The sequence below is a fragment of the Aulonocara sp. 'chitande type north' Nkhata Bay genome, linkage group LG3 (genome assembly GCF_057382095.1).
Source record: "Aulonocara sp. 'chitande type north' Nkhata Bay isolate Kocher_YH1m ecotype deep benthic linkage group LG3, A_spYH_male_GT1.1, whole genome shotgun sequence".
Lineage (NCBI taxonomy): Eukaryota > Metazoa > Chordata > Actinopteri > Cichliformes > Cichlidae > Aulonocara > Aulonocara sp. 'chitande type north' Nkhata Bay.
Genome location: NC_141346.1, coordinates 43,950,961 through 44,023,049, shown reverse-complemented (window position 1 = coordinate 44,023,049; position 72,089 = coordinate 43,950,961). Strand labels below are relative to the sequence as shown.

At 41.6% G+C, this 72,089-nt stretch overlaps 2 protein-coding genes and 1 pseudogene across 2 annotated transcripts in view; 2 read left to right on the top strand and 1 right to left on the bottom strand.

Moving 5' to 3' along the window:
- Positions 1-39,446: 39,446 nt before the first annotated feature.
- LOC147335830 (uncharacterized) lies at positions 39,447-40,560 on the top strand (annotated as a pseudogene).
- Positions 40,561-51,471: 10,911 nt separating this feature from the next.
- LOC147335829 (zinc finger MYM-type protein 1-like) lies at positions 51,472-52,893 on the top strand. Its single transcript, XM_086286117.1, has one exon. The coding sequence runs from the start codon at positions 51,472-51,474 to the stop codon at positions 52,891-52,893; it is 1,422 nt and encodes a 473-aa protein (XP_086142243.1).
- A 12,938-nt stretch (positions 52,894-65,831) lies between these two features.
- LOC147335828 (uncharacterized) overlaps positions 65,832-72,089 on the bottom strand; it is an 11,882-nt gene continuing 5,624 nt past the window's right edge. The window contains exon 2 of the mRNA XM_086286115.1: positions 65,832-66,642. Within this exon, the coding sequence (XP_086142241.1) occupies positions 65,833-66,642 (810 nt within the window). The 3' untranslated portion in view covers position 65,832. The remainder of the gene's footprint in view (positions 66,643-72,089) is intronic.

The window sequence follows — 72,089 nt, the reverse complement described above, 5'->3', positions numbered from 1 at the left end:
AATCCTCATGCACTACTGAGTTTATTAATCTTAATACATGTTGATGGACTCAAGACATTTTAAGACTCAAGAGGTTTATTGTCATTTCAAATGGTGTCACATGACTTTTTAATTTTATGCTTTAGAGTTGACTTGAAAAAATGTTCCAAGACTTGTGACTTGACTTGGACTTTTGTACCAATGACTTGGGATTTGACTTGGACTTGAACCTGTTTACTTGAAAAGACTTGATATTTTACCCCAAATCTAAAATTTAACACACACATATTATATAAAAAGTGCACACCATTAATTATTTCATTATTTCATTGATTCTTTCCACACTCCACTCCACTGTATGTGACATGCAAGAAGAGAATCACAGATGGAGATGGAACAACTTCCAACTTTGTCCGACATTTGAAGTTGCATAAAGAATGGTGGGTGGTACTTTTCTTTTGCTACGATGAGATAGCTGACATAGCTAACTTCATCTTATTAGCAAATGTTCTCTGGGCAACATTGATGATACAGTTTGGCTTTAACATTTATGATATTTTTGTCATGCTATTTTAAATCTGGTCCTACAAGCTCATTCAAGAATAACATGCAGCTTTTTAGTTCAGAATTGTCAGTGAATGGTGAGCGGGGGTCGACCAGAAAGTGGGCTCTGTACCTGAACTCAGGGAATAGAGTTTCTCTCTGTCTCCTTCCCATCATTAAACCCATAGATTTAATATAGAGTTTTGAGAAAAGTGTTTTAATAAACCAATAATCAAGTCACATAGACTTGATTATTGGGAAATAATTGTCTATTGTGGAAAACACAAAGCACTTTCCGACAGTAGTTGACGGCAAATACAGCAAATATGTCGCAGAACATCAAAAACAGAGAACCTTGCTGCTGAGAAACGTTCAATGTTAAAAACTCAGTTGAGCGACACTGATCATGTTTCAGTTACTGTGGACATTTGGTTGGACCAAAAAGATGAGGGGTTTCCTTGGCATCACTGTGCACTGGATAAAGAAAGAGACAGAGAGAATACAGTTGAAATCCAAACTGCTGGCCTTTGACCGCTCCAAAGGATTACACACTGGTGACAGAATCTGTGAGAAATTTTAAGCTAAATGTGACGAATACAACATCAAAGACAAACTAGACTATATTATTCGTAACAATGCTTCCAATATATGAAAAGCATTCACTGTGTACTTCCTCACTGAGCAAGGTGAGAAACATGATAATGATGGTGATCATCTTGACAATCCAGAGTTCTGGCATGATTGTGAAGACAGTTAAACTTGTCAGGTACTGACAGCTCCTGAAGCATTTGAAGTGTTGGAATGTGGAAATTTCAACATTGCTTGAAAAAACTGCCAGCTAGCAACGTCCCTCTCACCGGTAGGCAATGTTCCTTCTAAGCTGCGCACTTGCGCAATTGCGCACTGCTGGCAAGGTCTCTGCGCACAGAAAATCTGCGTTGCGCAAAAAAAAAAAAAATCTAACCTGAATTTAAATCCCTGTGATGATTTTGTGGATAATTAAAGTCAGTCATATATCCACAAACACAACAAGCTGAAAGTCAGTGATGCTGCTCGGTTTGCAGTCCTGAATATCACGGCACAAGCAGAATTCACTGCAATGTTAATGTTAGCTATGTTATATTGCTGCCTCTGTTCGGTGGTGTCGAGCCAAACGGTCTTTAACGTGTGTTTGAACGAGCTGACGGTTCACTCGTTAAGCTGAAAGAAAGATGCTTTAATCGCAGGAGTCACACATGTGTTCATTGTACCATCTGGGAACTCTTCTTGTTTCGTAATAACACAAACACTAAATCCTCCTTCTTTTGTGCTGTTTTGTAGCAGTGTATACACCTGAGACTTTCACCTGTCTGTCTGTCCTGCACTCGCTCTCTGTTTCCTTCTCTCTGATTGTGTAATAAAAGTATGAACATGTGTTTATAAGTCACACTTGTGTTTGAATCCTGCAGCTTATCACACATTTGATTTCCATGTGTGACAACTGCAAGTGTCCAGAGTGAGGACAGACTGAGGGACCCACTGCTGCACATCATCTGTGAGGCTTTGCACCCCTGATGATCCACCAGGACAAACTCAACAGTGTGTGAGGAAGAGGAGGAGGAAGAGCCAGCAGCAGCTGACAGATGGAGAGAATAGACAGACTGTTCCCTGTTTGTGAAGGACTGCTAGAAAAGTTTAACATAACTAATTGTCTGTCCTGAATCAGTCTTATTAGGTAATGTTCAAATCATTTTATCATTCCAGTGTTTTCAGTGTGGGAGAAAGTACTCAGGGCCTTCAAGTTACGCACTATGAAACGCAGCAACAAGTTTAATATTCAGAAACCTGAAGTATGTATCAGCAGCAGAATGGACCTAAAAATAAATGTTTGTTCCAGTTCTATGAAGCTTTGAGTATTTTGGATTAGTAGCACTGCTGTGTTTGTTGCATCATATTGCTGTAATTGTTTATATGCTTTATATATTCTGAGGTAAGTTTTTTTCAGTATTACAGTACACTACAGTACTTTAATCCATAGTTCCTGATTAATGAGGAGTTACTGAAGTACAAGCTTTTAAAAAAAAATTGTTACTGTCTTTACAGATGTGGCAAGAGACTGAAAACATGCTGTTGTTTGCACATATTTAATATTCAGCTCTGCACAGGAGCTGCAGCAGGGTGCAGCCTGTTGTTTTTACAGTGTAACACTTGTAATAAAAGTACAGTAACAGTAATTAGTGACTGAGTAGCCCGGAGCGTTTCTCTTGATTTCTTTTGTCAAGGTAAATTCATTCACCTGCACAGATTAGCTAAACGAACCCTGACAGCCGAGTCCTCATCTTAGCTAGCTTATGCTTAGCAAACTTATGGGAAAGGAGACCCCTTGGACATAAATTAGCGTGATGAGAACTATTGAAAACAAAAGAAAGAATCTTTGGAAAAAATTATCTAAGGAGAATTAATTAATTTTAGTCTGACCCCAGTCCCATCCGCTAACATGGAGGAGGTGGGGTTCATGACCTATACTGCAGCCAGACACCAGGAGGCGATAGAGACGTTTTGGCTTCATTTTTGGGGAGCTGTCACATCGTCCATGTTTTCTACAGTCAATGGTGAAAAGGTATCCAGCTAGGGCAGACATGATTCTGCAGGTCACCTGCCCAGTGGACAAAAAGAAATAAAATAGTTGTGTTGATGAATGATAACATGAAGAGTGTTTGGTGTTTCTCAGCCTGAAACAACTATAATGCTACTTTTCTGAGAATAATGAAAATGTGATGAGAGAGGAACACAAAAACATACAGAAAATGCATTAACTATACCAACCCGAAACGCATACACAATAAATGATACTCATGAAGACCAGACAGCATCTTAAGCATGAGATTCTGTTTGTCATCTTGTCCAAGTCACTAGTAAGATGAAAGTGATACATAAACTAGTGGACTGAATATTATAGGAGGACAGATGGTTGCATCATAGAGGAGAAAACAGAATGCTGATCAGAGGTCTTAAATGAGTGAGCTGAGTGAGCTGATTGTGAGTTTCTGGTGTGTGAAGAAGTTTTACCATGGCACACATTTGTACGGTGGCTGGGAAGTGCAAAGCGCAACAAATTAAAAATCCACAACAAATTAAAAAACAGCAACAAATTAAAAAACCGCAACAAATTAAAAATCCACAACAAATTAAAAATCCACAACAAATTAAAAAACGGCAACAAATTAAAAAACGGCAACAAATTAAAAATCCTTGACGGAAAGGGATTGTCTGAAATACCGGAAGTGACACAACGATTAGCCTTATGGAGAGTGATGTCATGAGAGGGGGCGTGGCCAGGTTTTTTGTTTGAGGTGCCATGTTTCTGGGCCGAACAAAGCGCTAGCGAAAGAGGAGCGAAAGTACACGGATGACACCAGCTATGGTTCGTACTTGCTGTGCGGTCGGTTGTAAAGTTAGATCGCACGACCGGCAAGGGAATAAGGTTGAAAATGGTTTATCTTTTCATTCTTTCCCCACCTGGAAGCAACATGAGGCAGCTCATGTATTGGATGTTACCAAAAGAAGGCGTCTAGTCTGGATAGCAGCTGTGAGACCAGCTGATATCCAGTTCTCTTCAATCTCCAAATATCTGTTGGTGTGCTCCAGACATTTTCATTCCGGTAAGTTATAGATATGTTCATATCACTCTTTATCGGTCTTTTAAGTCTGACATCACTAGCCGTGTCTTGGCTCAAACTCCCAAGAGCACCTGCAGGTCCATAAATCACATGATCACTGTGGCATCACTGAGTGTTGAAAAACTATCTAAAGTCTTTCATCTGCAATAAAATGATCGGCGTTCTGCTCTACCATGTGTAACAATTGAGTTTATCATCCAGGCATACATGAAAACGAAATTAGCAGGAAGTTAGCTCGCTAGATTGCATCTAAATACAATATAGCATGTCCTAACTGAGGGATTTTGGAAACAAATTAAAACGTACAGCTCTGCTAGGGTCACCTACAAGACACTTTTCTTTAATGTTACTATTACTCTCACAACCACACATAACTATAAGTGGTGCACAATTCTGAATCTGTCAACCCTTTTGCCAACAAAAGAAGAGGGCACTTCTTATGAGTGTAGAGAGGACGTGGAGAAGGCGTGTAAACTGAGGGATGACTTAACAAATGTGCCACTCGTTGAGGGAAAGGTTTGGTTTGTTGATGATTTGAGTTTTACGACAGCAGAGGGACAGACTAAAACAGGTTTTACTGTAGTAGACAGTGAGAAAGTTATCTGTGCAGGACAACTAGCATGTTTCATATTTGCTTGAGCAGCAGAGATGCTAGCTTTAATGGAAGCGTGTGAAGCTGCAGAGAAACAAGATGTGACAATATACATTGTTAGCCAGTATGTATTTGCTACTGTCATGGTCCTGGGCCATGTGGGCCCAGTATTCTTAGTTTTCATGTATTTTTGTATTTTGTTCTTTATTTAGGCCATGCTTCCTGGGTTGATCTGTTACGTTGTTCCTTATGTGTTTTCCCGTTGTGACTCTCACCCCCTGTGTGCCCCTCTGTGTATCTGAGCCCTCGTCTCTCCTTATGTTTTATTCCATGTTTCCCCAGCCCGTTATGTCTGTGTTTTCCCCGTGCTCTCTCTCCTCCTGTCTGAACCTCTGTGCACTTCCTGTTTACTTTGTGACTCTCACGCCTGTACATGTCATGTTCAGTTCACCCCGCCCTGTCTCGTTATGATTATCAGCGTCACCTGTGTTCCCCGTGTGTTCAAACTTTCCTCGTTTACCCTCTGTGTATTTCTGTCTGCGTCTCCCTCTGTTCGGCGTCGCGTTCTCCCTCATGTTGTGTGGATCTCCCTGTGTCTACCTTTGAGTATTAGTTTACGTTTTTCCGGTTTAGTTTTGCATGTCCTGTATTCTGTCCTGCCAGCATTAAAGCTGTGTTTCTTAAGTTTATCCCCGTGTTTGTGAATATTGCTATTGGGTCCTCCTCCTGCCTGCCACACGGTCGTACCATGACAGCTACAGTACATCTCTTTGTAGTGCAGTGGGTGAGACGAGGTGTGACAACCTCTACAGAGAAACCTGTAGAACACGCCAAACTCTTGCAAAATCTGCTGGAGGCAGTGTTATTACCCAGTAGAATTGCCGTTTGTAAATGTGCAGCACACACGTGAGGGCCCCTCGTCTCAATCCGGTGATGAAACCAACTGAGCCACAGGTACTCATCAGAATGGCTGGGAATGTGCTGTGCATCTTCTTGAGCCTGTGGACCCAGAGTGGGATGACAGGGAGCGCACTGGGACAGAGCAAACCACACCCAGTACCCGCATGGGTTTTCAACAACTACTGGTGGCAGTTTAAGAACACAACCGCTCACACAAAGAACGAGACCGATGGTTATGCTTGTGATGCCACTGGCTACACATTCTTCTGGACTGTGGCCATATAGCATTACTGGGAGCGAGACAGTTTGTTTGATTGCCTTAGAAACACATCCAGGAGTAGACGTACTTGGAACACTGCCAACTTTTCAACTGCTCTGAACCTGAATGGAAGGTTGATTCACCAGTAGCTGGGAAGGTGAACTGCTCTGGTACGACAGACCTGCTAGTCTGACTCAAAGAATCTGACTTGCTGCAGGACATTATACAGCTAAGCGAACTGGAAACAGGCCAATTGCCTATGTATATGAAGGGCAATGGATTAGTCCAAGTTGGAGATTTATCATGGAATTTGTGCAACGTCACCTATTCTTTTTGTCCTCTGCAAGGAGGATGTAAACAGAGAAGCCTTTTGTCTATATTTACATCATGAACACTTCTCTAAGCTGGTTGAGGTTTTGAGCCAAGAAGATCAAAATACCTTGATCCAATTTCCTTTACAAATAGTTTTCTGTGGTGACAACAGGACAGGAGAAGAGTTGTAAATGCAGATAGTTTACTAGTTGACTCTAACCCCCACAGGATGCCTACAGTGAGAAGATTTGGGGAATTGATAGGAGTCATAAAGAAGGGTGTTGACCAGGCTACAGCTTTGAAGTTAGCTAAGAGCCACATGGATAAACAATGAAGTCAACTGATGCGTTTAAATGCCTATGTCTGTATACAGTTGGATTGTAATGACATATGATTTTTGAGAATGATGATTCTTCTTGTTTGACTTTTGACATTCAGTTGTTTACTTGTAGAAATACATAATGAATCGCATGACAGGACTAGATGCACCACAAGGCTGGATAGCTTGGTTAATGTCTGGTCCTTGGTGGCATCTTCTTTTGAAAATATCAATTCCTGTTTTTGGACTGTTGACATTGATTTGCTTATGTATAGGATGCATTTTACAGTGTATAAGATCAATGCCAACTAAAATAATTCCTAATACATTTGTTAATTATGTACTTTTATAACAATATGAATTGACTGAAATGAATGACATGACAGATGCCTGTGTACTGTATAAATGACGCCTGCGCTGAAAATGTCAAGCACGAGGTGCATTGCTAAGAATATACTACACAGGAATAATTTGGAGCATAAAAATCACAACACAGGAGGGAATGTTAGAGTGAATTGTTAAATGTTGTCATTTTTATGTTTGCCAACTCTGATGAAAGGAATTCCACTGTCCTTCCCCCCAGATTCTCAAGGTTCTGGGTGGGGGGCTGTAGTGTTTTATTGCAGATACATCCTATCTGGAAGATCTGTTTTTGTGATGTTGCTCCTGCTTTTATGACCCTTTGGTCAGCAGGAGGTAACACACACACACACACACACACACACATTCTTACACACACACATTCTCACATAACACACACACACACAGTGCCTTGTCTTTGTTACCAAGGGGGGTTACGTGGGGAAGGTACGTGTTGTATATTATTGTTTATTGTGTGGACGTTGTCAATAAAAGGCAGCAAGAGGAGGCCGTCGTCAGGGTCATTTGTGATGAGCTGAGATAACGACAAGGCCTCCCTTGCAAGTGAAACGATCGATCGCTGTTGCCTTGTTTTTCTTTCACGGGAATAAGTCCTGGATATAGCGGGGTCTGAGTTTAGACCCAACACGTGGCCTACCACTTTGTGACAAAATTGCTGTTGTTCCTGTGATTCCTTCTATAACCATTGGGAACGCACTGGAATGAGCGACCTATTCTTTCACAAATGTTTGGAGAAGCAGTTTGCATACCTAGGGGCTTGATTTTGTACACATGTGGCCATGGAAGTGACTGGAAGACCTGAAATGTCGCATCAGTATTTAATGACTATTTGTTCCACTCTTGCAAGTTGAGTTATCAAACCTAATTACATAGGTTTGAATCAGGCAGGGAAATAACAAATTAAGAGATCACCAATCAAAGCTCACATAAACTACCTAACAGTAAGGTTAAGGATTGATTTAATAGCATAAACACTTGAACAAACAGAAAGAAAGGCATTTTGTCTTGATAAAACTAATCATCCTTTATTAATAGTGTCAGGGCTCTGTGTGCGGGCAGGTGGAAATGTGGATCCAAATGCAGGACTCCGAGACGAAATGTAACTAAAACCACAGCTTTTATTGCTGGCATGAAACAAAAACAGAAACCAAACCATGAAACCAAGCAGGAACACACAAGCAGGGTCTGAGGGTACGACGCGACACCGAGCATGGGAAAACACAGGGCTTAAATACACAGGGTAGTAATGAGGGAATGGGCCACAGAAGGGAGACACAGCTGGGGGAGATCAGGGCTAACGAGATGGGAGAGCTAAGCTGCACACACTAACATAAGACAAAGACTTTCACAATAAGACAGGAAACAAGAATTACTAAACCAGATGCAGACATGACACTGAGAGACAGACTAGACACTGAACAGAAACTGCAACACACATGAGAACCCAAAACCTAAGAACTGATCCCTCACCAAGAATAACAGAAACAGATCTATAATGATAATAACAAACAAAGCACCAGAACATCAGAAAACAATCAATAATGCAAAAATAAACCAAAACATAATAAACTCAAAATACTGGGTCCAATGGACCCAGAACCGTGACAAATAGGCACTATTTATCTATGAATTATGTTTGAGATCTAGTATGTTACGTAAGCTGCCGTTTTCACATTTACTTGTGTGCGTCATTTCCTTTGCTAGTTATAAAACAAGGTGTGGCTCTTTCATGTGACATAACTTCATACCAGTGAGCAGTCATGTCACTGCACTGTTTTCACACCAATTCTTATCTACTCTGATTAAACTTTTTTTTTCTTTGGACAGCGGTGAAGAGGGACGGGGATAAAGGGCAAAAAACAAAAACCAACAAAATAAGCAGACAAAAAATACATATATCAATCACCTGGATCAACTGTTGACAAAGAAAAAAGAGAAAACAAGCAGAAGAAAAAAAAGAGCAACATAATAAACAACATCACAATGATCTATGGGAATATAACAGTAAATACTAAATATTAAACATGACGTGCAGTGACGTGCCCGTGAGCTCCGCCGGCAGCCAGCTGTGCCAGAGTGACCGAGCCCCAGGCCGAGAGGCTGAGGGCACCCCACCCCCGAAGTGGCCCGAGCAAGCCCCAGGCTCCAGGCCCCGACAAGCAGCCACCAAGGAGTGAGCCGGTGTGTACCTGGACACCCACCCCCGGACATACTCTGATTAAACCTTGACCTTTCAGTGTTTACTTGAAAATAGCTAACATATATTGTTCGATGTAGTAAAATTTTATCGAAGGATACGAATGAAAGGTATTAATTTTTATTCCTTCCTGGTTTTGTCTGTGGAAATGTTCTACAAGCAAAGATGCAATTTTTTCTTCATTACAAGTATAGTTACAGTTACAATTACCATTAAATACATTAATTAATTAATTACACTTAACTGCTTACATGTAGAGTGTTTTAGTCAAAGCACAGTAATTTGAAATCTGAGAAAAATCTGAGAAATCTGGAGACAAGCATGCCTTTGAACATAAAGAAAATGTCTCTAAGATTGAATTATTTCTGCCCAGTCATAACAAATATTTATTCTGAACCATCACTAATGTAACAAGTGATAAATCTTCATTCACTGTTTCTTTCTTTTTTTAAAGAACAAAAGAAGTGTTGTAAAATAATACAAATATGAGGGAAAATTTAAAGAAAACAGTTTTTGGAAACCTAATTGTAAATATTAATGTTAAAAATTTCTCAAAGTAAATAAGTACTTATCAGTGTTTTTCAGTTGTAACAGAAGCGTATAGGTCATTGTCTGCATCAACGTACATGCCACTGAGGCCACATTCCTAGACTGCTTTTCAAAGTGGCTTCATTAAGAGACTAATAATGCAACAGGAACCCTCCATACATACATACATGAACTGGCTGTGAAGCAGGCAGAATTGGACCCAAATGCAGATTTGCAGACAGGACTTTAACTCGAAAACACAGATTTATTGCTGAAGATACTAAATTAAACTAAACTGGAATACAGGAACCTAAACTGAGCATACGGAGGAAAAACACCCATTAGGGAGAACCTGATGCAGGACAGAGGGAGACGCAGACATAAATAGACACAAGGGCAAACGAGGGATAAAACCACAGGAGGGAACACAGCTGAATTTGATCTAACTAACAAGACAGGGGGAAACAAAACTGATAGTCTCCTGTCTGGTGTGATGTTCAAAGTAAAACAGGAAGCACTAAAACGCAGACTCATTAACACAACATGACATAGGAGCTGTGAGGAAACAATGAGGGGGACACCGAAACAGCTAAGGGAGATGAGACACAGAGAGAGAGAAAGAGAGCAAGGGAGCAAGGAACTGAGAAGGCGAGATAGCACAAGAGAGAGAGTGACATGACGGGCTGGGAAAACATGGATAAACATGACAGACAGGAGAGACATAGAATGAACAGGAGAAGGGGGAACATGGGAACAGAAAAGGGAAACAAGACAGAAGGACACACACGCACACACAAACACACAGAGAGACACACAGAGGACAAAAACACAAGGGGAGCCTATATGGACAAGAAACTAAACAGGGAATATAAGAAACTCATAATATACCAAACATAAGACTACTAATGAACCTAAACTAAACTACCTAAGGTCAACTGAATTACACAAGAGGTACATAATAACAGAAAACTCTTAAGTACAAAGAAACTAAACTATACCAATGGAGTCTGGGAAACATAAATCACTGCTCAAGATCACAACAATAATAAGTAAGCAAGATTCAAAAGTCCACAAACACAAAAAACTGGGTCAATGATCCACAATCGTGACATTTGGAAGCAAAATAATTTGTTTTTATAACAGGTGACCAAAAGAAAGCAGCATTAAAAACATTAAAATGTCATAAAATATTAACCTTCCCTTTTTGAACTAATCTTTATTTTTAAGTCTTTCTATTCTGTCATGAACTTTCAGTATTTAAACAGTTTGTTTCCAAAAGAGGTGAACAAGACAAAGAGCCAAAAAGAAAACAATTACTGTTGAAATTAAAAATATGATTGAGAATGTAATGCAAACAGTATTATTCAATAATACATAACATTTTCTGTGGTAACAAAAACATAAAAGATCGTTGTCTATGTCACTAGACATCATTGATGCCACATTCTCAGACTGTTTTCAAACCATTTTAGTAAAGGACTTATTTTCATGGTCCTGTGTGTGGCCCAGTGTTTTGTGTTTCATTTATGTTTCTTTATTATTTATTATTTATGGTTTTAGTTCTCTTGAGTTTAGTTTTTGTTTTATCTAGCTTCTAGTTTCAGTCAGTGTGCCTTCTCTGTGCCTCCCCCCCCCCGTTCCACAGTTCAAGCCTCTGTCAAGTCATCTGTGTTAGACTTCCTGTTTTACTTTGACAGTGTGTCTGTTGACATTGTATTCCTGTTTGCTTCCTTTGTCTTGTTAGTTCTGATTAACTCTCAGCTGTGCTCTCCTCCTGTGTCTCATTCCCTTGTTATCCCTTTGTGTTTATAAGCCCTGTGTTTTCCTCTGCTCTTTGTCACATTGTACCCTCACCATACTGTGTTTTCTCCTCTGTGTTTCTGGTAACATTCTAGTTCTCTGCTTACAGTTTTGTTTTTTAGTTTCCCCAGCTTTTCTAGTCAGTGCTACGTGCTTTAGTTTCCTTCTTTTCATGTTCAAGTTCTCCAGTAAACTAAGCTGTGCTTTGAGTTTCATTTTTCCGTCTGTGAGTCCTGCATTTGGGTCCTGTCTCCTGCCTGCCACACAGCACAGCCTGACACTAACAATAGAAGAGAAAGCCTCTATCAGTATCTAAATAGCTTTTGTGTGTCCTGTACATGTTACGCATGTTTAGAAGGTCATCAAAGGGAAAAAGTCATACAAGGCTATGATTGTTGGTTTTGATTAGAATTGCAGAATACTAATACTGCACTACTGTACCCGCAGAAAGGCTATGAAAATAAACACTAAAAAAAAAGAAAAAGCTAAGACACTGTACTACTGATAGTTTAAGATGTCTGATATAAAACAAATGTTTCACATATATTATACAAACAAACCTTAAACAGAAGCACTCTTTTTAGAGCAGCTCCCTCTCTGGGCAGTATTTACTTTTTGTGTCATTCGCGAATGAGCCGGCTTTAAGAGCCGATTCTTTGTGGAATCGAGAAGAGCTGACTACTGTCAGGAAAGGGCCTGAGTTCAGCTCTTCTAAGAATGCATGCAGGTAGGGCCAATATTTTATTTTAGTGGACATTATTAGAAAGATTGTGGGTGTCAGATGCTGCAAAGACAGCAAGTGGCCACCCACCAATCCATATATGACTTCCATAACTGGAGGACTTAGCATCTAGCATCTAGACATTGCTTGGGGGTGTGAACACTGCTATTCTCTTGTGATGTGAAGCAGTAAGAATGATTCATGAGTAAAACTTAGGAACATGACATACATCTGTTTAAAGAGACAGTATTCAAAAGAGAAAAAACACAGGTCTTTAAAAATTAATTGCTCATTTTAAAAACGGCACTATTTTAATAGTTTAACTGAATAACATGTCAAAAAAAGCTCCATCCCAATACATATCATATCAAAATCGAATATGGTAAAAATGGTAATGGCCTGTATTTATATAGTATTTATATTGTCCAAGGACACAACGACGGAGACTGTCCAAGCCGGGGCTCGAACCGGCAACCTTCCGATTACAAGGCGAACTCCCAACTCTTGAGCCACGATTGCTGTGAAAAAAAAGCTCAGTCCTCTTATTACATTTACAAATCATATGAAAATCATAAATGCTTTAAAGAAAACAAGCATAAAGAAGTAAATTGTCCAAGTGTATTGTGGTCAAGTAAAGCAAGGTACACATCAGGGGCGTGCAGAGATGTTTAAAAGGGCGGGTGTTCAAAGTTAATTAGAACTATGCTGAATAATAACAACCCACATTCATCAAGAATCTAATATGGAATCACATCACTGTCATTAGGTGGGGACTATGCAAAGCAAACACAGCCTATGTTTTACCTGATGGAGTACAATGTTGCTGTTGAAGGGTTGTTGCTGCTTCTGCTGCTAAGAGTGCTGGAGGGCAGACTGTGTCTTCTGGGAAGTCTTTCTGACAGTAAGAGGCGGCAAAAAGTGTTCTGAAAACATATGTCCTGTGTAAGTTAGATTGGGTATGTGTTCATGTGTATGCATGTGTGTGTCTCTGTGTTTTAGATTCTTAGTAAATGTGTGTTTGCAAACCTTTAAAGGAGCATATGGTGGTTGCAATGAAGAGAAGCAAGCTTATCCGCATTCGCTGAGGTTCTTGTGCTTGTGCTTTGATGTGACATTTTCTGTTGCTGATATTAATAATTAATTGAATAACAATTCAGAGTCTAGCCTAATGTGTCTACAGATCAGCTGCTGAATTTTACTGGCCCATATACATTTTTGCTGACCTGTGGAAAAGATAACTTTTATTTTGATATTCTAAACATTAATAAATATTAATACAATATAAATATAAATATATGTCATTGTTATGGCACTTGGCCTCATGTGGCCCTGCCTTCCTCTATGGAAATCAAAGTGTTCCAGGACTCATGGGTGATTGGCTGGCCAGGGACCTATGCCCGCCCAACTTCATGCAGATCAGAGTGCCACACACACCATTGGCTGCTGCAGGAGCCTTGAACACGGCGGGCTAATGACGCGGCTGCCTGCATTTACCTGGGAGTATAAAAGGCTGAGGAGTCTTCATTCGTGGGGGACTTGTTGATTTGAATAGACTGTGCAGACTGTCCCTCCTACCTTTGCCTTTGTATTGTTGCCCTTTGCAACCTTTGTGACGAGTAACTGCCTGTGAGATGTTTAGAAGATTAGTGTTCTACTGGTGTTATTAGTGTTATTTGAATATATGAGTTGTTTGTTATGTTTGTTTAACTCACCCTGTTGCCTAGTGATGAGATGAGAGATAGCCTTTATTTGTCAGTTGCAGGTCTTTTGCCCACAACCGAGATGACAGACCTTGCCGACCGTACATACAATACACAAACATCACATTGGGGAGACAGGTCAGGCTAGGTAGCGAGGAAAAAAAAAACATCGAAATGTGTAACACAGAAGGATAATACAGGAATGCACAGATATCAACACACCATAGCACAATAAACACAGACAGCAACATGGGAAAGAGTTCCAGTGTGTACATCTGATCTGGGACCGCTGTAATCTTTCGACTGCGCCTCCAACTGACCCGATGTCCACATCAGAGGGGAGGTAAGCGTTGGAGGTGGCGTTGGATCCGGGGTAGGGAGGGTGATGCGTCAGTGAGTGCTTATCAGTATCAGTATATGTATGTGTGTGCATGTCCATAGTTCAGCTGAGACAGTGTCCTTCGTCCTGCCAGGCTAAGTAAACAGTCTTCCAGCCAACCCAGGTGGCCTTGCATGGAATGGAAAGGAACAGACTAAACACAGTCGTTATCAGGGTGTTTTGTTCAGCTCCGGCCTTGCAGCTGGCGCCAAAGGGGTATCCGCATAAGTGATGCTATTTTTTACTTTAGTGCGAACAGCTTATATGAATTTCAAAGCAGTTCTACAGTCCAATACTAGTCTCTCAATCTCCCATTGGAGAGCCGCGAGCTTCGCCATACTTGCGTTCTGTGATGTTGTCATTTCTTGTGCTCAAGGAGCCAATTTCTGAGAACTCACGGCAGTGTGCCTCCCCGAGATGTCATCCGATTTGCGCCCAGAGATGTTATTCCAGGCTAGCCCTTCCGAGATGTATCCAGTCTGCAGTCAGAGATCTTATTCTGAGTATTCATAGCAGCCGTAGCCTCTCCAAGATCTTATTCGTGCTGACTCAATGAGCCCATTTTGAGAAACTCACGCCTGTCCCATCGTTCCAATCCCAGCGGGCAGCCTTGTGGGGGTTTGAACAGCCGGTTCCGCTTTCTTAATTCTTCGATAAGTCAGGGCCAAGCCAGCTCTGATCAGCCAGAAGCCTGTTACCATGGTTCCGAATAGGTAGATATCTTCAGCACTCAGGCTCATCCAAGCCCAAACTTCTCGTTGAGAAAGGGGTGTCAATTGCATTTAGGGACCAGTTGATCCAATCCATAATTCCTCTTTTAGGTTTTAGAGAACAGACTGTGAGAGAATGTTCCAGGGAAAAAAAAAACACGAGACGAGTGAGTTATTTCACTAACTTTTTTCAGTTGTGTTAATAAACCTTACGTTTTTCTGTTTATCTAACCCTCCTGTCTCTGGGCTCATTTATGTTACATCCCCTGTCGCCTAGCAGATCTGGGTCGTAACAGTCATAAAATTCTATTTATATTTTATATTAATCTAAACTCTGAAAAAGTAAAGTGTTAGTAAAGTGTTGAAAGAAAAATGGTCTAGTGCACTCGTTCCCCCCCTTTTGCTCGCCTCTGCTCACCACTGCAACAGGAAATGGAATGTCAGCCTTTAGCCTAATTTAGACATTTTGTCTAAGCTAACAGTTCATCTGTACCCCCATAGCTACTTAATAGCACCCTCTATGAGTGAATTCATATCTCCTACCTGCAGAAAGAAATAATGGTAATCAACTTATTTCAGATCAAGATTTAAATCAGAGTAAAGCTAGGATCAACCAGGGAAAGTGTCATGGTTCTGGGTCGGTGACCGAGTGCTTTGAGTTTATTATTATCATTTTGTAGTTTATTCTGATTTTGTATTAGTTCTTTGGGTTTGGTCAGCGTGTTTATTATCCCTACCTATGTCTTCCCTCTGTGCTCCGTTCAGGTCCCCGCGTTTGTGTTGTAAAATAGTCTGTGTGTTTCCTGTTTTATTATGTAGGTCTGTGTCTCGTTATGTTCATGAGTCCCAGCTGTGTGCCCACCCGTTCCTCGTTTCCTCATGTGCCTGCCAGTGTATTTTAGTCCCTGTCAGTTAGTTCTTGTTGTTGCATCGTTAACGTCGGTTCCCCTTGCATGCTGTGTGTTTCCTTGTAAGTTCTTATCCTTAGATTACCCAGTTTAGTTTGATGCTGTTCTGTATTCCTGCCAAGCCCACATTAAATCCAATCCAATCCAACTTTATTTATATAGCACTTTTAAAAACAACAAAGTTGACCAAAGTGCTTTCCAATAATAAAACAGAGATAGCAGTTAAAAACCATACTTTAAGCATACAATGAAATCAATAAACAAAATAAATATATAATTGAAAAAGATAAAAATAAATCAGTGTATATATTAAATATCAAAACATGAGTAGAATAAACAATAAGATATAAAATGAATAAGATTAACAAAGTAAAAAGATTAAGAATGACCAACAGCTGACTAAAAACTGACTACAAACTGACTCTGATAATACTCCTGGAAAGCCTTTGAAAAAAAGTGTGTTTTTAAAAGTGATTTAAACATTTCAAGTGTTGGGGCCAGCCTAATATGGAGGGGCAGTTTGTTCCATAGTTTGGGGGCCACAACAGCGAAAGCTCGGTCCCCTCGGTGTTTCAGTCTCGACATGGGGACAGCAAGGAGTGACTGGTCAGATGATCTGAGAGGCCTTTGTGGAGTGTATTGGTGTAAAAGGTCTGACAGGTAAGAAGGAGCCAGGCCATTTAAGACTTTAAAAGCAAGCAATAAAATTTTAAAATGAATTCTAAAATGGACAGGCAACCAGTGTAAGGAGGCAAGAATAGGGGTAATGTGCTCATGTTTGCGTGTCCCTGTCAACAGGCGAGCAGCAGCATTCTGGACCATTTGCAAGCGTGATAGTGAAGCCTGATCAATACTCTTGGAAATACTCTTTCCAAGTCACAAAAAGAAATAAAAGGTTTTACTTTAGAGAGCTGCCTCAACTGAAAAAAGCTTTTTCTCACCACTGTATTTACTTGTTTGTCCATTTTAAGAGCTGTGTCAAATTTTACTCCAAGGTTGGTGACAATTGATTTGACACACGATGTAAGAGGACCCAAGTCAGATGGAGGGACACCAGGTCCATTCGGCCCAAATATAATGACTTCAGTCTTCTTTTCATTAAAGTTTAAAAAATTCAGAGCCAGCCATGCTCTGATATCCTTAAGACATTCTAAAATAGGCCTGAGGGGGTTAAGGTCATTGTGTTTTAGCGGTAGATACATTTGACAATCATCTGCATAAAAATGAAATGAGATTTTATGTTATTTAATAATATGGCCAAGGGGAAGTAAATAAATACTAAAAAGAAGGGGCCCAAGGATGGATCCTTGAGGTACACCACATGGGAGGGGGGCGGAAGATGAATGAAATTTACCAAGTGAGACTGAAAAACTTCTATCAGAGAGGTATGACTTAAACCACTCCAAGGCAGTGCCTCTAATTCCAACATGATGTTCTAGATGATAAATCAAAATATTGTGATCTACTGTATCAAAAGCTGCTGTGAGATCCAAAAGCACAAGTAAGACAGACTTCCCAGAGTCAGCAGTTAGTAAGATATCATTAAAAACTCTCAAAAGTGCAGTCTCTGTGCTGTGAAGTGCTTTAAAACCAGATTGAAATACCTCAAAAATGTTTTGACTCTCTAAAAAAGTCTGCAGCTGTGAGCACACTTCTTTTTCTAAAATTTTAGAAACAAAAGGAAGCTTTGAAATAGGTCTGAAATTACTCAACAAAGAGGCATCCAAGCCAGGGCGTTTCAGCAGAGGCTGGACCACTGCCTGTTTAAAAATTATAGGTACATGGCCTAAAGTCAGGCTGCTGTTTATAAGCCTTTGAATATAAGGTCCAATAGTGCCCCAAACTTCTTTAAAAAAGCGAGGGGGAAGAACATCACTGGGAGAGCCAGACTTGATTTGGGTGACAATTTTACCCAGTTTAAATAGAGACACAGGTTCAAAATGGCCAAAAATTGCTAAAGGCGTAAAAATAACAGAAGGGTCATAAGAAGGGTGTAAAATATGTGCTCTAATAGATAAAATCTTCTCCACAAAGAAATTTAAAAAAGCTTCACAAGTTTCAGCAGAAGCTTCTGTACAGTTGGTTTGGGGAGGGTTAAGAACAGAGCTTAAAATACTAAATAAGACACGGGGCTTATGGCAGTTGTCATTAATAACACCTGCAAAATAGGCGGATTTCTGGTTCTTGACAATTTTCTGATATCTATGCCAGCTATCTCTTAAGATATCATAAGACACTTGTAGTTTGTCTTTTTCCCATTTGCGTTCTGCTTTTCTGCACTCTCTTCGAGCAGCCCGAGTGATGTTATTCAGCCACGGCTCAGACTTCAATTTAGGCCGCCTGACCCTCCGTGTCTGCATCCTGGTCTGGTCCGGCCTCCGTGTCTGCATCCTGGTCTGGTCCGGCCTCCGTGTCTTCTTCCCCGTCTGGTCCAGCCTCCGTGTCTTCTTCCTCATCTGGTCCAGCGTCGGGACATTAAAGCAGAGTTTTTGAGAGTCTTGCATTTTGGGTCCAATTCCTGCCTGCCACATTGCACATCATGACAGTACAACGCGACCATCAGATGGATCCAGCGGACTCACGTTTCCAGTATATCGCGCAGCTGTGAGATTACTGCCGGGACATAATTCACGTTAAGGACCAGTGTTGGTCAAGTTACTTGAAAAAAGTAATCAGTAACTAATTACCGATTACTTCCCTAAAAAAGTAATCCCGTGACTTTACTGATTACTTATTTTCAAAAGTAATTAATTACTTAGTTACTTAGTTACTTTTTAAAAACACGATTTACAACCTGAGTAGGTGATAAAGCGATAGATCTTTCAGCCCAATTCTACTTTTTCTGCATAATCCATCATACAAAATGTAATCAAATGGAAAAGTCTCTTTTTAAAACTTGTTTTATTAGTTTTAACCTTTTAACTTTATGCATCAAGCAAAAATTTTATTATATGCAACATTCTCTGACTGGAAGAAATTCGTTTAACATTTAAACTTATTTTCTGCACATTTCAGCACATAAAATATTTTTTTGTGTGTGTGTTTACACTCACTCTTTCAAATAGATGCAAGTAAAACACAGCAGAAAATAAATAACATCAAAGACTAGCGGTCCTGTTGCTCTATTTTCACCTGTAAAGCAGGAGTGGCATAGGCGGAGGTTTACCCTGGTGCAGGTGCGCCGCAGCGGTCAGTGGAAGAATCCGCGAGTTTCTCTGTGAGTTTCCCATTAAGCTTGGAAGTTTAAGGGGTTTTTTTCGCTGTAAAAAGAAGTTTTCTTCCCACGCACAATGGACACTAATGTTTTTGTCACTTTTTATGGAATCAAACTCAAAGTAAGGTCAGTACTTCCACGCTTTAAATGCTGCATGCTCATACTCTCTCCCACAATCGATCTGTGATCCATTGTTGATCTGCACACAGCTGTTGTCACAAACGTCGCACTCGCTTACGTCACTGTCATGAGACATTCTCGCAAAAAAATCACGGTGTTAGTAATGCAGTAACGCAGCGTTCCTACGGGAAAGTAACGGCAATCTAATTACCGTTTTTGCAATAGTAATCCCTTACTTTACTCGTTACCTGAAAAAAGTAATCGGATTACAACGCGTTACTGCCCATCTCTGTTAAGGACACACCCAAGAAGCTCACCCAGGTAGTTTTTTTGGACAACTTTTTGTCATCCACTACCTGCACGTTCGGGTTTGTTGGACGTTAAAAGATTGAAGCAACTAATAACAGCTCTGAGAGCCAGGATTTGCTTTGAACTATTCGGCATGGGCGGTCCGGGCACGGAAGATTCAGCTGCCCTCCTGGAAGCCCTTGCCGCCTGGTATTCTCAGCGTCAGCATCTTTTTTCGTCACTGTTTATAGCCAAATCGTTCAATCCAGCCCTAAAAACTGAAACCACCTGCAGCTCCCACGCCGTCGCCACCTGTGGCTCCTACGCCGTCGCCTGCAGCGCCACCATCTCATCCACGCCTGGTCCAGCCTCCGTATCTGCATCCTCGTCTGGTCCGGCCTCCGTGTCTGCATCCTCGTCTGGTCCGGCCTCCGTGTCTGCATCCTCGTCTGATCCGGCCTCCGTGTCTTCATCCTCGTCTGGTCCGGCCTCCGTGTCTTCTTCCTCATCTGGTCCAGCCTCCGGGTCTTCATCCTCGCCTGGTCCAGCCTCCGTGTCTTCTTCCTCGTCTGGTCTGGCCTCCGTGTCTTCTTCCTCGTCTGGTCTGGCCTCCGTGTCTGCATCCTCGTCTGGTCCGGCCTCCGTGTCTTCTTCCTCGTCTGGTCCGGCCTCTGTGTCTTCTTCCTCGCCTGGTCCGGCCTCTGTGTCTTCTTCCTCGCCTGGTCCGGCCTCCGTGTCTTCATCCTCGTCTGGTCCGGCCTCCGTGTCTGCATCCTCGTCTGGTCTGGCCTCCGTGTCTTCTTCCTCGTCTGGTCCAGCCTCCGTGTCTTCTTCCTCACCTGCAGGGACAGGAAGAGACTGAACAGGCTGATCAGAAGGGCCAGCTCTGTTTTAGGATGCCCTCTGGACCCAGTGGTGGAGGTGGTGAGTGACAGAATGGTGGCTAAGCTGTCATCCCTGATGGACATCATCTCCCACCCCATGCAGGAAACTCTGACAGCACTGAGCAGCTCCTTCAGTGGCAGGCTGTGGCACCCACAGTGTGGGATGGAGAGATTTGGCAGGTCTTTCCTCCCCACTGCTGTCAGACTCCACAACAAAGACTCCAACTAATCAAGCACACACATCCATACATGTGCAATAACACTAAGTGCAATACTCTTTTTCTGACAAAGTTGTATTTTTACTCAGTTGTATAAAGCATTTGTATTCTATTTTTATCCTATTGTATACTTTATTCTATTTATTCTACTGTATATAGTATTTTATTTTATTCTATTCTGTACAGTTTGGTACAGTATTATATTCTTATTAATTCTAATTTTTGCTATATAACTTTTGCACTGTCCACTTCCTGCTGTGACAAAACAAATTTTCCACATGTGGGACCAATAAAGGTTATCTTATCTCATCGTTGTCTGTAGATTTTGTTAATTAAAATTCCATAACAACATTTGACGAGATCACTGATTAAAGCTCACATAAACAACTTAACAATAGGGCTCAGGTGTGATTAAATAGCATAAACACTTAAACAAAGAAAACATAATGAAACCTTTTGTCTGAATAAAACTAATCATCCTTTATTAATAGGCACTACTTATCTATGAATGATGTTTGAGATCTAGTTTGTTATGTAAGCTGATGTTTTCAAATTTACTTGTAGAACTGAGGAGGTACATGTGCGTCATTTTCATTGCTATTTATAAAACAAGGTGTGGCTTCTTCGTGTGACATAACTCATTTGTCATTTGACTACATTCATGTAGTGAAATGACATACATACAGACATAACCCCATACAAGGAGAGAGAGAGAGAGAGAGAGATTAAAAAAAGAAAATAATAAAAATATGAGGGAAATTTTGAAGAAAACATTTTTCAGATCCAAACTAAACATTTCTGTAAGCAAAGAAATATTTATAAAAGTGGAACATTTTCAGTGGTAAGCTAAACAGAAAAGTAAAGGTCATTGTCTGCGTCAATATGCATGCCACTGAGGCCACATTCCCCAAGTGCTTTTCAAAGTGGCTTCATTAAAAAGCTAAATCACACCAGCCTCCACCAGTACATACCGTATCTTTCTGAGAAGGAAAACGTACGAGGAATGCACAGCATACCAGCACATTTTCGTTCCTGGTAATGTGCAAATGTTTGGATCAAAAACTTGAAGAAAAGTATAGATCTAAACTTAACATAAAATTATTTCACCAGGGCATGGCTTTCACCTTTACGTTGTTCTTCATTCCTGTTCATTAAAATGTCTTTATAAACACATCATAACTCACTGTCCTGAGTTAGGTGTGTCTCCTACAAGAAAAATGGATTCATTGCATCTGTATGTGTTCATTGCTTCAAGGTTTATTCATGTCCTGGCATGAATAAACCTTGTAGCAATGAACATCATCAAGTCAAGTAGGTCAAGTAAAGTAAGTTATACATACAAGCTAAAGGCATGAAATAAAATACCCTTTACGCTGTCTTCTTGGATGTCTTTTTGATAGTAAGAGGAACCAAAAAGTGTTCTGACAGCATTGTATTTCTTGTGTAAGGTAGATTAGGTTTGTGTTCATGTGTATGTGTTCTTGTGCATGCATGTGTGCATCTCTGTGTTTAAGATTTGTAGTAAATGACTTTGCAAACCTTTAAGCTTAGCACCATTGTCTGACATTCACCCTGTGTTTTGATGTGACTTTTTCTCCTTCTGGTATTAATAATTAAGTTTAATAATAATTCAGTGAATTATTATGAATCACTCCTGAATTTCCAGCTGGCCTGGAATATGACATTTTCCACAACAGACTTTAACAATTTGAATTTTTTTAAGCAAATAAAACCAGACAAAGTGTAAATATATTAAACATTATTGGAAATAAACAAACAAAGAAAAAAATCCAACTCAACACCCATTAAAATAGAAGTTAAAATATCATAAGCATTAACCAGGCAGTGGATAAGAGCATGTGATTAGTGAAAGTTAACCTAGACTACCAAACAATGTAAATAAAAGTTCTAGTTAAAGAAACACGTAATGAAACAATGAAACAAGCCTTTTGTACTCTTCAGTCTAAGCGGCGTTTATTAAAAGTAGGAATGCAGCAACAATCAGTTGCAAGGGACTTGTGCCAGTTTATATAGTTATCTAGTTACCTTGCATTGGTTTAATTACAGAATATAAAACCTTACACAAGATTAGGTTTATGAGAAAGGGCAGGACCTGTCTCAATGTTCAATTATCAAGCTACATGACATCTAGTTTTAATTCCCTTATTAATGATTAATGATGCATGACTTCATCTCATGCACTGACATCTCTTCCAGTCTCATATTTAAACTTGAAAAGTGATACATTCATTGAATTTACTTTGAATGTAGTTAAGAATATTATGTCTGATTCATTTTTCATGAAACAAGGGGGCAGTCCTCATTAGGTCCTGAAAGTGCTTGTCAGTTAATTTTCCAATTACAATTTAGTGTTACAATTTAGTGTCTAAAATTGGTGTACAATGTCAAAGAAAAAAAAATTGATAATGCAACATTTTCTTAAATGTCATTTTCTTTAATGCTTAAAGTCTATACTTCAAATACATTTTAATTGTTTGTTAATATTATATAATAATATTTTGGTCAACAAATTTATGTCCTGAGAGTTTAACAAACTGAGATGTTGGAAGGTGAGCGGAGTTTAGACATTTGCAGAGGGAATTTTCATGGAAGGAAATGAACTCAGTTTTTTAACTATTTGCATTCCATTAGAAGATTAAAGCCAGGAAGTTACTATTGACAGTAATGTTAGAGGAAGAAAATACCTAAAAGGATAATATAAAGAGATCAAGTCAGAGCATTTGTTACCTTGTTGTGCAGTAATTACAGTTAAAGCCGGGACATTTCCAGTATCTTGTAGTGGGAAACAAAAACGAGTGTTTCACATTCTTTTAAGATACTTGTGAGTGGAGCTTAAGGAATGTATCAGGTACACACCTTCTTAATTAAAAGCTGTCAGCCAGACATCAACATTTTTTTTCCTTGCCATATATCCTCATTCCTTGAGAGATCAGTGTGCCAAGACTCCTAGAGTTAAAAACAAATTTTATTTTTGTTTTGGTATCTGGTCAAACTTAAGCTCTCCTCTGTCTGCCTGTCTGCGCTTCTCCAATATGGCGGGGGGTTTTGTGCCACTATTCTGAGCGCACATAAAAAAAAGAAATTGCAGGTGCAAGTGTTGCATTTTGAGGAGAAATTTATTTTGAGCGAAGAAAAGCTATATTTGAGTGAACAAAATCCATTGCTGCGTGCAAAAAATGTATTTCAGTGTTTGATATTATCCACACACACACACACACACACAATTAGGGATGGGTATCGAAAACCGGTTCTTGTTGAGAACCGGTTCCCACTGTTTCAATTCCTTGGAATCGTTTGCCATTTTTGCAAACGATTCCCTTATCGATTCCAGTCGCCCCGAATGACGTCACCACGTTGCGGAGCGTCATTTACCTGGCAGGAAACACGGCGCCTAAGCGGCTCAAACGCTCAAAAGTTTGATTATACTTTATGAGAACCGATGACAACAGGGCAACTTGCAAAGTAGATATTTCATTTAAGGGAGGAAACACTACGAATATGCAAAAGCATTTGCTCACAAAACACGCGATGACACGCGTTTTTAATTCCGCTCCGGACTCGTGACTCTCAACCCAGCAGCAGCGCTAACGTTTGCACGTCCTCTCCCGTTAATGCGGCAGGTAAATAATCAACTAACAGTGCATATTATGTTAGCGCAATCTGCCTTATTACAAAACCTGCCATTACTGTACATGTAGGTGACCATGATGAGAGAGACAGACAGAGTCTGGCTCAGATGCTGGCAGTTCTCGCTGCAATCTACCGGTAGCGTCTCCTTTCAGGCCAGGATAGACTAATGTCACCGAGCAGTGACTAAGTTTGTGGTAAAAGGCTTGCACCCATTTGCCACAGCAGATGCCCCCGATTTTTGGTAAGTGAATGTGTTTAATTGTGGGCAGGGACATTACTGGATATTCTTGTGTAATTGCCACAGAACAATTTATGTTATACTTTGTTATTGCTACAGAAGAATATTGCAGCTTTAAGGCAGGGATGACTCCTGGAGTTGCTTTCTCACTGCATATGCTTTATTTCACAATCAGATCGATTCGATAACAAAAACATACAGCAGCTCCTCTCCTACTCCTAGCCCTTCGCTGCGGTGGAAAAAAGAACGACTTCAATCCCCTTCAAGGAACATACGTACAAAATAGTTTTCCTGATACACCAATGGGGCGTTCAATGCCATCTTGTAAATATGAATACTCTGGCAGAGTAACAGTTCAAATGAAAAATACACCAGAACAAACAAGCAAACAAAAAAAGAAGTGTGGGGTACCTTTGAACCAATGAACAAAGTATAACAATTTATACTTTTTAACATAACCCGACCCTGTCAATATGTGATATGTCTCACAAGAATATTTATTTTATTATTTTACATTTACAATTTTTTTTCCTGGGGACCCTGTGACACCCCATTGAAGAGCCGTAGGCTGGATCTCTCAAGATCTCACTGTTGGGTTTGTAAGGCCATGTTACTCCTAAATTTCTATCTTGTTCAAAGAGAAGATATAAAACAAAGCTCTGAGCTAATCGACCTTAGTGTTCTCCTTTTTTAAAAAAAAAAAAGAATCGATAAGAGAATCGATAAAGAATCGAATCGTTAAACAGAATCGAAAATGGAATCGGAATCGTTAAAATCTTATCAATACCCATCCCTACACACAATAGCAGCCCCTCTCGCTCAGTTTTTGCATTTGTGGTTACTCGCAATGTGTTGCTTGCGCTCTCAATATTTCTGCCCGTGCGCGCTCAACTCTTTCTGTACACCGTAATATTTGTGCCACAAAACAAGCCAGTCACAGACTTGGATGCAAAAAAACCTGATTGGCTGTTTTGGTCTCCAATCAGCTTGAAATGACAAAATGCAATATCCCAGAATCCATTTCATCCAAAACTCAAATGAGGCAGTGGCGGAGGAGCACAGAGTGGCGGAGTTTGAAATATTACTCTTTCTGGGTCACAAAATAAACTTATAACAATACACCTGACAATTACATCCATGCTCTTTGGTTATGTCCACCAGTTCAGAGGTTTTGGTGCTGGATATGTGAAGACTCATAAAAGTGTCTGAAATGTAACATTCCAGCCTCCCCTCCAGTTTGCTTGTTGGGCAACTTGGATGACGTAACTACAGAGATTAATACAGCCCACGTTTCTCGCCGCCCCATGCTTTGCCAAGGAGACTGCCCTCGTGTTCTGGAAAAATAAAAATAATCTTAATTCTAACCAATATAGAGAGTGTTTGGCAGATCATATTAGTCTCTTTACAGCCTGGGAATTCTCTATGCGAAGCACACTGCAAATGCCCAGTAATTCATACAGCCCTTTTAGCGTGCAAGACATGAACGATGTGCCCTGGTCAGTCAACAACGTCATGCGTGACAAGCATGACAGTGCGTTCACGGCCCTATAGGCTGCCTGAACATAAACGACAAGTAGTTCAGGGGGAATTGGCTGAGATGCTGAAGCTGGGTGTAATAGAAGAGTCGCACAGTGTGTGGTTTAGCCCCATACTTCTGATCATGAACTTACAGTACAGATTTTTTGAAGCGTAAATTCTCAGTAAAGGAAAATTATACAGAAATGCAAAAGATTTGTTTTATTACTCACCTTTATAATTCTTAATGAAAAAAAATATGAATGACTATTTTAAAATGATATGGAAAAAAAATTTCATTTGCATTAGTTTAAAAAGTTAGGGAAACTATTTATTCTAAAATAATAAACTCTATTTTCAAATTATTTGTTTTAAAACAGTGGCAGGTTGTGACTTCAATAATGATGGACAATGTCATGTAACAGGATTCACTTTGTCAAGCAGTCAGCCTGAAAGTTTCTTGGCTCAGGATAACAGCCTCTCCCTTGTTTTTGCTTATGACCTGAGTTATTCATAGGCATCATGGCAGACAAACAATTACTGAATTCTAGTAGAGTGAAAAGAAGATATGTGACATGATCAAAGGAAGCACACATCTTTGTTTATTAGAGAGTATGATTTTATAAAGACTTTTTTTTACTGTACCATGTAATACAGAACTTTTGTGAGTAATATATTTTATAGTTAATTCGTGTTAACAAGTTAACACAGATTGTATGAGGGTTACTCAGCGTTAATGAGGCTTAAATGTGCTAACGCTGTAATCACAACTAACGCAATTAACAATGAACCCAGACTGACTCCCTGAAATGTCTCTGTTAAATCATTTTGGGCAGTTTATCCAAAGTTTGTCCATTCTGCGCTCCAGATGGGTCGAGAGCGTCAAAAATTTTTAATCACGTTAATTGTGATGACCGCGTTAATGCCGCATCCTACTGCAAAATTTTAATATTTAACAAATGGGACATCTCTAGATTTTGCTTTTCGCTAATGAACTCACAGGTCATGAACTTGGAAGTCTTGTTCAGCTGCTACAACAATCTATCATTCTTTGGGTTGTCCATACTGATTTAATGGCCAGCAATTTGTACAGCTCATGTAGTGTGCGAGACATGAATAATGTGCCCCTATTTTGAGATGCTGACTCAGGAGATGACATAAAAAACCATTGCATTCCATAATCCATCAGAACTAATACAAGGTTATAGCCATATGCACTCCAGTGAAATGGCCCAAGGTAAGTGCGCTCAAACAGGATCTCCATTGATGGTAATGGGTGAAAAGGTGCTTCTGGAATAGCTGGCTGGTTAACACTGGTGTGTGTCCTGCACGTGATAGTCCGTGCAGGACACACACCAGTATGTTTTTCCTCATATTCCATATGTCCCACCATGGGGTTAAAAATAATTTCTCAGCATCTTTTTGGCAACAACAACTGAGTGTGTTTCTTTTTGGTGAGTGTCATAACTCACTGTGTCTAATGAACCAAAATGAGGTTATGTCAGCGCTACGTTAGGGTGCACTTTATCACTTGGTCAAAGGCTGAGTGTAGAGTGCTATCATGAGACTGCTTTAGTGGGAAATCTCCTGTGAAGTGAATCGCTGGAGGTGCTGCTGTCTCGCCCTCCCAAGTCAGATGACCTTGCATCACCACTGTTTACAACATAGTCACTACATGTCCCCACATATTGCCCCAAGAAGTTATTAAACCCCAGCCAATGTGTCCCCAGAATCAAAGAATGCGTCAGGTCCCCTTAATTCTATTCTCATTGCCTTAATTCTCCAATAATGCCTCTCTTCAAACCAGAGTTTGGTAAATTATGATCCACCAAAACTTGGCATCCATCAAACCTGGGAGTATATATAGATACCTTTGCGTTTACTAGATACCTCAGTATCTTACTGGAACACTCTACATACCTCCTGAACCAAGGGAAGGTGTTGAGGGGCAGTTGACATGGAAAACCTGCCTGATTTTCATCAGTGGACACTGCAGGCAGAAGTGCACTGGTCGCTCACAACGCCAACTCCTCCTCAAGTTTCACTTGTCATATACAGGTAACAATGGCACATTACAATGAAACTCTTATTATCAGAGACCACTTAATATTGCAAATAGAAAAGTAAAATCGCACAAAACTAAGACTTAGATAAAAATACAAAAAATTGCTTTTGGCTGAAAAAAGATGTTACATGAGAAGTATCATTAGATTGGATACTTGCATATTTTTCTGCAAATACCTCTCCATTACATTTTCAGGGTAATTTTTTTTATTAGGAACATGTAAATGAACGTATTCTTATGTAGTGTTTTTCTACTCTCCTGGAGTATTCAAAGCACTTAATACATCATGTCACAGTCACACCCATTCACACAAGAATTAAACCATCCACCATTTATTAAACAACCGTTGCAGTGCAACTGTGATCTGGGGAGAGAACATAGATATTTCATCATGATGAACACAATTGCAGTCCAAAAACCAGTGGCAACTTTTAAAAGACTCAAGTGTAAAGCCATACGACTGTATCTCCTGTTCTTTCAAGATATTGTCAGTTAGAAACTGAATGATATTCAGTGGCTCAGTTTCAGAGAAGAATTGGTTTTGTGTATAATATTTCGTCAAATTCCTGAATAAGGCAGACTCAGAGAGTTGAGTAGGACAATAATACGGCATTGAAAACAGCAGTACACTTAACTAGCAGCAGTGATCCTCAAATATTTTGAGGTAATTTATGCACAGTTAATGAATAAAGCAAGTAAGTCCAGGAGACTTATCTAAAATCTGGAAATTAGATTTACATGTAACCATGTGTGGCTAGATAGATGTGTATTTTCTATGTACTTTTCACAGAGACCATGTACACCATGTATTCCCTGCAGCTATCTAGATTAAAACAAACCAAAACAACAACAAAAAACAACAGTATCTTATACTCTAAAATAAATACCAAATATCAAGTCTACCTTTTTTTTCAAATGCCTTGGCACATTGATCATCATATCTGGTGCTCTAACTGGTTCAGATATGCACTATAAACACTATATATAACTTCCAAAAGACTGTAACTACTCCACAGTTATCATAGCTGGAAATGTGGTTATTGAGTCAGCAGAGCATTTGTGATCTTCGTGCACTATGCCTCAGCACTAGAAAACCACCCTATGCAACTTTAGATGATCTGTCGCTTTGTAGCTGAGTTGCTGTGCTTCCTAAAATCTTCCACTTTGCCATAACACCACTTACGGTTGATTGTGTAAAATCTAGGAAGGAAGAAATTTGACAAACTGACACGTTGCAAAGGTGGCATCATATTACTGTACCATGCTCAAATTGAATGACCCATTCTTCACAAATATCTTTTAAAGACAGACTGGATGGCTAGGTGCTGGATTTTATATACCTTGCAATGGGACTGAAAACATTTGAACTGATGCAGCTGTATAGGAATTTATTTTATTTATGTATTAATTACATTATTTTATTGTATTATGCCTTGGTGCCACTGGGTTTTAACATGTCTCACACTCATACAGTTAGACAGATGGTGGGGGTCTGGAAGTTGGGTGAAGCAGACAACTCCACAGGAAGAATCTTTTGTCTCTTCAGGGACTCTGGGAGGTAGCAAGGGAGTGTGAACCTTAAGGTGTGAAACAGCTGTGTACTGCCTTTTGTTCCTGAAGGAGGTATTTAACTGAGAGCCATGTTAGGCTCAAGGTGAGACTCTGCTGACCGTCTGCCAGCAGACAGTCAGCCCGCGATCATGCAGGCTCTCCACCAAGCTTGGTTTTCTGTTCTTTGTGTTTTTATTAAAGAATGTTAGCAACCTCTCACCACTTGTCTGCAGACTTTATTTAATGGAAAACTTCCACAACACAGCTTAAATGTGTTAAATGCAATGTTGGCCAACACCAAGATCAGTTGATCTGCAAAGATTACAGCTCAGTCTGTCTGCCAGACCTGCCCGAAAAACTTGATTTGATAATTTCGCCAAGCAATGGTATCACCAATCAAAGCTCACATAAACTACCTAACAATAAGGCTCAGGAATGATTGAATACCATAAACACTTGAACAAACATAAAGAAGAAAGGCCTTTTGTCTTAATAAAACTGATAATACTTTATTAACAAGCATTATTTATCCATGAACAATGTTTGAGATCTAGTATATTATGTAAGTGGCTTTCGCATTTATTTTTAGAATCAAGCAGATATGTCGGCGTCACTTTCATTATTGTTTATAAAAATATTTTTTTTCTTGTGAAATAGCTTAATACCAGTAAACAATCATGACGTTGAATGGCATCTACCACATTGGTTTCACACCGTTTCTAATCCACTCAGATTAACTCCTCACTGTTTAGCATGTTATTTAGGGACAGCTGAAATATAATTAAATTTTCTACAAAGAAACGTGTTATTGGCAACATGGCTACATGTACACTTTATTTAAAACCACTTAAACTACTGGAATGGAAAACATTTTAACATATGAAAAAGAATTCTTGTGAAATATTAAAAGTATGAGGGGAAAATGATTAAAAACAGCATTTGAGGAACTAATTCTAAACATTTATGACAATATTTTGATAGATAAACAAATACTATTTATTACGGAGCCCCCGCAGGGGACATGGGAGGAGATCTCGCAAAAGTCCGTCTTAATTTTTTTTTCTCCCATGTCCCCTGCGGGGCTCCGTAATTTATTACTATTATTATATTATTATTTTCTATGGCAAAAGATACATAAGAGCCGTAAAGCACATGGTCTACGTCAACTACATGCCATTGATCCCACATTCTCAGCCTATTTTTCAGAGCGGCTTCAGTAAAAGACTAATAACGAAACAGGAAGCCTCCATCAGTACATATCTCTTTAAGATGAAAGATGCATGTTGAGTGTCTGGCACACCCACACATTTTTACCAAGTGTGTTTTGACGGGCGACAAATGGAAAAATGTCATCACACCCAAATGTGATTGTTGGTGTAATTACAATTTCAACAGACTAATAATTTCAATAAGCAGACAGGCTGTCACACCTCATGCACAATTGAGTTTATTCATTTTAATATGTGTTGTTGGACACTGCTCAGTCTCTGACTTTTTAAAATGAACTTATTACTGTATTAGCTGTATTAGCAGTTTAAAAAAAAACAACTGTTCTATTTCACTTCAATGTGCATGCTGCAGGATTTCTCAAATCAAATATTAACATGTTAATAACTTTTCAAATAAACAGCTTGAGATTTCTGACATGAAACAAAATGTTTCACATTTACAAAACTAAACCTAAGAAACTAATGTTGTTTCCAAGCTTACAGTTACAATTTGTCTGAAACACAAATGTCTTAACTGTTCTGTTTCTGATGTGCTATCAATATACTAATCACCGTAAACTGGCCTCAACCATGGTAAAAAACAAACACAACATACCTTGTCTTTCTCATTTAGCCATAATGAAATGCGCGCATACACACACACCTTCTCTTATAGTATTGCACAGTTGATCTGTGGTACAAGTTATTAACCTTGTACAAACAAATAAATGCTGTCTTTTTGTCATTGCATATTTGATTGATGTCTCACTGTCAGACTGTGTTTCAAAGCTACTGATTACACACACTGTAAAATCTAATATTGTGTTTAATAAAAATATTAAGTAGGCTGAACTCAATTTTTAGCAATTTGTTATTAGAACTCAATTTAAGTAAGTTACCAGTACTTTTTATACAAAAATGCTGATCAACTCAATTTATTTGAGTTGTCTTAACTTAGAAAAACTAAGTAAGCTGGAAGTTTTGCTTCTCAGTGCGGAAGGATGAAACGACGTGGTTTGAAAATGCCACGTCACTACCGTCCTCCCCCCTAGCACGGATCAGTTCACATGTTCATGGTGCCAGCATTTGTTATGGAATATGTTGAGCAAACCTGGAGAAGCTTCAGCTCACGATATTATTGTTGTCATTGCTGTGGATCTTTACCTGATACACTGACTTGGTGAGTAAATGTTTACTAGTGATGGGCAGATGAAGCTTCATGAAGCACTGAAGCTTTTCATCCAATTGGTTCCTGCCCACATTTTATTCTGTAAAAACTAAATTTTCACTGCTTTTATGACCTTTTTAGTGGGGAGAACATAGCTAGGATTTCTTTGCGTAGCAATTTGGTTTAATTTTGAGATGGTCAATTTGTCTGTTTAAGGTGCCACAACATGAGATGGATGTGTAAGATATGTAGCTTTGAGTCAGAGAAGAGGTTGGGATTGTTAAAACACTACAGACTAAAGCATGGAAATGGTGGTCGCAGCCAGTCAGTCCCTTGTCTTCACACTGATTGCCCTTGCTTGTTTAAAACATTTAACGCCCTTAAGACCCATTTGTCTCGACACCATGTGAAGATGGTCACACAAAGTGGACCTCTTTCATTTACTTGTCTACTTTGCTGCTCTGTTTTTTTTTAATTCAGAGAAGCAGTATTTTGAGCATCTTAAAAACCACTTAAGGAAGTTTGAAGTAGTTGCATGTGTCTTCAAAAACTGCAACTTCAGTACAAATATTTATTCCACCTTTGCTACACATAGACACAGAAAACACCAGTCACACACCCTTGAGGATTTTAAAACTGAAGTATTAAAAAGCAAACCTAATGAACCCATGTTTGCTCAGGATGAGACCTGTGTGGAAGAGAGCTTAGAGCTTTGGGATGGGGAACCACAGGAGTTGTCTCAAGATATAAAAGAGAAATTTGGCCATCTATTTTTAAAGTTAGAAAGCATGTTCAATGTCCCATTTCATTGATGAAATAGTAGATGAGCTTCAGTTTATATCCACCTCTGCATCTGGTTCACTTTTAAGAGATGTGGTGGTGTCCACCTTGAAAAGCCATAATTGTGATCTGGATCCAGCCATTATCTCAGATTTAGTGAAAAATCTTTGTGAGACACAAAGGGGAGCGATCCAAGTTTCAGTCCAATGAAGTGAGATCTGGGTCTTTTCATCAAAGAACCAAAGATCAACATACACTGCATGTACACACAGCTGTGTCTAGTCCAGATCACCCTCATTGTTATGGTGTAAAAAAACAGTGTGCATTGTCAGAAAAACTTGAGCATTTTCATGTTACATCTAGTTACCCTCCAGATGTTTTACATGATCTGCTGGAGGGCATTGTTCCAGTGGAACTGGCTTTGGCATTTGATAACTTGATCAAGAAAAAATATTTTTCTCTCATGGAACTGAATGATGCCATTTCCAATTTCCCATACAAGTGGAGTGATGAAACAAATCGCCCTCATCTCATTCCTGCTAACTTTTCGACTCGAGAATCAGTAGGGGGCAGCGCACATGAAAATTGGTGCTTATTACGTCTTTTGCCTCTGATTATAGGTTTAAAAGTACCCCAACAAGAGCCTGTATGGCAGATGCTGATGACACTGAAAGACATTGTGGACCTTGTCATGTCTCGAGCCCATACTGAAGAAAGCATTTGCTATCTTGACAGCATCATTTCAGAACACCGAAGCAGATTCCTTGATGTTTTCCCCCAACATAAGCTCATTCCCAAGCACCATTTCCTTGAGCACTATCCTCAGCTCATTCGGGAATTTGGCCCCCTAGCTGCCCTCCGGACAATGAGATTCGAGGCCAAACACAGCTTTTTCAAGAAGGTGGTCAGACACTTTGGTTGTTTCTGTATAAATGATGACACTGGACGCAGCGTGTTCGGGTGATGTGTTCCAACTTTACTCCTAACCCAGAAGCTCCCCCCCACACACAGCCTTATGGGAACAGTAGTCTACCGCTACACCTCCTCCTTTTAGCTAAAGACATACTTCATAACGTCTCAAACAGCTCACTAGAACAGAAATGGGGAACATCATGAAACGTGAAAATTATACACATCCCTCATTTGTTCACTTACATTTAAACAAAACACATTGTAAACATCTCTAACAGCTTAACCCATCTTTGAATAGGGCATGAATGGATAACTTCAGAGAATTACACATCCAGTCTTTCAGGAGGTCTCACCACTCGACCAGATCTGGTAATAGTCCCTGTTGGTCTGAGGTGGCTCCTATTTCTCCTCAGAAAACCCCTGTCTGTTTCTACCACATAGGATCTTGGAGCACTGGCAGGTCCAACTACTGCTCCAGTAGTTCCTTCAGTGGTAATCCACACTTTCTGTCCTGACGATAGTTCCGGAAGTGGTCTGACTCTATGTCTGCGGTTGTAGTGTTTTGCCTGCTCACACCTCCCCTCCTCATCTTTTTTGCGAAAAGCCTGCAGGTCAGGCCACTTTGGCACCAGCTTTGCCACAGCCTGTGGCAGCGTGGTCCGCAGGTGTCTCCCCATAAGCAACTGCGCCGGCGAGAGCCCATGTTCCAGTGGGGTGGCCCTGTACGCTAGCAGTGCTCTGGTGTAGTCACAGTCCTTTTTCCACAAGTCTTTAATGGTACGAACAGCACGTTCTTCCTCCCCGTTGGCTTGGGGGTACCTGGGGCTGCTCGTTTCATGTGTGAACTGGTACTCTTTGGCAAAGTGCTTGAACTGTTCTGATGAAAATTGCGGCCCGTTATCCAATACCACAGTCTCGGCAACACCATGTCTTGCAAAGGCTTCTTTTACAGCATTAATAGTGACCTCTGCAGTTGTGTGTCTCAGTTCAGCTATCTCAATGTACCTTGAGAAAAAATCAATAATCAGCAGGAAGTGTTTCTTTGACCACTCGAACAGATCCATGCCGACTTTTTGCCATGGGCGGTCGGGAACAGGAGTTGCCATCATTGGTTCACGGCACTGTAACCTATGTTTTTGACATGTTTCGCATCTGTCTACCATTTGACGTATTTGGGTTGAGATGCCCGGCCACCACACAGACTCTTTTGCTCTGGCCCTGCATTTTGAAACGCCCTGGTGGCCTTCATGCAAATGTGACAAAACCTCCGCTCTCATTTGAGGTGGTATCACAAGTGTCTCCCCTTTCATGAGAAGACCATGGACTAGATTGAAGTCCATTCTGTATTGCCAGTATCCCTTTAACTCTGGATCTAGTTTACCTTTTTCTGGCCAGCCTGTCCCACATTGATACACCACCTTTCTACACAGGTCATCCATTTCCTGCGCCAACTTAATCTCCTCCAGCCTTTTATCTGTTGCTGGGAGATGGGAAACTACACTGTCCACGAAAACCTCCACCTCTTTTTCCAGCTGAAGATCCCCAGCAGAAGGAGGCCCCGCCAGCGGTGCTCATGAGAGAGCGTCAGCAGTGACGAGGTTCTTCCCTGGAATATGGACAATGGTGAAAGTAAAGCGCAGCAGCCTGAGGCGGAATCTCAGGATGCGTGGAGGCAGGTCGTCCAAGACTCTTGTGCTCAGGAGAGGGACCAGGGGTTTGTGATCTGTGATTAGAGTGAACTGTAGGCCCATGAGGTAAGATGACAGTCGTTCACACGCCCACGTTACAGCTAGCGCCTCCTTTTCTATCTGCGCGTAGCGTCTCTCTGTGTCTGTGAGACCTCTTGAGATATATGTGACCGGTCGCCAGGAGTTGTCAGACTGTTTCTGAGTGAGAACAGCCCCGACACCGTATGGCAATGCATCTGCAGCGACACGTGTATCTGCTGAGTTGGAGTACTGAGCGAGCACTTCTGGAGAGCTTAATATCCCTTTTAGTCTCCTAAATGCTGTTTCCTGTGGCTCCGCCCATATCCACTCGTTTCTGTCTTTTAGCAGCTCCTTTAATGGTGTGGTGATTGTGGCTAATTGTGGCATAAACTTGGCAAGATAGTTGGCCATGCCCATGAGACGGCGCACATCTTCCACACTCTGAGGCTGCGGCAGCTGCTGGATTGCTGTTATCTTGTTGGGATCAGCCTCAATGCCTTTTGCTGACACGTTGTGTCCCACAAAGATTATTTGACTTTTAGTAAACTCACACTTCTCATTCAGAGTGAGACCCTCCTTCTGAAACATTTGGAGCACACAGTGCAACCTCTGGTCGTGCTCCTGCCTGTCTCTGCCATATACAAGCACATCATCGGCGTGACAAATCACCCCTTCAAAATATTCCAGCATCTGTGACATTCGCCTTTGGAAATGTTCCGGCGCCGATGCAATGCCAAAAGGAAGGCGGTTGAACTGAAACCTTCCAAAAGGCGTGATGAAGGTAGTGAGTGGCCTTGACTCTGGCGTGAGCGGAATTTGCCAGAATCCAGACCAGGCGTCGAGCTTTGTGAACACTTTAGCATCTTTCATCATCGCTAGTGTTTGATCTACTGCTGGGAGGATGTGTCTTTCTCTTTTGACTACTGTGTTCAGGGGTGTGAGGTCCACACATATTCTGGGGGGCTTTCCTGCTGGTCTGGGGACCACTACCATGCCAGAACACCACTCTGTAGGCTCAGTGACTTTGGAGATAACACCCATTTCTTCCATTCTGTGCAGCTCATTTCTCACTGCATGTCTGAGGGGAAGAGGAACGCGTCTTGGGGCAGATAGGGCTATTGGTACAGCTCCTTGCTCTATCTCAATGTGATAAGGCTCCCTCAGCACGCCTAAACCTTTAAAAACGTCTGGGTATGCTGCCCTGAAATCTGTCACAGATTCCGTTACTGTGCTTACTCTGTACACAAGACCCAGAGCCTCACACGCTGGCCTGCTTAGCAATGGCTGTACTAGACCTGACACAAGGTAGACGTCTTGAGAAACACTGCGCCCTTTCACTGCTAGCTGTGCCTCGAAGCAGCCTTTAACATTGAGTGGGTTACTGCCCGGCCCTAGTAACTTCTTTCTGGGTCTCTGCAGCTTACCGTCCCTGTCTGGACTGTACAAACCCTCTGGAATATATGTGACATCCGCCCCTGTGTCAAGTTTAAAATATACATTTTCCCCATTTAACTTGACCTTTTGCACCCAGGGCTGTGACCTCCCAGTCTCTACTTCACCTAAGAACACACAGTCCTCTCTGTCTGCATCTTTCTGATTTTCTGTCACTTCCCGTAGTGCTGTAGCTTCACTACTGCGACAGACCGCAGCAAAGTGCCCTTTTTTCTGACATTTTCGACACTGTACCTCTTTGGCTGGACATTCTTTCCATGAGTGTTTGTTCTTGCGACCACAGCGGCCACATTCCTTTCCACTTTGTTTGATTGGCTTTTGTTCTTTCTTCTGCCACGTCTGCGTTTTCCCGCGTGTTGTATTTGTCCGTATTGTGTCCATGTTCAGTGTTTTCTCCACTGCTGCGCTGCTGTGAAGTATCGATTGTTGTTTCTTTACCGTTTCGCTCTGCCTAACTTTCTCAGTGGCTTTAGCAAGAGTCAACTCTGAGTCCATTTGCAGCAGCTCGGACAGTCTTTTGTCTTTTATGCCAACTACAATTCTGTCCCTTATGAGTTCGTCTTTGAGTGCTCCAAATGCACAATTTTCTGCAAGTTTGTGCACAGCAGTGATGAACGACTCTGTACTTTCCCCTTCCTGTTGCCGTCTGGAGTTAAACTGTGCTCTTTCAAAAATTACGTTATGTTTTCCTACGTAATGTTTGTCAAATGCCTCTTTGACAGTTGCATATTTCTTTTTGTCTGCATCGCACAGTGGTAAAACTGCCAAAACATCATCAGCAGCGTCTCCCATAGCGTACAGGAGTGCATTAACTTGATACTCGTCTGATTTGTTATCAAGAGCAGTTGCAATGCGAAATCTTTCGAACCTTCTGATCCACTTTGGCCATTCGGCAGGATGAGAAAAGTCAAATGTTTCTGGGGGTGTTATTTGTACCGTGGTCGCCATCTTGACGTGTGGATCCCTGGCTTCCTCGCGTTCAGAATCCAAGCTTTCCGGTGCGCCGACCTCGTCTCCTCCTTCCGACATGTGAAGCTCGTGCTCGACCGCACGCGCGCACGCGCCCTGTTGCTAGCGCCGGTCACAGCCTCGGCCACGCTTCACCTGCATGCCGGTCTTGTTCGGGTTACCGATGCGAAAACTTCTCTCGCAGTTAACTGCACCGTACTGTACTCGAAAAAGAAGAAGAAAAAAAAAACTGTGGAGACCGCCGTTCGCACTTCTGACACCACGTATAAATGATGACACTGGACGCAACGTGTTCGGGTGATGTGTTCCAACTTTACTCCTAACCCGGAAGCTCCCCCCCACACACAGCCTTATGGGAACAGTAGTCTACCGCTACAGTTTCAGGAATATTTTGCTGTCCCTTGCAAATAAGCACCAGCTCATGGTTGCATATCATCAATCACATTCTGTCAAACCATCACTTGTAGTCACAAAAACAACAGAGGTCTCTTTAGATGTGCTTAAGGATGATCTAAAAGACCTGGTGAAATGCAGATTCCCTGCTGTTACAGCTGTGCATGTTGCCAATAATGTGTGCAGTTTAGGCACCAACTATGCAGTGGGAATGTTGTTGTGTTGTGGTTCCACTGCAGGACTGCCTGACTTTTCTGAAGTGTTACAGATAATGGTGATTTGTAACAAACTGACATTTTTCGTGAGACAACAAAATACATGGTACAATGAACACCTGAGGAGTTATGAGCTGGAGAACACAGGGAGTGTGCAGTTACTTGAGCAAAGAGAGCTTAAAGATTTTCATCCTTTGGCTTTATACACCCTTGCAGGAAGACGCCTGACAACTTTAAAGCACCACATTTGCCGGTCCTTTTGAAATGTGAGGAGAGAAGCTTGTGAATAAATGTCTGTGTATTTCTCTTCTCTGTTGTTGCAGCTTCTTCCTGTTGATATGGCACCCTCAGCGAAACTGCGAATAATTTTTGGGGAGGATGATGTCCACAAACTACTTTTACCTGCAGGCATCCCAAGCACACTTCAGGACCTCAATGATGTTCTTCGAGAGACATTTGATATTACAGGACCATTCACTGTTATGTACCAGGACATGGATTTTGATGGTCAGTTCTTCAGTTTGACCTCGATTGAGGAAGTACAAGATAAAGCTAACCTCAAAGTAGTAAAAACTGAACCAGTAATCTTGAGTCTCACTACTGTGGACATGTCAGAAGTCGAATCTCCAGTTCGACTATCTACAGAAGCAAGCTCCTCCTCATCTGTATGCGACACAATCCTGTTGTCCTCCCCAGATGAGAGTGGACCATCCTACAGGTCTAAGCCATGGCCATTTAAGTTTGAAATACCAGACTTCTCTTATGATATAGACCTTGCACTGGAAGCAGGAAAGCAAGCTTATGAAAATGATGGCACACTTTTGAACAACCCAAGCGTAACTATAGCATTCTTGAGAAGCTTGCAGAGACTATATTTGGCTTCACAGCATATTCAACTGGTGTCCAGATTTTAGCTGTTGCTGAACCCTTGGTAGCAAAATACCCATGCCTCAAAGAGCCAGGGTCTTTTAATGGCCTATATGGTTGGCAACAGAGGATAAAGTATAAAATGGGCAACTACAGGGCAAAGTTAAGAGGTCACCAATTAGCCATTCCAGAGCTCGAGGTGAACACACTGAAGAGACGATGCTCCAGTGAAGAGGGTTCACTTAAAGGCTTTAAAAGGGCAAAAAAAGCTGAAGTCAACTATCTGCCACCACTGCCATTCGGTGAGACTGAGGAAACCTTAGAGATGGAGAGACTAGATTTGCTGAAGGAAATGAAGAAGAAGAACAATGAGAGGGCAATTAATGAGAAAATGGAGAAGTCTTTCGCTATGAGAAGAAAAGAGGTTCTCAAGGATTGCCTTCAGCCTTCCGTCTTCGCTGGAGGGTCCGAGGGACCGCTTCAGCCTTTCGTCTCCGCTGGAGGGTCCGAGGGACTGCTTCAGCCTTCCGTATTCACTGGAGGGTCCAAGGGGCCTGTCCGGCCTTCGTCTGTCTTCGCTGGAGGGTCTGAGTGACCGCTTCAGCCTTCCGTCTTTGCTGGAGGGTCCAAGGGGCCCGTCCGGCCTTCGTCTGTCTTTGCCAGAGGGTCTGAGGGACAGCTTCAGCCTTCCGTCTTCGCTGGAGGGTCCGGTGGACCGCTTCAGCCTTCCGTCTCCACTGGAGGGTCCGAGGGACCGCTTCAGCCTTCCGTCTTCGCTGGAGGGTCCGGTGGAACGCTTCAGCCTTCCGTTTCAGCTGGAGGGTCCGAGGGGCCTGTCCGGCCTTCGTCTGTCTTCGCTGTGGGGTCCGGTGGACCGCTTCAGCCTTTCATTCAGCTGGAGGGTCCGAGGGGCCCGTCTGGCCTTCGTCTGTCTTCGCTGGAGGGTCCAAGGGACCGCTTCAGCCGTCTGTCTTCGCTGGAGGGTCCGAGGGACCGCTTCAGCCTTTCGTCTCCACTGGAGGGTCCGAGGGACCGCTTCAGCTTTCCGTCTTCCCTGGAGGGTCCAAGGGACCGCTTCAGCGGCCTGCTCCGGCTGGAGGGCTCGAGGGGCCCGTCCAGCCATCAGCGTCTCCTGCAGAACAGCAACCAGTGCCTTATGCGCTGGTCCTTACTCCTCCACGACTTCAACATTGACATCCGGTACAAAAAGGGCTTAGAGAACGTCATGGCTGATGTCCTCTCTAGGTCATGAATCAAACATTTCATTTGGGGTTAAATGTTTGATTTTTGGGTGGGGGGAAATGTTACGATCCAATGTTGTCAGTGTTTTGTTTTATGCGTGACTCCTCCCACCAGAGGATGGCTGTGGGTTTTTTCCCCTTTTTCTTTTAGGAGTTGGACACCTGGGCGTGCCTTCTGAGTAGTTGGGTGGAGTCTCTTCCTGTCCTTGGATTGGATAATTGGATAACCACCTCCAGTATTTAGCTACCAGATGACAGCCACCTGCTCCCTCTCTCCTAACCTCCACCATCCAACAAAGAACCTGCATTTTGATTCGTTGCTGTGTAGTGTTTCTTTGACAAAGTGATTTGCAAGTATCACCTCGTGTGTGTGTGTCTGGCGTTAGTACCTCAATTTTGTAAATAGCTGTAAATAGAGTTGTCAAGTAGCAATCGTGTATTTTGTTCACCTTGTATATATCCTTCACTGCAGCAGCCTAGTAGGCGTGAGAAGCCATTTTTGTTGATTACGTTTTCTCCTGTTTTTCATTTAGGAAGTTAGGTAAGTGAATTGTCTTTTGTTTGGTTTTAATTTTGTGTAGGAAAGCGTAGGGACCATTAGGGAGTTTTGTTTGTTATTTTTGGCACTGCTCACTGCTGAAGAAAATAAATGGCTGCTTAGCACTTTAAAAAGATATTGTTGTTGGTGTTCTTGCTTGGGTGGTGTTTGAGTGGGCCAACTTCTTGTTGCGTTCAATACTCGCCTAGACTAAGAACGTAACATAAGCTTTACTTGCTTGCATATACAGTGGGGCAAAAAAGTATTTAGTCAGCCACCGATTGTGCAAGTTCCCCCACCTAAAATGATGACAGAGGTCAGTAATTTGCACCAGAGGTACACTTCAACTGTGAGAGACAGAATGTGAAAAAAAAATCCATGAATCCACATGGTAGGATTTGTAAAGAATTTATTCGTAAATCAGGGTGGAAAATAAGTATTTGGTCAATAACAAAAATACAACTCAATACTTTGTAACATAACCTTTGTTGGCAATAACAGAGGTCAAACGTTTACTATAGGTCTTTACCAGGTTTGCACACACAGTAGCTGGTATTTTGGCCCATTCCTCCATGCAGATCTTCTCGAGAGCAGTGATGTTTTGGGGCTGTCGCCGAGCAACACGGACTTTCAACTCCCGCCACAGATTTTCTATGGGGTTGAGGTCTGGAGACTGGCTAGGCCACTCCAGGACTTTCAAATGCTTCTTACGGAGCCACTCCTTTGTTGCCCGGGCGGTGTGTTTTGGATCATTGTCATGTTGGAAGACCCAGCCTCGTTTCATCTTCAAAGTTCTCACTGATGGAAGGAGGTTTTGGCTCAAAATCTCACGATACATGGCCCCATTCATTCTGTCCTTAACACGGATCAGTCGTCCTGTCCCCTTGGCAGAAAAACACCCCCATGCTTCACAGTAGGTATGGTGTTCTTGGGATGCAACTCAGTATTCTTCTTCCTCCAAACACGACGAGTTGAGTTTATACCAAAAAGTTCTACTTTGGTTTCATCTGACCACATGACATTCTCCCAATCCTCTGCTGTATCATCCATGTGCTCTCTGGCAAACTTCAGACGGGCCTGGACATGCACTGGCTTCAGCAGCAGAACACGTCTGGCACTGCGGGATTTGATTCCCTGCCGTTGTAGTGTGTTACTGATGGTGACCTTTGTTACTTTGGTCCCAGCTCTCTGCAGGTCATTCACCAGGTCCCCCCGTGTGGTTCTGGGATCTTTGCTCACCGTTCTCATGATCATTTTGACCCCACGGGATGAGATCTTGCGTGGAGCCCCAGATCGAGGGAGATTATCAGTGGTCTTGTATGTCTTCCATTTTCTGATGATTGCTCCCACAGTTGATTTTTTCACACCAAGCTGCTTGCCTATTGTAGATTCACTCTTCCCAGTCTGGTGCAGGGCTACAATACTTTTCCTGGTGTCCTTCGAAAGCTCTTTGGTCTTGGCCATGGCGGAGCTTGGAGTCTGACTGTTTGAGGCTGTGGACAGGTGTCTTTTATACAGATGATGAGTTCAAACAGGTGCCATTCATACAGGTAACGAGTGGGGGACAGAAAAGCTTCTTACAGAAGACGTTACAGGTCTGTGAGAGCCAGAGGTTTTCCTTGTTTGAGGTGACCAAATACTTATTTTCCACCCTAATTTACGAATAAATTCTTTACAAATCCTACCATGTGAATTCATGGATTTTTTTCACATTCTGTCTCTCACAGTTGAAGTGTATCTCTGGTGCAAATTACTGACCTCTGTCATCATTTTAAGTGGGGGAACTTGCACAATCGGTGGCTGACTAAATACTTTTTTGCCCCACTGTATATTTTTTTGAGTTCTGGAAACGAAATAGGTTTTTACTCTGTACTCAAAGTGAATAAGTTGCCTTAACTTAAACATCTTAAGTAAAGTTTACTCAATTCTTTTGAGGCAACAAGTTTGCATAGTTTTTTTGAGTTCTGTGAACTAATTAGATTTTACAGTGCAATAGGTTTATTAATTTGAGCTGTTTAATGCTGAACATCATTCAGTCTATTATTTTTTAGCTTTAATTTCTACAGAATGTATGATAAAAGAAGAAAAACTATAAAGATAAATTACACTTTGTCAGAGGTTTGTTGCACAGTTTTCAGAATCAAGTCTTATGCCTTTATAAGAAAGGTAAAACATGTCAGGTATGAGACTTAGCCCCCAGAATATCAATGCAACATAAAATACTCTCTCTTACTCAGGTTTCTGCCAATAGCAGGCGTAGCACAATAACAGAAAATTATTGGTCTGTGTCTGCTGAGTTCATCTTTGATGCTACTGCTCACCCTGCTTCATAACGCAACACTTGTCAAACCAATTTTCACACTGTTTCCCATCGGATTTGTGTCCCAGGAATCCCAGGGGCTTCGTTGTCCAGGAGGTCTGCCCTCTGGTAGGGTCTCCCATGGCAAATTGATCCTGGGTGAGGGACCAGACAAAAAGCAATTCAGAAGACCCCTTTAAGAGGAACACCTAGGGAACAGTCCACCCTGCCCGGGATAGGGTTACTGGTGCCCCGCCCTGGAATCGAGACCAGGGAGGGTGCCCGAGCCTTAGTCCATGGGGCCCCTGGTGAGAGGCGGCGGGCTGGGGTGGGTATCCTAGTATCCCCTCAGCTTGCTGGCTGAACGTTGGGGTTTCTCCAACCTTAGGAAGTGGTGTGTGATCACTCACAGGTGATTGGAGACAGAAGTTGAGGACTGAGGATAAGTCCACACTCTCAGTCTCTCACATACGCGCACACATGCTTTTAAACCCCGCCCCCTGGGGACCCCGATTTGCACCTGAAAAAAAAAGTCAGGGATTTTTTGCCAGAAATCTGTGTTCACTGGAATTCCTGAAATTAAGATTTAAATTTAAATTTATACTTTTTAAAGTGTGATATTGCATTAGTTATTAGATTCATATTATTATTAATTGATGCATTCTGATTGCCACTCCATTAGAAAAATACAAATTATTTTAAGATAAGACTATCTTTTAACATTTGGCTACTGTAAAATTTGTATGATTGTCCCAGACATAAAGCAGTTCTTACTTTAAATACTAAATAAATATGCTGCTCAGATTAAATTAAATGGAAAATAAGGACTAAATTATAATTATTCAAAATAAATAACAGGTTTCTGTAGTTGACTGGACTTCAGGATTTGAGCAAAGACTGTGTTCCTATTCCAGCTCTGCCTTAATTAAAGTATCACATCCTTCCCAGTGGTCTGTTTCCCAGTATTTGTCAACTGACATTTTGTATACTTCTGAATTAATATGAATATTTATGGAGAGAAATTTGTCTCCAAAGAGCTGTAAGTGCATATAAGTGATATAATCCACAAAAGAAAAATAAGATTTACAAATGTGTGCAATGATTTTTTTGAACTTTTGAGTACTCACATGTGTGCTTCAATCCACAATTCGCGAACACAAATTAAAAACCTTTCTGTGCATGCAAATGTCTAAAACTCAAAACACTTAAGTTGGCTTTATTAAACGTTAGATCTTTAGCTGGGAAAACATTTTTAATTAATGATTTAATCACTGAGCACAGCCTTGATTTTATGTTTTTAACTGAAACTTGGTTGGACCAAAGTAACAGTGGAGCTGTTCTCATCGAGACGACCCCTCTTAACTACAGTTTTATCAGTGAGGCCAGGGTGAGCAGGAGAGGAGGGGGAGTCGCTGTCTTATTTAATGAATCATTTCAATGTAAGCAGCTATCTCCTGGAAGTTTTCAGTCTTTTGAATATGTGGCTTTACAGCTGAAGGCCCCATCCAAAGTTGTGTTTCTTAATGTTTACAGGCCTCCCAAATACTGCACAGACTTTTTTAATGACCTCAGTGAACTGCTGTCTGTGATCTGTGTTGATTTCGACTGTGTAATTATTGTTGGGGATTTTAACATCCATGTGGACAACCCTCAGGACAAAGGGACTAAAGACCTGAGTAACACTCTGGGCAACTTTGGGCTGACTCAGCATGTAACAGAGGCCACACATAATGCCCCGAGAGCAATCTATGTCCACCGAGACCGCAAACTGACAGATTTTAGTGGTTGCCCTGGGAAAAGCGGGGATGATAGTGTGGAAGGGTGGATTGCCGCAATGAGGTCTGCATTCCAAGTCATGAAGATGCCAGAGGAGGACCGTGTAGAGTTAGTTAAGCAACACTTAAAAGATGAGGCTAGGGCAACTGTTAAGTTCATGCTGGGTGGGGCAGGAGGGTCTGTTGAGATATTTGACGTTCTCCTCCAAACCTATGTAGACAAAATCCCAATAGGCACCAGGTTAAAGGAGTTTTATGAGAGAAGGCAGATGCCAGGTGAGACTGTCAGAACTTATGCCTATGACTTACAGGAGAAGTTGGCTTTGATTAGGAGGCGGGAACCTAACCGCGTTCCAGACACAGAGACAGTGTTGAAGGAACAGCTAGTATTGGACTTGCGGGATGACCTTTTGAGATGGGAGATGAAAAGGAGGGTTAAGGAAGAGAAAGGCCTAACCTTTATTGGGCTGCTGCAAGCCGCAATTGACTGGTCCGAAGAAGACGAAGCCCAACTCCCTCTCGCCTCCCAAAGTAGGCCCAAGGCTAGAGGTGCGGTGAATGCTGCAGCACCAGTTGAGGATAGGCAGTGCCCCCTCACCATGGAGATGCTCCACGAGGAGATAAGAAAGTTAGCTGCCCACCAGCAAGAGTTATACCTGGCGCTTAAGAGCAGGGAAGGGGGAAACAGCCAGCCGAGCACCCAGCGCAGGCGAACACCGCTAAAAGACAGTGAAGGGCGATACATTTGCTACAGCTGTGGGGAACCCGGCCACACTAGCCGGCGCTGTACCAAAAAAGCAGACGAAGGGGCTTTGGCTCCTATCCCCACGGACCGACCCAGGCGGTATTTCCTGGCAATCCAAAATCCAGGGATGGGGCTAAGAAACACACCACCACACCGACCATTGGGCACCAAGCAGCTGAGTGTCTCGTGACAGAGGTGGAGGAGAGCCTCAAAAGGAGTGCTCTCGGAAAGTGTTGCACTGTTCACCTTAAAATAGGGGGAGTGGACACCACCTGCCTCTGGGACACGGGGTCAAATGTGACTGCTATTACGGAGTCCCATTTCCGTAGGTGCTCTGGGCCACAAGAGCTGAGGTCAGCAGACTGGATCAAGCTCACAGCAGCAAATGGGCTCGATATTCCTGTCTTGGGCTGTTTGGAGGTCGAGATTGAATGCGCCAGGAGAGTGGTTGGCAAGAAGTGCATTTTTGTACTCACTGACACTCACCCTCAGCTAGGCAAAGCTAATGGGCTCCCAGGCATTGTGGGGATGAATGTTATAGAAGATCTCAAAGCGCTTTTTACCGCAGATGGGGGTTGTGTCCAAATGGATCCTTATGCTTTCGACGAGGAAGAGGCCGCCATCCGTAGGTTGATAGCCCAGGCGAGGAAGGAGACCCCCTGCACGGGCCCGGGTGGCAAAATTGGGTTCATCAAGGTGACTGGCAGGGAACCAATCATCATTCCCCCAATGAGTGAGAAAGTGGTAGAGGGCCGGTGCGGGGTCTCACCCAGGGTTGAGTGCCAAGTGCTGGCTGAGGCGGTGAGAGAAATAGAGCTGCCGAGGGGACTGTTAGTTGCCAACACCCTCGCGACGACCATTGGTGGAAGAATCCCTCTCAGAGTGATGAACACAAGTGAGAGAGCTGTCAAGTTGATGCCTAGAGCCAGGCTTGCGGTGGTTAGCAAGCCACGAGCTGTACTTCCCAAGGAGGTTGTACAAGTAGAGGAGAGAGAGGGGGCGCTCGCGGTTAAGCCGCTGGGCCAGGGTGAGAGCATAGCGACAGGGGGTGAGGTTAGGCAGTTACCTGTCCCTGTGCAGGCTAACACTCAAGACCTCACAGAGCTACAGTGTCAAAAGCTTTGTCATCTATTAGCCAAACACAAAGGCGTGTTTTCAGCAAGTGAAAGTGATTATGGCTATACCACCACCACTGGCGTGCACAGATAGAGACGAGGTGGTGCTGAAGCACTTGCCCTTTTGCCCTCAGTCCAAAAAAGTGCCCTTTTGAAAGACGTGATTTTCTTTTTTTTTTTAAAGCTGCGCGATTTAAAAAAGGTGTGAAAATAATGGCTTGATTTGTGCCCCTTCTTCAAAGACACCCAAACCCTGTCGCTTTTTCACTGTCACCGTGTCACGTGAACATAGCTGGACTGGCCGTCGGGCATACCGGGCATTTGCCCGGTGGGCCGCTGGCGATTTTTTGTTTTTATGGGCCGATGGATTTTTTTTTTTTTTTTTTTTTAGGAAGGGTATATATAATGAAAGGTGTTGGATTGGCCAATTGGTCATGAGCGACTCTGGACTGGACCAATTACAGCCGAGGCCGAATGCACCCGCCCCCTTGTTTAGCAATCACGTGATTTTCGCGCATTGCATGCCGGGAACTCGTGGCAAAACAATCCAAGTACCGCATCAAATGCAAGCATTTGCAGCACCGCAAAACGTTCATTCTCCGGTTCCAATACCTTCTTGTTTTTTCTTTGCCGCACAAAAAAGGAATGTACAAAACAAAAGGAAAACAATGCCGGTCCGTACAAAGACAGACTCGACGAAAAGACAAAGAAAAGATAGGAGGAAAAAAATCAAAGGTGTGAAAGGGTTAGACCCTTACGAGCACACAGAGGGACAAAAGTCGTTAGCGTGCTGCCCAACTTTCACCACGCTCATATTTATAATTACACAGTTCTTGGAGTGAGTGCATACACTCATGAAGTTTAGTAACTTCAGGTCACTGCAACAAGCCCAGGTACAGTTTACCGACGGATGGGTACAGGACCTTGAAATGCACCGTGTAGAACGAAAGACCATCGTACGAACAAAGGTAAGTTTACCAGTCTCACAAATCGTCGTCATAAATACACATTCGTTAACCGTTTATTAATATAACCTTTGAGCTCAACGGTAATTAGTAGTGGAAATAATTTTTGGTTCATTACAGAAATGTAGCAGTGACAATAATATTGTATGTTGTAATCGCACTGGACAATTAGTGATACAAAACAACTGTTTTATCCTGTGAATAAAAGTATATGTTTTTGTCAATGTACCATAATAACAGAAGTAAAACGCAATATTGTGTCAGGACAATTTACTATTTATGCACAATAAACAAAGGAGCATAGCACGACAATTTCTGTTCAGCGCCAGACTTGCTTGTAACCTATATCACCAATTATGTTAAGAAAAATTACGTATTAACTACTACAAAACTCTGACCTTTGTGGGAATGCTTGGAGCAGACTAACATGTGAGCTGGAGTGTTCTGGGACATTATATTTGGTATATCCAGACCATCCGTCGGCTCTTACTTCGGAAACATGGCTTAAAACATTTCTCTTCAACGACGTAATCCGATTAAAAAAAAAACGATCGGCTTCCCGTGGCTGTCATGCGACCGGCTGTTGCAGTTAATAATACAACAGCTTCTTGCCATTTTTTGTTTCTTTTTATCGCTGTGTAACTGAGTTCAATTGAAAGCCTGCTTGCGCTAGTACCTCTTGCCACAAGTTCCCAGAATCCTTTCCGGTTTTACCCCTGAATGACGTCACATTTTCAATCTTTATCCTGGTGGGCCGGTCTCTAGTCAAAATGCCCGGGCCGATTTTTTGTCCCAGTCCAACCTTGCACATGAACACGCTTGCAGTTCATTTGTTGTGAGGCGTGTAGCAGCGGCATGACATAGGACTACTTGGAGTAGGCATAGTAGGCTAACTATAGTGACTGGGAGCCACGGTGGACAACACGGCAGCTCTTTCCCTTCCCAACCAGTCAGGTAACCCATGAATCGAGTGAAATTATTCTGTTTGCCCTCTAAGACCAACCTGCAATTGTTTTGTTGTGAAGTAGCCTGTCAGAAACTGCACATGACAAACTTTGCCAGCTTGCCCCCTCCATCCATCCATATGGATAAACAAAAAAACGACACATTTAAAATGTAACCTAAACCATTTAGGCAACCCCACTCTCCATCAATTCCGACCTTTTTGCATACACTATTGAAAATATCACGTTATGCTATAGGCTACATGCCGTTAGGCAGAGGGCTCTTTTGAGCCCATTTTTCGTTACAAATTTTAGGATGATCTCACGTAAATCTGTGAATAAATACAAAGTTTTCAAACTGAAGTCAGTGACGGGAAGACATCACACTTTTTAGAGATGGAACTGCAGAAAAACCTAAAACCTTGACATGATTATGAATAATAGAATTATGGACGTTTCTCCGTTTTTGTGGATTAGCCTTTCCATAACTAACGTCAACTACTGTCCTACTTTGGTAAGATTGAAATTAATGTCTTTGACTGTCTTTAGTAGGTGTCTCCTGTGAGAAAGTTAGAACACCGTCCAACTGTCTAAAGATGCAGTCTTTAGCCTAACTGGTTGTTACTGACTCAGCGATGCTCGCAGACATTTACGCACTGTGTTGTGACCTGATTGTGACAGAACAGTGACGTTGTTATTGGTAGTTTGAAGGATACGGTGTTGGGGGTGGTGCATGTTAAAAGTTTTGAGAAGCACTGGTTAGACATGTTAATTTTTTTTGGTGTAACATATTGGCAACATTAACACATTAATTTGCTAAAGGAAAAATAGGCAGTTCCCAATTGCCTGTGAAAACGACCATTCTGCCCTGTTCTTGTAATGACCACAGTCAGTCTTATTCGTTCTCATACATTTTGGTCTATTTATTTACTAATTTCAGCAAGCATAATGCCTAGGAAAGAGAGGCTGAGAAAGGAGAAAGAAAGGGATCTACAACAGGCAGCCCAGGGAAGCAGTTCTCTGCTCTCTTGGATGAAAGCAAAGGAAAATGAAGATGAAAGGTCAGAGTCAAGGGCAGAGTCAGGTTCTATTTTAATGTTTTAATGTAACCTGCTCCTTGCAGTTAATTCTATTGAAAAATCTTAAAAGCTGTTCACACTTAGTTTTTAATGAACTTAATCAGCAGGCATTGAGCTAACTATTATTTTGTACCTACGAAAGTTATTTCTATGTTACAAGACTTGCAGTATGGGTTATTATTAAAACTATCTGTTTAAGCTTATTATTATGATAAATACTAATACTATTATTATTATTATTGTTCCATTGTAGTCAGTCACAGCAGGGAAGCAGCTCTATGCCATCTACCAGCATAGCAGAAGAGGGAGATATAGAAACAGATGAAGCCGCGACCAATGCAGCAACAGGTTCAGTTAGGCCTACAGACACTGATGTAGTGCTCTCTGAAGACCACAATGAGGAAGAACAGATCGATCACATAATGTCAAAGTTAGCAGCTTTACAATACCCAACAGATCCAACACACATCCATACATTTAAAATAAAGCGCAATGACAGATACGTTTCAATGTGGGCCCATGTCAGCCTGATATACCTTACCCAAAAACTGAGGGGAGATCATTCCAGAAACAGTGGTTTTCTGCTAATGTGTGGCTGGAATACTCACCTACTGCTAATTCAATGCATTGTTTTAGTTGTCGGCTTTTCCTCTCGGATGAAAAATATAAAAGCAGAACAGCCTGGACAACTGATGGCATCAGAAAGTGGAGTACTGCTCTTGAAAAAATCAAACAACACTCCAGCGCAGAGATGCACATGACAAGCATGGTTAGATGGATCAATTTCCAGAAAAAGGCCCTTCAGTCTGCATTTGATGTTTCAGACGTAGAAGGGGTGGAAGTTAGAGAGCGAGAGAGGCAGACAAACAAAGAAATCCTGACAAGATTAACTCATTCACTGCCATTGACGTCTATAGACGTCAATTGAAAAATTTACGTTGACTGCCATTGACGTCTATAGATGTCAATGGCAGTCAACGTAAGTTGAACTGAAGCCCACCAGCAGTAAAAGTAGACCTGCAAGGAGGTGCAGGGTTTGCGCACGTAAGGGATTGCGCAGTGAGACAAAAATGTGGTGCAAGTCTTGTTGTGTTTCACTGCCAGCCATTGACCTAACAGTGTATCTTGCACGTCAGGGACAAGCATTCCGAGGTCATGATGAGAGTGAGTCCAGTGATAACCGTGGCAATTTTTGTGAATTAGTCAATGTATTTTCCCGCTACGATAGTGTGCTGAAAATGCATTTGGAAAAAATTGCCACAGTTAAAGCCACCAAGACAAGGCCCCAGGTGTCACTGCTTTCCAACAGAAGTCAAAATGACATCATTGCAGCACTAGGAACTTACATCAGGAAGGAGATACAACGTGAAATAAAAGAGGCTGAAATGTATTCCATTCTACTTGATGAAACCTCTGATGTTTCACACAAAGAGCAAGTGTCATTTGTTGTGCGATATTTTCATCATATGCAAATAAAGGAGAGATTCATAGAAGTGTGCAATGTTGATACAACTACAGGCCAGGAGCTGGAGAATACAGTGTTCTTGCTTCTGCAAAAGAATGGCCTAGAGATGAAGAACATGTATGGTCAAGGCTATGATGGATCAGCCAACATGAGTGGCATGTATAAAGGTCTCCAAGCTAGAATCCGTGCACACAATGAGAAGGTCCTCTATGTGCACTGCAAAGCCCATTGCCTCAATTTGGTACTAGTGGAGGCATCAAAGTCCAGCAAGCATTTTGTGACATTTTTCAACTTGGTGGAGAAATTGTATGCCTTTTGCTCAGCCTCCCCAAAGCGTCATGCTGCCTTGGTCAAATTTCAGGAGTCTCTCTTTCCTGGACAACGTGTTATGGAGCTCCAGCAGCTGTCAGATACTCGATGGGCTTGCAGGGAAAAAGCCCTGAAGGCACTTCAGAGAAATTTGAAAGCCATTTTGATGCTCCTTGATGACATCAGTGACAGTGACCCACCTAACCTGGCCCAAGGTGATGCTCAGATGTACAGAAATGCCATTAATTTTATGTTCATTCTCTGCATGGAAATCACCACACCAGTATTCGAAGTCACTGCTTTGGCATCAGATTCTCTGCAGGAAGAAGGGTTGGACCATTCCACTGCCTACAAGGTAATTGATGGTGTGCTTCACACATTGCAAACCAGGAGGTCTGAGGAGAAATTTGGAGAGATATTTAGATGTGCATCAGAGAAGGCAGAGAGTTTCAACATTCCAGTTTCTACCGTGGTGCCTGGTCAGGAGAGAAAGCGGAAAGTTCCAGTGCGTTTCCAACACAGCACCACAGTGTCTGAAGTAGGTGCTCAGTTTGAGTCAGTGGAGGCATATTTCAGGAGTGGTGTATATTTCACCTTTCTGGACATCATGACTGGGGAACTGAACAGGAGGTTCATAGGGGACAATACTGGAAGCCCAACGGCCAGAATCATTCAGTCCTTCCAGCCCTTAACTGTGCATGTTAACTGGGTAGGCCCACCAAACCCAGAAGCCATTGAAGCTGTCCACATCCTCTGTGAATTCTATGGAGAAGATGAGGACCAGCTCAAAACAGAATTAAAGGTCTTCCACTCCAGCTTTAGTTTAAAAGACCTCAGAGAAATATTTCTGATACTGAGGGAAAACAATGGCCAGCTGATCTTTCCTGCCTTTGTCAAAATGATTCAGATCTATGCAACACTACCAGTGACAACTGCGACAGTTGAAAGATCCTTTTCAAAGCTAAAAATAATCAAAAATAAACTAAGAAGTTTGTGTGGAGAAGAAAGGTTGTCTGATCTCCTCTTGTTGGCCATTGAGAAAGATGTGGAGATCAATTACAACGAGGTCATCAACATTTACAAAGACATGGCACCAAGAAGGATGCTTCTTTAGAGCAGTACACTCCATTTAATGGACACTTGAGAATATGTATGTATATAGTTTAGAGTTGGATACAGATTTTATCTTTTTGTGGTGTGATTTTTGATTTTTAGAGAATGTTTTGAAATAAAAGTCAAATTGCATTTAACCTGTGCGATTTTTTTTATTATAAAAAGAAAAGGTTTTCCACATATGCAAAAAGTGCCCTTTTTTCCCCCTGGAGCACTTGCCCCCCAAAATGTCTGTGCACGCCACTGACCACCACTGTGACGCACAGTATCCCTACCGAGGCACCTCCTATCAAACAGAGGCACCGAAGGGTCCCGCCCCATGTCTTTCAGGAATTCAAGAGGCATGTTCAGGAACTCGTTAGCCAGGGGGTCTTCAAAGAGAGCTCAAGTCCATGGGCCTCACCTGCGGTGGTAGTTATTAAGAAAGATGGAAGACTTCGTTTCTGCTGCAATTACAGGCGGCTGAATGAAGTAATGTGCAAAGATGCATACCCACTTCCTCGCATCGAAGAGTCATTGGATGTGCTCGGTAATGCGCTGTTATTCTCAACCCTGGACCTGACAAGTATTACAGCGCATTTAAACTGGAACTTCTTGCGCTTAAATGGACTGTTACTGAGAAATTCAGGGACTACCTAATGTTTGCCAAGTTCACTGTGGTTACTGATCATAACCTGCTGCGCTTCTTGGGAACGGCTAATCTGGGGGCTGTTGAGCAGCGGTGGGTAGCACAACTCGCTGAGTACAACTTTGAGGTGTGTTACAAGCCTGGGCAGCAAAACACGAACACAGACGTCCTCTCCAGGATTCCTTACCAGGAGGAACCTGAGCAGGAGGACATGGACAAGGACTTTATTAAAGTGGGTCCTGAGGAAGTGCGTGCGTGCCTGTGGCCTGCTAGTGTGGATGGGGATGGTAAGACTGACCTGAAGGCCAGGGTGCGGCTGACTGCTGGGAAAGCTCTCGGTGGGCAAAGTTGGGATGAGGTGGAAGCGGCACAGAAAAACGATCCCGTTGTCGGACGCTAGTGTCATAAAAGAGCTGTGTAGGGCCTATGGGATTGCCAAGAGTCACACCAGTCCTTACCATCCGCAGGGTAACACACGCAACCACAAGCCCAGGTGTAGGAATAAGATAAAGGATAAATGGGAACCAAACCCTTATTTGGTGGTGAAGCAGAACCACCCCGACATTCCTATGTTCACAATCAAACCAGAGAGAGGTGGCTCAGTGAAGGTTGTCCATAGAGATCAGGTCAAGTTGTGCACTTTTCAAGCGCCGATACGGTGGTTAAAGCATGTCATTAGGTTACCAGCAGAAGTGGAGTCTGATACAGACTGCATGGAGGTTGTTTGTGTTCCGCCACCCCCGTGTGTGTCGAATCTGAACGCTCACATTGCCCCAGGGGTCGACAATGTTGGTAATTGTGCTTCCCAGGGTTTGGGGCCGGATTTAGCGGGGGAAGTGCAAGCAGCTATGACTCCAAGTGAACAGGAGGAGAGTGATGGGGCCTCAGTGACGAGCGATGAAATGCAGGAAGAGCGAGGTGAAGTTTTGAGCGTCCTTTGAGGCGAACCAGAGGGGTACCCCTGCAAGGTATAGGGATTATGTTACGAGATGAAGTAATGGGTCACTGTTATGTTCATTTGCTATGTAATGTAAGTCGTATGTGAATGATATAGAGTGTTACTGAACAAGTGAGTTAATATGTGTTATTCTGTGTTTGTTACAAGGATGCACGGCCGGAGACGTCGCTGGTGTGGCAGGGTTTAGCTGGGGGGAAATGTGAGGGCACATGCATATAACTTGTGGAAAACTGTCAAGTAGGGCCTTTAGCGGCCTGTTTGAATAAGCCAAGAGGAAGCGACATATTGAGGAGAGCCCGTGGGCACGCAAAAAAAAAAACAGGGAGGTGCGCTGTTGGGAGCGAGCGGGATTTGCAGTACTGATCGCGCATGTGCGATTACAGCGGAAGACACCAGGAAAGCCCCGCGGTCAGAATGAAACCGAGCGAAGAGTAACTGGGAGGTTAGTGGGGCAGCGTACGGGATCGCAGCGAGTTTATGTGGAGTTTCCCATCGTGTGTGGAATCCGACTCCGGTTACAGTGGACCTCCGGGCACGGCGCTGGGGTGTACTGTTGACGGAGATAGTGCATGCAGGGAGCTAAGTGAGAGCTAAGGCTAGCTGCCTTTCCCTTTTAACTCACCTCTGTTTCCCATCACTATGGGCAGAGTTTGACTGTAGAACACGTATAGAAAGTGAGGCAGCACGGCCGGCTGTCAGGCAAAGGTCTAGCGTGTTTCAGAGAGGGGAGTTGGACGGCTTCGCATTGCCCGGGGGACTGCCGGACCTCCGATACATTCCGCGGACTCGACGTTTAGGATGCCAGGAGTCAGCGGTGTTTGGATTACCCTGCCACTCAGATGACGTTCTGGTCGTTCACCCTGCTCCAGCTGATCGTTTGTGAGAGCATCGCTCTTTTCTAACCTGTTGGTTCTTCATGCCCCGTTTCTCGGGAGGCAAAGGTACAGTTTCTGTGTTCTTTGTTTTTTTTGTGAACCCGAGACTGGATATCCTGCTCCGGCTGTGGAATTTCTGGGCAGCCTAACAGACGGGAACTCTGGTTCACGACAGCTACACCTAGAACTGTTTATTGGTTTCACATACCAGGGACAATTCACTGGATCGGACTTTACTGTAAAGACCGGAACTATTTTTTTTTTGCTGTTTGGACATTGCAAGTAACATGATAAAGCCGTGTTAACCATTCTAGATAAGAGAATTTCTGTGTTAACCTTAATTGTTCTGCTGTATTTGTGATCTTTGCGCCCTTTTCCGGTGGCTAGTGTGGTGGGAGGGGTTGAGAACTCACAACATTGGGTCACAACAGCCTGTTTGATTTATTTTATTTTACTTCTTTTATTTATTTGGTCTTGGGGAGTTTCCTTACTGTCACCCTTTGCTCTCCAGGGCACTGTTAACATCTATAATCAATCTTGGTTCACGAGGGCCATCCGAACAGGGGCCACGTTGTTTAAAAAGTTGTTGTATGCTTCTGTCTAACTCAGGTTGCCTTGGAGTAGGGGCACCCGAATTGTCTGGTTAGGTACAGAAAAACGGAGGTAAGCGAGGCTTTGTTAATATTCAACAGTGCAGTGTGCGCCAGGCAGTCGTTGTTTCGCAGGTTTGGGCCCCGGAGCCCCCTTCTGTGCCTGTAGCAGCCAGACAGTTAAAACCATTCTTACAGAAGTAAGTATCAGGGTCAACTGTACTGGGGGGTCATGGACTCAGATCTCACCACCCTTTAGTCGTTCAGGGCAGCCTGTGCGCCTCTTCACCCCTACATAGCGGGGCTAGTAGCCCCTTACATAAACATACCTGTCCAGCTGTCCAGTGATTAATTACATAAGTACACGGAGACAGGACCTCACAGCAGAAGCGTGCTCCATAATGTGTTGTACATTAATATATGTATATTATATCTATTTTTCTGTTGTTGTAATTACCAACATCAAGAAGTCACAAGTAAAGAAAGACCACACCATAGCACATGTTTAAACAAGGAAAGTTTATTGATTACAATTATCTATTAAACAAACAAACAAACAATTTTTTCACTCAAAAAAAATACATGTTCAAAGCAACACAACGGTGGCTCAATATCAAACAGAATTCCACTCTGTAGACTGGAGAACCATAATGGAGCAGTTCATTTTATTTTGTAGATTCAAGCTGCTCTTCATATTTTTGGCCTCCAGATGTCACCAGAGAGGACTGTGTTGAAAAGCTTCAAGTAATGAACCGTTTTTTAATACAAGCTTCAATGCTTGATGATGTCACACATGACATCAACAGGCCTAACCTTCCTTTTGTGTTTTTCAAGGTCTGAAGGGGTCTTTTTTTTTTTTTTGTAAATAGAGCCGTTTAGTTGCGTAAATGCACCAATTAGAAGGGTGAGGAGGTTTTGTGTCTTTTTTAATCATCAGTGTAGAGTCTTAGATCCCTCGGTTCAAGTGAGTGGTACTGGCTGGGCTAATTGAAGGGAAATTGATGGCCCTATTTAAAGCCAGTCTCTTCCAGATTCAGATGAGAGAGAGAGGTGAGCTGTGTTACCAGATCCATGTACTGTTGAGTTTTGTTAATTTAGTTACTTTAGGGGGAATTTGCACATTAAATAGAGTTCATTGTAAATAAATTGCTCACCTCTGGAAACCCGACATGTCTGCGTAGTCTGCTTCCCTACCACCTTCCTTGACGCTCGAGTCTGACTACACCACAAACCTAAATAACCAAAACAATAAAACATGACCTTGACACAACAGAGACCAATATTGCTTTTGCCTTTTGTTACAGCTCCTGACCTCAAAGTTCCCTTACCCCCTTTCTCTTTACCCACCTCAACTGTAAAACATCACAGGAGACATTGTAAATTTTGCATACATTTTGTTTTCTTATGATTGTAACTTATCTTACAGAAATTAAAAGAAATCTCATAGGATACAGATATAGATAATTATAAAACTTTGTATAAATTAGAGGAGTGACAGTGCTGGTTATAGGAAACATGTAGATCAATTCTTTACACTATTACATATAATTTGTGATATATACGAAGTATAAACTATGTGAAGTGAAACCCAATTTATACAGGAATTTAGAAATAATGAAGAGTTGTGGATAATTTTCCTAAAAATCTTAAACAACAAAGGTGTCTGTTTATTTTTCGTCTTTTTTCGTATTCAAAAGAGGAACAGTCTTGAGAACAAGGGAACATCGGATTTTGAAATTGGTATCATAGGTGCATCTACTAAAAATTTTGAATAAATTCAAATCTCAGTGACCTCGACCTCAAAGTCAAGGTCAGATGTCAGGTTTTCTGATAATCTCGTGAATGCAATAACTCCAGAAAGAAGTCACATACAATAGGTACATCTACTGAAAATCTCAGACAAGGCCTACCACTTTGTGGCAGAATTGCTGTCGTTCCTAGCTGCTATTATGTTAGAAGCAACAAGCAGGACCACACTGGAATGAGTGACCTGTTCTTTCACAAATATTTGGAGAAGCAGTCTGAATACCTAGGTGCTTGATTTTATACACATGTGGCCATGGAAGTGACTGGAACACCTGAAATCAATAATTTTCATGGGTGAATGAGTAATTTGGTCAAAATAGCGTATCAGATAGGAATAAAAGTGGAAACTGTGAATCCATAGAGCAACAAACCAATGCCAGGCACTGAGGATTTACTTCTTGTTGCAGTATGGGCTAGGAAAGCTCTTACTAGCCCCAATATCTTCACAATTTTTTAGCATGTATCTTTCCCTTTCCATCCAAAGATACAAAACTCATATGAAACAAAAGGAGCATGCATCTAATTAATACAAGTAGGTGATTATATATTGTTGACAGTAGTACAATTGACTTCCCATACACAGGGGAATCTACAGATATGCAGGGAAGCTTCATTATAACATTATACTGTGTTGTGGGGTGTTGTTTCTCTTTCAGTAGTCACACAGAATTAACTCTCATTTACTAAGGGAAGCCTAATTATTGGACATTCTTCTCTTGTTCAGTGTCTCTTGTTTTTACAGCATTGACAGATTTTAGCTGCATCAAACTTTCCAGTCATTCCCAGAACATCTCACAGCACTGAGTAGACCCACAAGACCCTTGGAGATCTATTACATATACACCTAAAATTCTACCTTCGTTTCCTTTCTTGGTTCTGGGTTCTCATCATGTGTCAGAAAATATTAATTGTCAATAACACCATTTTCAAGAGCTGTCTTCACCATAATTTCTTTAATATACAGTAAGTAAACAAGTGAGCAGGCAGAGTCCCCATGGAGCATGGACAACACAAAAAGAACAACCTTGGAAAAAATAGAGCAATAAAAAGCAGTTACTGGTGATGAACTTCCTGTTACTATCCGTCAGGAAACTCAACAATGCTCTAGCCAGACAGAAAAAGATGGAGCTATGCAGCCAAAACAGTCACCAGTGATGTATAATGAATAACTAATTTATTAATTATAAACTGGAAAAACAAAACAAAAGAACAACACTAAAGTCTTCTCATCAGATTCAATCACAGAAGTCCACCTTTATACAGTATGGGTGATGAAAACCAGTCATGATATCTTTGCTTATATCTTGGTGAATTCAGCGGCCTAAATCAACAAAGAGGAGTAGCACAGGTCAGATGGTCAGGGCTGAGCCGAGCAGCATGGAACTGAAAAGCTACCTGTCATGGTCCCTGTGCCTCTTCAGCTGGCTCATGATGGCCAAAGATTTTGTTTTGTTTTTTGATCTCTCTCTCTCTCACTCCCTCCTGCTTGCCTGGGCGAAGTTCATTGTGGGCTCTCACTCTTAGCCTACACACCTGCGGTGATTGCCACCACCTCTTGCTGACCTGCCGGAGTTCCCTATGACTATTTGACGGTGTGGCACAGAGTGTCATGTCTGTGTGTAGGCAGGTAGGAAGAGAGGACCCAAAACGCAGGACTCACGGAGGCGGAAGTAACTCAAAGCACACAGCTTTATTGCTGGTATGAAACTGAACAGGAAAAACACTAACTAAACTGGGAGAGCAGAATAACTAGACAGGCTGGCAAACGGAACACACAGAGGAAGCGAGGATGAACAGACATTAACGACGCGACACCGACACAAAGACACACTGGGCTTAAGTACACTGATGGAGTCATCAAGGAATTAGAGACAGAAGGGGAACACAGCTGGGAGAAATAAGACCTAACGAGACAGGGAGAGCAAAGCCAGAACACTAACATCAGACAGGAACAAGAACCTTCAAAGTAAAACAGGAAACAAAACACACTTTACTAAGACACGGACTAGACAGAGAGAGACAGACTTGACACTGACCAAAGCCTACTAAATAAAAATCATAATCAAAACAGTGTCACTGATTAATCAAATCATAAATCATAATCTAGAAAAACACCAAAGCATAAAAAATAGAAAGCTGGGTCAACATGACCCAGAACCGTGACACAGAGCAGTCATTGCTGGAATGTTGAACCTCCCGTGTTCGTGCTCTGAGCTCTCTACTAGAAAACTGTGTATTTAGCCTGTTGGATCTGATCATGCCTGTGTATAGATTCCCCCGGAACTGGTTTTGGACCCTTCCCTGTGATCTCTGAGTGTGGCAGCGTGAATGGAAATTAGGTTGAAAGTTGCTGAAGAGGAGCGAGTGTGACCACAAGAGGAGCGGCGGTGATTGTGCTGAAGAGGTGAGCGTGTGTGTGGATTCCCTCCCCTCTTACCCCTGGCCCCAGCCCCACTCTCTGTATATATTTATAGCACAGTGGTTTCACGTTTTGTAAATAAACTGTCACCTTTTGCTTGCCAGAACTTTGTCTGCACGCGAGTCCATCGGTTAGCAACAACACTACCAAGCTAAAACACTATAACTCAAACATGCACTCTTCCATAACGCTGCCTGTGTGCCTGGTCTTTTGTATCTCAGCATGACAGACCATCTGGCCATTTGACCGGAGTGCACAGGGCAGTGCTGTTATGCCCCATTTCTTTTTTTTGGATTATTGTCTGAAGGCCAAGAAAAATGCCTAACAGATTTACTTTCCGAAGTGGAACTTTTACTATACTGGTCCACTTGACTGTCATAGTTTATTTGATCTTTATTGTTTATTTTTCATTTTAAGTTATTATAATCAGAACTGGGCTTGGGAGCGAGAAAGCGAAATAAGAAGAAAAGAGAAGTTGGGAAGAGTTAACAGAAGGAGAGGGCCAACTTCTCCTCCCAGGGGAGGTGTGAAGGCCCAATACCTCTCCCCGCCCGCCATATGTGGTGTTGTTGCGTGCTGTTCTAAAGTGCATTTAAAACACAGGAGTGGCATGGTGCTTTCGCCCAGAAAAATACAAAATACAGTTTGTTCAAAATTGCTTTAGCATTCATGAAAGCTCCGGTTCTCACAGTTCCTTGAATCCATTTCTCTTTACCCACCTAAATTGCAAAACATCACAGGAGACAGTGTAAATTTCTCATAGATTATGTATTGTGGTTATTGTAACTTTCTTACAGAAAATATAACAATTGAAAGACATGTCACAGAATATAAATCTTATAATAATACAACTATATAAAGAAAAGTGCCAGTAGATCTACTTTCTACTGTCAACATCCTATTGTCTAAATTACCGAGCTAACAGATACGTAAGCAGAGCGAACATGAGAGCACCCGAATGCAGGCGTCAATAATGCAGCGTAATGAAATAATCTCCCGATCTCTGCGAAAGTTATAAACTGCCTCCGGAACCCAGTTATGGTACAAAAAAATCTATTCAACAAAAATGGTGATGCAGTTCAGCCTTTTTTTTACGCTCAGCCTTCTCTGTTGCTGTGTGGAGCAGCCTGTGTCGGTCACATCTTTCACACTTCACTCACTCATCCGCCATGCACTGTGGTCTCATAAGAAAACTCAGCTTTTTGATATAAAATTTATTTATATATATATATATATATATATATATATATATATATATATATATATATATATATATATATATATATATATATATATATATATATATGAACTTAAAACATAATTTACAAGCATTTGGAAATTATAAAAAAGACCTTTTGTTTCTATATATCTTTTCATGTTTAGTCTTTTTTCTAAATGAAAGAATAACAGTTAACAGACGTGTAGGCAGAGACACGCTTACAAGCAGGAAGGTCTCCGTAGGTTCTTTATCTTACCATTACAATATAAAGTTCCTTGAGATGACTGTTAGTGTGGTTTAGTGCCATATAAATAAAACTGAATTGAACAGCATAAACTGCCAAGCCTCTAAGATACAGAAGAAACCATATATTTTGTCCCTGTATCCTCGAGTCAGATTTTCTATTTATGATTCAATTAATGGGGTGCATAAAATAAGTCTGTGTCATTTTGTTCATTTCAGGGTCATTCCCACCCAGAAATATTTTCATATTGACAAACATACCAAATGTATTCTTTCTCAATTAAATAATAATAAATAAAGAGTTGCAGTGAAAGAGATCATCTTCTGCAAGCCATTCATATGGAATAGCACAGATGCTATTGCTGGCTTGATAGAACCCATAATAGCAGCATCAGAGGGAAAACAGTGCTGGAATTAATCTTGTGGCATACTCCACTTGAAGCTGTAGTTGCAGCAGATGTAGTAGTTGTTGCACTAGGTGTAGTTGTTGGTACAACAGTTGTAGTAGTTGATGCAGCATCTGTGGTAGAAAAAATGTACAAAACATTTCTAACCAAGTCACTCTAAAACATTTGAGACTTTTTGATTAAACAACATGAAATGTTACTTACTTGTGTCACTGACATTGATGGAGGCCAATTCAATGTCAAAGTCTGTAACGTTTAAGGCTGTACTGTTCAAAACATTTTTAATCTCGGTGTTGTTTGGTACAGATGAATTTACAAACTGAAGTTCCATGTTGTTTATGACTGATCCTTGACTGTAAATGCAGAGACAAAAATTATAGTTTGGAATATTTAGGGCTCTTAATGTTATATGTCAAAATACTGAAATTGGTAGGTAATACTGAAATTACCTGAAGCTCACAACATCCAAGGCAACAAATGATGAACCGAATGCATTTTTGTAAACAGGTTCTAGCTGCAGACACAAAGGAGATTTTATTTCATTTCATTTCAGTTTGTTACACACATTAAAACTATGTTTCTATTTTCCATCCATCCATTCGCTTCCGCTTATCCTTTTCAGGGTCGCGGGGGGTGCTGGAGCCTATCCCAGCTGTCATAGGGCGAGAGGCAGGGTACATCCTGGACAGGTCTCGAGTCTGTCGCAGGGCCAACACACAAGGACAGACAACCATTCGCACTCACATTCATTCGCACATTCACACCTAGTGACAATTTGGGTTATCCAATTAACCTATCCCCACAAGCTGCATGTCTTTGGACGGTGGGAGGAAGCCGGAGTACCCGGACGGAACCCACGCAAACACGGGGAGAACATGCAAACTCCACACAGAAAGACCCCGGCCTGATGTTGGAATTGAACTCAGGACCTTCTTGCTGTGCGGCAACAGTGCTAACCACCGTGCCATATTTTACAGTAAAATATGACAGGAGACTAATGAGCAACTGATCCCTCCACATACACCCCCCCCCCCCCAAAAAAAAAACCCCAAAAACCCCCCAAAAAACTTCACATTCTGCATCAACTTTTTAAAAGTTGCTATTCACCAGGATTTTTGAGAAAGGGAAAGACTTACCTGTCTCTTTATTAATGAAGATCGATTCTTAAAAGCTTCGGATAATGAATCCAACAAGTCCTTTGTAAAAGTGCTCTGAATGGATCTGAAAACAACAAATCTAGTTGCCAGAGACCTGGCGGTTGTGGCCCCAGATGTGGTTGTTGTTGCTGTTGTTGTACTTATTGAACTGAGAGTGGAAGTTGTTGAAGCTGCTGTGATACTTATCGGAGCTATTGTGGTAAGAGCTGGACTTCTTGTCGTGGTTGCTGTAGCAGTTGCAATAGTTGCAGATGAGATTATTATTGGAGCTGCAGTGGTGATTGTTTGAGCAGATGTTGTTGTTGTAGCTGTTCTGGTGGTTGTTGGAGCAGTTGTATTTGTGGGTGCAGGGTTAGGGTTAGTTGTTGCAGAAGCATCTGCTGTGGTCGTTGTTTGAGCTGATCTAGTAGTTGTAGGAGCTGATGATATTGTTGTGGAAAGTGCTGTGGTGGTTGTTGGACCAGCTATTGTCGATGTTGTAGCTAGTGTAGTGATTGTTGTAGATGCTGTAGTAATTGTTGTAGCTGGCGTGGTAGTAGCTGAAGCTGCTGTGGTGGTTTGAGCTGCCGTAGTAGTTGTTGGTGCCGCTGTGGTACTTGTTGTAGCAGCTGTGGCGGTAGTTGCAGCAGCTGTGGTGGTCGTTGGAGCTGATGTTGTCGATGTTGTAACTGGTGTGGTAGCAGTTGTAGCTGCTGTAGTGGTTTGAGCTGCTGTAGTAGTTGTTGGTGCCGCTGTGGTAGTTGTTGTAGCTGATGTAGTTGTTGTTGGAGCTGGTGTTGCAGTAGTTCCAGTGGCTATAGTGGTTGTTGTAGCTGGTGTTGCAGTAGTTCCAGCGGCTGTAGTGGTCGCTGGAGCTGATGTTGTCGATGTTGTAACTGGTGTGGTAGCAGTTGTAGCTGCTGTAGTGGTTTGAGCTGCTGTAGTAGTTGTTGGTGCCGCTGTGGTACTTGTTGTAGCAGCTGTAGTGGTTGTTGTAGCTGGTGTTGCAGTAGTTGCAGCAGCTGTAGTGGTCGTTGGAGCTGGTGTTGTCGATGTTGCAACTGGTGTGGTAGCAGTTGTAGCTGCTGTAGTGGTTTGAGCTGCTGTAGTAGTTGTTGGTGCCGCTGTGGTACTTGTTGTAGCAGCTGTGGTGGCAGTTCCAGCGGCTGTGGTGGTCGTTGGAGCTGATGTTGTCGATGTTGTAACTGGTGTGGTAGCAGTTGTAGCTGCTGTAGTGGTTTGAGCTGCTGTAGTAGTTGTTGTAGCTGGTGTTGCAGTAGTTGCAGCAGCTGTGGTGGTCATTGGAGCTGATGTTGCCAATGTTGTAACTGGTGTGGTAGCAGTTGTAGCTGCTGTAGTGGTTTGAGCGGCTGTAGTAGTTGTTGGTGTCGCTGTGGTACTTGTTGTAGCTGCTGTAGTGGTTGTTGTAGCTGGTGTTGCAGTAGTTCCAGCGGCTGTGGTTGTTGTTACAGTTGATGCTGTCGATGTTGTACCTGGCGTGGTAGCAGTTGTAGCTGCTGTAGTGGTTTGAGCTGCTGTAGTAGTTGTTAGAGCTGCTGTAGTAGTTGTTGGTGCTGCTGTGGTACTTGTTGTAGCAGCTGTGGTGGTGGTTGCAGCAGCTGTGGTAGTCGTTGGAGCTGATGTTGTCGATGTTGTAACTGGTGTGGTAGCAGTTGTAGCTGCTGTAGTGGTTTGAGCTGCTGTAGTAGTTGTTAGAGCTGCTGTAGTAGTTGTTGGTGCCGCTGTGGTAGTTGTTGTAGCAGCTGTGGTGGTAGTTGCTGAAGCTGTGGTGGTCGTTGGAGCTGATGTTGTCGATGTTGTAACTGGCGTGGTAGCAGTTGTAGCTGCTGTAGTGGTTTGAGCTGCTGTAGTAGTTGTTGGTGCCGCTGTGGTACTTGTTGTAGCAGCTGTGGTGGTCGTTTGAGCTGATGTTGTCGATGTTGTAACTGGCGTGGTAGCAGTTGTAGCTGCTGTAGTGGTTTGAGCTGCTGTAGTAGTTGTTGGTGCTGCTGTGGTACTTGTTGTAGCAGCTGTGGTGGTGGTTGCAGCAGCTGTGGTAGTCGTTGGAGCTGATGTTGTCGATGTTGTAACTGGTGTGGTAGCAGTTGTAGCTGCTGTAGTGGTTTGAGCTGCTGTAGTAGTTGTTGGTGCCGCTGTGGTAGTTGTTGTAGCAGCTGTGGTGGTAGTTGCTGAAGCTGTGGTGGTCGTTGGAGCTGATGTTGTCGATGTTGTAACTGGCGTGGTAGCAGTTGTAGCTGCTGTAGTGGTTTGAGCTGCTGTAGTAGTTGTTAGAGCTACTGTGGTAGTTGTTGAAGCTGATACTGTCGTCGTTGATGCTGCAGTGGTTTGAGTTGCTGTAGGAGTTGTTGTAGCTGGTGTTGCAGTAGTTGCAGCAGCTGTAGTGGTCGTTGGAGCTGATGTTGTCAATGTTGTAACTGGTGTGGTAGCAGTTGTAGCTGCTGTAGTGGTTTGAGCTGCTGTAGTAGTTGTTGGTGCTGCTGTGGTACTTGTTGTAGCAGCTGTGGTGGTGGTTGCAGCAACTGTGGTAGTCGTTGGAGCTGATGTTGTCGATGTTGTAACTGGTGTGGTAGCAGTTGTAGCTGCTGTAGTGGTTTGAGCTGCTGTAGTAGTTGTTGGTGCCGCTGTGGTACTTGTTGTATCAGCTGTGGTGGTAGTTCCAGCGGCTGTGGTGGTCGTTGGAGCTGATGTTGTCGATGTTGTAACTGTTGTGGTAGCAGTTGTAGCTGCTGTAGTGGTTTGAGCTGCTGTAGTAGTTGTTGGTGTCGCTGTGGTACTTGTTGTAGCTGACGTAGTTGTTGTTGGAGCCGGTGTTGCAGTAGTTCCAGCGGCTGTGGTTGTTGTTACAGTTGATGCTGTCGATGTTGTACCTGGCGTGGTAGCAGTTGTAGCTGCTGTAGTGGTTTGAGCTGCTGTAGTAGTTGTTAGAGCTGCTGTAGTAGTTGTTGGTGCTGCTGTGGTACTTGTTGTAGCAGCTGTGGTGGTGGTTGCAGCAGCTGTGGTAGTCGTTGGAGCTGATGTTGTCGATGTTGTAACTGGCGTGGTAGCAGTTGTAGCTGCTGTAGTGGTTTGAGCTGCTGTAGTAGTTGTTAGAGCTACTGTGGTAGTTGTTGAAGCTGATACTGTCGTCGTTGATGCTGCAGTGGTTTGAGTTGCTGTAGGAGTTGTTGTAGCTGGTGTTGCAGTAGTTGCAGCAGCTGTAGTGGTCGTTGGAGCTGATGTTGTCAATGTTGTAACTGGTGTGGTAGCAGTTGTAGCTGCTGTAGTGGTTTGAGCTGCTGTAGTAGTTGTTGGTGCTGCTGTGGTACTTGTTGTAGCAGCTGTGGTGGTGGTTGCAGCAACTGTGGTAGTCGTTGGAGCTGATGTTGTCGATGTTGTAACTGGTGTGGTAGCAGTTGTAGCTGCTGTAGTGGTTTGAGCTGCTGTAGTAGTTGTTGGTGCCGCTGTGGTACTTGTTGTATCAGCTGTGGTGGTAGTTCCAGCGGCTGTGGTGGTCGTTGGAGCTGATGTTGTCGATGTTGTAACTGGCGTGGTAGCAGTTGTAGCTGCTGTAGTGGTTGTTGTAGCTGGTGATGTTGTTATGACATTAATATGATGTTGTTATGACAAACATAAACCACATGAATCTCTACCGTCCATCTCTACCTTAAAACAAGTTCAGTGTCTTCAATCCAATGCTCCAACAGTTTACCCAATTTTTTCACCTTTTCATGTTTTTGATATAAATTGCAATCAATCTAAAGTAATCTCCCCCAAATTATCTTTTTTTCCCCATACGTGCTTATAATCATTTAGGTTTCGTTAAAAGATATTGCATTCATTGATATATTTAATAAAATTAATTCACTGCTTTTTCTTGTTTATCAGTACTGGGAGGTGACTTAGTTCTGCTGTCATGAAAAGCAAAACTTGTGTCTTGCGATGCAACCTTTGTAATCATAAAAAGAGCTGACTGGTGTACACAGATGATTTCTAAATCGTGGGGTAACTGGAGTAATTCTTCTAAACCACTGTGTTTGTCCTTTGAGTCTTTCTTTTATATGTAATTGTTTGCTACTCATGTGTGTCTGAAATGGCATGATTAGCCAGTATTTAAGCTTGCTGTCTTTTTATTCTTGCTTTTTAGCTAAATTTTTCAATGTTTGTTCCCTTTTTTTGAGTGGTTGTTTTATATGCAGCAGATTAAAAAAAGATTCATAAAGAAGAAAATAAATTTTATGATAATTCACTGAGGAAAGCTTAATAAAGTGAAGTTTGGGTAAATTTTTAAGGATCATATCCCCATGTGACATACATGGCTGGCAAAAATGAATTATAGCACTTGAAAGGTCTCACTTCTATTCATATTGTGATAGAGGTCAGTCTTTACCTGTTAATCCTTCTGTGTCAAATAATCTTCTAATATAATCATTTTTGACACTGACAATGATATTTTTTCTCATGTTATAAATATTTGCAATCTAGTTCTAGTTGTGAGGGCTCAAATATTGGACAAGAATATCATTTATTAACAAGCGCAAAATTCCAGCCTAATCTTGTCATTTCAAGTTCTGGTAAATCCAATAATTTCAAAGGTCATTTTTGCATTGTTTCTTTGAATATGTTAAGGCTGTATAAAAGCTGATTATGATATGACCTTTTAACCTTTTTCAGAACTGAATGATTTTAAATGGAATGCCCCATGTGTGCTGTGAGATTTATTATGAGAAATATTTATCTTGAGTCTCGTTCTTACAAACATTAAATTAATGTAAGACATCATTGGATATGGTTGTTTGACTAAAGTACAGGATACCAGATTTCAGTCTAAAAAGGGAAATTGTACATTTAAACTAAAAACATGAGATTTGCAAGAAAACCTGATGAGATGGAATTTTTAAAACACTTTTCCCAGTTTCAATGAGTAAAAATCTATAAGAAACACTCTAAAATCTTATGCAGTTGCAGACCTGTGTAATCACATGCTTCACAGCCAAGAGAGAAAGATTCAGAGAGAAACTACATTTTTTTTCTTTAAAGAAAAATTGTCAAAAGTCATGTAAATCATCCTCATCTCAGCTATACCAAACTCAAATTTTTACTAAACCCATTTTTTGAAGACATCTTACTAGGTAGAGCTTACCTAGATTAATTGTACTCAAGTGCCTAACCATAAAAAGTACTATAACATTCAACTTTAATGCAGTCTACGTATTGTCTGTAGCAATTATTTATGATGTATACTTTGCTATGATAAAGCAGTTCATAATTCCTTTATCAACAGTAAGTTTAGCACCACTTAGCTCACCTGTTAGAAACAAGAACGTTGATATTATCAGTCCAACACCCATTGTTTAATCAGTTAACTCTGTAAAAGACACAGATGGCAAGTGTATATGTATTAAAAAAAAGTTAAAACCCCAAAACACTACTTAAAAAGTAAAATAGAATTTCACAAAAATGCAAGACTTATTTACTGTACTCATCATTATATATCTTAATGAAAAAATATGAATCAGAATTTTAAAATAATATAGATATAATAATTACTTTGTTTAACAAGCTAAAATACAAAATAGTCATATTAACATTAAATAAAATTTATATTTCATTGCACTTACCAAAACTGAGATCAGATGAAAAATGTATCAATTGTCCTTTTTGTCTTCTGTAGATGGTTTCCAATTTTTTTGTCTCACAACAGTGCAATTCACAACTCTTTGCTCTTCAACTCTTTTAATCATATGTTCACACCTCTCGTGGCCTTATATATTTCAGAAGCGTGAGGGCTAATGACGTATGTGAGAAATGATAGACGAGGTTGTGAGATCTTGATGATGAAGAATGTTACGTCATAGGATTCACAAGTTTCTCAACTGTCAACCTTACAGTTTCTTGCCTCAGGATAAGAGCCTCTCCCTTTGTTTTCCCTTGAGACATAAGTTAGTCATTGATGTCATGGCAGACAAACAAATAGATTTCTACTGAGGTAAAAAGGAGTTTCTGTAAAGTTACGAAGTTACTACAAAACTAGTACGAAAATAAAATATGTAAATAAAATATGTAACAAATGGGACATCTGTGTACTTTTCTTTCACTCTATAAAGTGAAAAATATTGAATGTTCATATTTCAGTTCTAATATTGTTTCTAGAGTTGTGTAAGAACAATTTCTTTCAAAAGTTGGCTCAGCAATACATTTTCTACCACATTACTTTTGTTCATTCAATATCACACCTCTGTTTACTGTATTGAGCTGATTACAGTTGAACATGATGTTTTAGTATCATTTGAATCCTCTGATGTGATTGGTTCAGTCATGTTCACTTTTTTTTCTGAGCCAAGAGATGGAAGCTTTGCAAAAGCTCATCATCCCTCTTTTCCGGATCTGCTCAACAATAAAAAATGATGATATATTGATATGTAACTGTTCTCCGATATTTATTAAATTAGAATATAACTGAAGAACAAACACAGAAAGAACAAAAAATAAGAATACTGGTCCAGCTTAACATGTACTTTCTCAATTATCCACGCTTTTTAAAAAAAGTTTCATTATGTCCAGTCTGTTTTTGGCTAACAGAATAATTTAGATGGGAAGTCTTATTAGATTTGACATTTGGAGGAGAGCTTGTGAAACCAGAATTTTCAGAAATTACCTCTCCATTAATGCCCTCAGGTTAAGAGAAAATATGTTAAACAAGCTTTGCTGTGCGGCTGTGAGGTGGGAAAAGAGGGTGTGATACAAATAGTATAGTTCTTTAATGATTGTGAATACAAAAGCAGTCACAAACCAAAGATAATTTAAACATCTGGCAGGACTCCAGAGACAAAATGTAAACTTAAGCAGATTTATTGCTGAGAATTACAAACTAAAATACAAAACACTAAACTTGTTGTACGGTAACTAGACACTAGGAAGCAAAACATGGTGCACAGACCATAGGTGGACATGAGAGAAGTACTAACATGAAGACTGATGATGTGACGAGGAAACTGAGGCAAAACAGGTTTGAATCCACTAGGGAATGAACAACTTCAGAGATCAAAGTTTAAAGCTCACATGAAAAACCTAACAATAAGGCTCAGGTTTGATTTAATAGCAAACACAAAGAAAGACAAGAAATGAACAAATTAAGAGATCACTGATCTCTTAGCTCACATAAACTACCTAACAATAGGATTGATTTAATGGCATAAACACTTGAACAAACAGAAAGAAAGGCCTTTTGTCCAGATCATCCTTTATTAACAGGCACTATTTAGCTATAAATGATGTTTGAAATCTAGTATGTTATGTAAGCTGCTGTTGTTACATTTGATCATTTGATATCTGTACAACTGAGGTACATGTGCGTCATTTTCATTACTATTTATAAACAAGGTGTGGCTCTTTTGTGTGACATAACTTCATACCAATGAAAAATCATGTAGTCGAATGGCATCACTGCACTGTTTTCACACCATTTCTGATCAACTCTGATTAAACACTGACATTTTAGTTTGTTACTTGAAGACAGCTGACATATATTGTTAGATTTAATCAAATTTTATAGAAGGACACCAGTAAAATGTATTTATTTTTATTTACCAGTCTTCTAGGTTGTGTCTGTAGAGTTACTCTACAAGGGAACACAAATGTTTTTCTTCATTAGAAATATAGTTACAGTTACAATTAGCATTTGATACACTTTGCTAATTAATTCCACTTAACTGCTTACATGTAGAGTCTTTTAGTCAAAGTACAGTATTTCAGGGCCTATGGAAGCAAAGTAAATCTGGAGACAAGCATCCGTTTGAACATAAAGAAAGAATGAAACAAAAGACTTATTGTAAAATATTCAAAATATGACAGGAAATTTAAACATTTCTGTAAGTAAATAAATATTTATTATTGTTGATGTTTGTCATGATCTGAGTGCAGGCAGGCAGGAAAGGACCCAAATGCAGAAACAGTTGAAACGTAAACTCAAAAGGGCAGCTTTATTGCTGGAAACAAGAAAGAACTAAACTTGAATACTGAAATAAACTAGACAGGGTTGGCAGGTAGAACACACAGACAGATGTGAGGGAGATCACAACACTGACAAAGAGAAACACGGGGCTTAAATACACTGAGGGATAACGAGGGATATGAGACACAAAAGGACAGCACAGCTGGGAGTAATTAGGCAGGATGAGGCAAGGGAAGCAAAACTAGAAACACTGACATGAGATACGGACATTCAAAGTAAAACAGGACACACACCGACTGAACTCTAGACACGCAAACAGACAGAACATATAGACCTGAAACATGGGACAGAATTGCACAGAGTAGACACAACATTAAACACAGGGAAGCCATATAACAAAAACTAAGAACTAAAACCTTAACAGCCATAACCGAACCTAGGGTAATAACGATAACTAAAATAATCAAAACAGCACAAAAAAGGACTCAGAACATAAACCATGATATAAAATACCAAAACACAAGAGACCCAAAATGCTGGGTCACAAAGACCCAGAACCGTGACGATTAACAGTGGTAACAGAAACAGAAATATAAAGGTCATTATCTGCGTCAACGTACATGCCACTGAGGCCGCATTCCCCAAGTGCTTTTCAAAGTGTTTTCAGTAAAAGACTGATGATGGAACAGGAAGCTTCCATCAGTACATATCTTTCTAAGAAGAAAAATGCATGAGGAATGTCCAGCACACCAACACATTTTCATTCTTGCTAATGTGCAAATGTTTGGATAAAAACATAAAGAAAAGTAAGCATCTAAACTTAACATAAAATTATTTCACCAAAGCATAGCTTTCACCTTTACATTGTTCTTCATTCCTGTTCATTAAAACGTCTTTAAAAACAATTAAGTTCACTTTTTGTTCACTGACTCGAGAAAAATGTATTCATTCTATCTGTATGTGAA

Coding starts and splice junctions, on each gene's coding strand:
- LOC147335829 (XM_086286117.1), top strand. CDS start 51,472: ATGCAAATAAAGGAGAGATTCATAGAAGTGTGCAATGTTGATACAACT.